Genomic DNA, 72,089 nt, shown 5'->3' on the forward strand with positions numbered 1-72,089 from the left:
TAACTGGGTTGACCATATATCTACTCCTAACGCCAACACTAGAAGTAGCCGGGGATCATTCCTACGTTGATTCTAGATGACACGCGCCAGCCGGAGAATCTAGCTACCCCTAGTAGAGGAAAACAAAGACCTTTCTTGCCTCCAGAGAAGGGGACCCCAAAGCTGGATAGAAGCCCCCCACAAATAATGACGGTGAGGTAAGAGGAAATGACAAACACAGAAATGAACCAGGTTTAGCACAGAGAGGCCCGCTTACTGATAGCAGAATAAAGAAAGGTAACTTATATGGTCAACAAAAACCCTATCAAAATCCACACTGGAAATTCAAGAACCCCCGAACCGTCTAACGGTCCGGGGGGAGAACACCAGCCCCCTAGAGCTTCCAGCAAAGGTCAGGATATAGATTTGGAACAAGCTGGACAAAAATACAAAACCAAAACAAATAGCAAAAAGCAAAAGGCAGACTTAGCTGATATAACTGGAACCAGGATCAGTAGACAAGAGCACAGCAGACTAGCTCTGATAACTACGTTGCCAGGCATTGAACTGAAGGTCCAGGGAGCTAATATAGCAACACCCCTAACTAACGACCCAGGTGCGGATAAAAGGAATGACAGAAAAACCAGAGTCAAAAAACTAGTAACCACTAGAGGGAGCAAAAAGCAAATTCACAACAGACTACACCACTACAGCGCAAAGGAAGGCTTTAATTCTCCACCTGGACAAGGGGACTCTGGACTTGCCTCCAAACCGGCCGGGACCCTGCCTGCCCTGTGGTCTGGTGCCCTGGACTGTGGATGCTGAAGCCTTCAGTAAAGGTAAAGAGACTGCAACCCTGTGTCCTCGTTCTTTTCCGCGCTACTCACCATTCACCATCTATACACCGGGAAGCCCTGAGGATACACTTCACCTGTGGGAAGGTATACCATCTAGCTGCCATAACATCACCCCAGCGGACCCCTTAAAGCAGCGTCGGTCACCCTGACCGAATACCACAGGTGGCGTCACGAACATAAACTTTATCCCTGTAATGACCTTTCCCTATTATACGGACGTCCCAGGGCCACGGACCGGGTCAGCCACCGTGACATCCCCCTTTGTGCCGACCGGACCCGGTACCGAGTGCTCCATAAGCTGTTATGGTCAGCGGGGTCCTCTCTCCTGTAGAGTGTAAGCTCTTATGGTCAATGGGGTCCTCTCTGTCCTGTAGAGTGTAAGCTCTTATGGTCAGTGGGGTCCTATCTCTCTCTCCTGTAGAGTGTAAGCTCTTAGGCCATGTGCACACGTTCAAGATTTTTTGCGTTTTTTTCGCGTTTTTTCGCTATAAAAACGTGATAAAAACGTGAAAAAAACGCTTACATATGCCTCCTATTATTTACAGTGTATTCCGCATTTTTTGTGCAAATGTTGCATTTTTTTCCGCGAAAAAATCGCATCGCGGAAAAAAAAGCAACATGTTCATTAAAAATGCAGAATTGCGGGGATTCCGCACACCTAGGAGTGCATTGATCTGCTTACTTCCCGCACGGGGCTGTGCACACCATGCGGGAAGTAAGCAGATCATGTGCGGTTGATACCCAGGGTGGAGGAGAGGAGACTCTCCTCCACGGACTGGGCACCATATAATTGGTCAAAAAAAAGAATTAAAATAAAAAATAGTCCTATACTCACCCTCTGATGGCCCGAAGTGTTCCCGCCTCTCCGGTGCATGCTCCGGCATCCGTTCCTATAGATGGTGTGGTTCAGGACCTGTGATGACATCACAGTGATTGGTCGCGTGACCGCTCATGTGACTCACGCGACCAATCACAAGCCGCGACGTCATCACAGGTCCTGAACCACACCGGCATCTATAGGAACGGACGCCGCTGAGGAGATCGTCTGGTTGAGTATAACCATTTTTTATTTTTTTTATTATTATTTTTAAACATTCTTTTACTATAGATGCTGCATAAGCAGCATCTATAGTAACAAGTTGGTCACACTTGTCAAACAGTATGTTTGACAAGTGTGACCAACTTGTCAGTCAGTTTTCCAAGCGATGCTACAGATCGCTTGAAAAACTTTAGCATTCTGCAAGCTAATTACGCTTGCAGAATGCTAAAAAAACGCAAAAAAAAACGGGAAAAAAACGCAAAAAAAAAATGCGAATTTCTTGCAGAAAATTTCCGGTTTTCTTCAGGAAATTTCTGCAATAAATCCGGACGTGTGCACATACCCTTATGGTCAGTGGGGTCCTCTCTCTCTCCTGTAGAGTGTAAGTTCTTATGGTCAGAGGGGTCCTCTCTCTCCTCTCTTCTCTCCCCCATGTGTAGATTCTAAGCAATTACAAGCTTTCCAATATCAAAGTTCGCTCATATTTTTTAGGGAAAATTGGCGAATTCAAATTTCAAAAGATCTGCTCATCTTTAAATATGACCACACTCACAAAAAATTTATTAGATATTTATTTTATCAGCATGATCATGTTTGGTCATCTTTGAATTACAATGTTGAAGATTTTTATTTTTGTATTTGAGATCGAGGATTCATGTCTAATTTAGCACCAGACTGTATCTAGTGGAGACACTAGCAATGGGATTTTCTTCTATATCTGCAGGAAATCCATCATTTACAACGTTATCTGTTCAATAACAATGAGTTTGTCAACAAATAGTTAATTTTCAACATACAAAATCCTCACTGTCCTCCCAGCCCTTTTGTTTCAAGAGTAAGAAAGTGTACAAGTTAAGGTACCGTCACACTAAGCGACGCTGCAGCGATAGCGACAACGATGCCGATCGCTGCAGCGTCGCTGTTTGATCGCTGGAGAGCTGTCACACAGACCGCTCTCCAGCGACCAACGATGCCGAGGTCCCCGGGTAACCAGGGTAAACATCGGGTTGCTAAGCGCAGGGCCGCGCTTAGTAACCCGATGTTTACCCTGGTTACCAGAGTAAAATGTAAAAAAACAAACAGTACATACTTACATGCGTCCCCCGGCGTCCGCTTCCTGCACTGACTGAGCGCCGGCAGTAGCAGGGCACAGCGGTGACGTCACCGCTGTGCTGTGGTTTCACTTTCACTTTGCGGCGCCTCAGTCAGTGTGGGAAGCGGACGCCGGGGGACGCATGTGAGTATGTACTGTTTGTTTTTTTTACATTTTACGCTGGTAACCAGGGTAAACATCGGGTTACTAAGCGCGGCCCTGCGCTTAGTAACCCGATGTTTACCCTGGTCACCAGTGTAAAATATCGCTGGTATCGTTGCTTTTGCTGTCAAACAACGATACACGGCGATCGGACGACCAAATAAAGTTCTGAACTTTATTCAGCGACCAGCGACATCACAGCAGGATCCTGATCGCTGCTGCGTGTCAAACTAAACGATATCGCTAGCGAGGACGCTGCAACGTCACGGATCGCTAGCGATATCGTTTAGTGTGACGGTACCTTAAGTCAGTCTTATCTTCTGACTTATTTACAGGACTCACCATAAAACAGTATGGCAGCCTTGGACTCCTCCACAATGATGACCTGTATGCTGGTTGCTGTGGTCCTCTGTGCTGCTGGGTACGCCAAACACTCTTTCGGAATCCATCCTCAAAAAAAGATTCCAACGAAAACCCCCGATGGAGCCATTCACTTCAGTGAAGTTGACACAGTCACCTTGGACACTGTGCACAAAAATGCGTCAAACCCAGCAGCACGGAGCACTGCAAAAAACAGTATATCTATTGCTGTTTGCAAATTACCAGGCTCATCTCCTCTATAGCTAAACCTCCCCCTCGCATATTTTGGAGATGCATAATTTGAAAAGTTGAAAAACAAATCTCTCATTTAAGTGCCGCCTCCAAAAATTCTGCTGCCCTAGGCACTTGCCCTTAGGTTCATAGTAGAAAATATTGCCCTCATCATAGTAAAACAAACCATGCGCTGCGCTATCCAACAGGTGTTCACATTAAGGAGGTGAATAACTAACTCAATGTCTGACTTAAAGGGAAGGTGCCATCAAAAAAAAATTTTTTCCAGCGATTGAAAAAATTTTAAGAATTAATGTTTACATTTTCTTAAAAAATATTATCATTTGTTTTTAATTTAGTAAAACATGAAAAATAATTTTAAAAGGTTTGGCATTTCCACTTTTAAACACTAGGGGGAGCAGCTAATGAAATTTGACAAAAACCTAGTGTACAACTAGCTCACATTACTGCACTGCAGTAATTATGGGCTGAGTCTGCTGACATGGGTGTGATGTCACTCCTCTCCTCCCCTTCTGGTGTTTGCTAGGGGATGAGAGGATTCAGGAACACAGTGTGCAGCCATTTTGTTGGTGACTGCAAAGTTATACTGACAAGTAGACAGTCACCGAAGATGGCAGGCAGCAAGGATTCTGGGAGATATATGGTGGAGGGAGCAGGGTGACAGCAGCACAGAGTATTTCAGGAGAGCAGTGTGCTGGTCTATGGGGGGCACCCTGTTTGGTGCGCAGAGCAGCCAGGGATTGTACATAGAGCGCTGTCTTTTATACACATGGATGGACCGTCTCCTCAGAAATCCAGGAAACATTTCTGCTGATTGATGGCCTGTTCTGATCCAGGCTTTGCATGCAAAGACCCCATTCCCCTCCTCAGATCCTGTCCTGGCGATGTGTGAAAGCGAGGTGACAGGCGCAGTCCGGGGTGATGCTGGGAAGGAAATGTAGCCATATAGTAACGATAAACATGAGACCCCTCTCTTCAGCTGCCTTACCAGCCCTCCCCTGAAGGCACCTAACTGGAGGTCATGCTGCCCCCTCTATTAACCCCAGACCCGCGTGCAGCTGCCCAACCGGAACCACCCTAGATTTGGTCCCCTTTCTGCAGATAATACTTCCATAGTGTTCTCACATAATACCGCCATATAGATCTCACATAATACCGCCATATAGAGCACACATAATACCGCCATATAGAGCACACATAATACCGCCATATAGAGCACACATAATACCACCATATAGAGCACACATAATACAGAGCACACAATGCCACAATACACTTCACACAATACCGTCATATAGATCTCACATAATACCACCAGTGTTCTCACATATCGCCATATAGATCACACATAATACCGCCATATAGATCACACATAATACCGCCATATACATCACATAGTACCACCATATACTTCTCACATAACGACGCCATATAGATCTCACATAATACTGCCATATAGAGCACACATAATACTGCCATATAGAGCACACATAATACCGCCATATAGAGCACACATAATACAGCCATATAGAGCATACCGCCATATAGATCTCACATCATACCGCCATATAGATCACACATAATACCGCCATATATATCAAACATAATACCGCCATATACTTCTCACATAATGACGCCATATAGATCTCACATAATACTGCCATATAGAGCACACATAATACTGCCATATAGAGCACACATAATACCGCCATATAGAGCACACATAATACCACCATATAGAGCACACATAATACAGCCATATAGAGCATACCGCCATATAGATCTCACATAATACCGCCATATAGATCACACATAATACCGCCATATATATCAAACATAATACCGCCATATATATCAAACATAATACCGCCATATACATCACATAGTACCGCCATATACTTCTCACATAACGACGCCATATAGATCTCACATAATACTGCCATATAGAGCACACATAATACTGCCATATAGAGCACACATAATACCGCCATATAGAGCACACATAATACCGCCATATAGAGCACACATAATACAGCCATATAGAGCATACCGCCATATAGATCTCACATAATACCGCCATATAGATCACACATAATACCGCCATATATATCAAACATAATACCGCCATATACATCACATAGTACCGCCATATACTTCTCACATAACGACGCCATATAGATCTCACATAATACTGCCATATAGAGCACACATAATACTGCCATATAGAGCACACATAATACCGCCATATAGAGCACACATAATACCGCCATATAGAGCACACATAATACAGCCATATAGAGCATACCGCCATATAGATCACACATAATACCGCCATATATATCAAACATAATACCGCCATATACATCACATAGTACCGCCATATACTTCTCACATAACGACGCCATATAGCTCTCACATAATACTGCCATATAGAGCACACATAATACTGCCATATAGAGCTCACATAATACCGCCATATAGAGCACACATAATACTGCCATATAGAGCACACATAATACCGCCATATAGAGCACACATAATACCGCCATATAGATCTCACATAATACCGCCATATAGAGCACACATAATACCGCCATATAGATCTCACATAATACCACCAGTGTTCTCACATATCGCCATATAGATCACACATAATACCACCATATACATCACATAGTACCGCCATATACTTCTCACAGAACGCCGCCATATAGATCACACATAACGGGGGAGAGGACTGCATAGGAGAGGATTAGATACACAGCTCAGTCAGTATCATACAGGATAGGATTAGATACAAGGCTCAGCACAGTATCACATAGGATAGGATTAGATACATGGCTCAGCAGACGGCATCACACAGGAGAGGATTAGATACACAGCTCAGTCAGTATCACACAGGATAGGATTAGATACATGGCTCAGCACACAGTATCACACAGGATAGGATTAGATGCATGGCTCAGCAGACAGTATCACACAGGGTAGGATTAGATACAAGGCAGAGCACAGTATCACACAGGATAGGATTAGATGCATGGCTCAGCAGACAGTATCACACAGGAAAGGATTAGATACATGGCTCAGCACACAGTATCACACAGGATAGGATTAGATGCATGGCTCAGCAGACAGTATCACACAGGGTAGGATTAGATACAAGGCTCAGCACAGTATCACACAGGATAGGATTAGATGCATGACTCAGCAGACAGTATCACACAGGAAAGGATTAGATACATGGCTCAGCAGTCAGTATCACACAGGATAGGATTAGATACATGGCTCAGCAGACTATCACACAGGAGAGGATTAGATACACAGCTCAGACAGTATCACACAGGAGAGGATTAGATACACAGCTCAGTCAGTATCACACAGGAGAGGATTAGATACACAGCTCAGTCAGTATCACACAGGAGAGGATTAGATACACAGCTCAGACACACATGGGAGGAGATACACTGCTCAGAGTCAGCACCACAAGGGATAGGAACAGATTCCCTCTCCCCCTCCCCACTGAAACTTATGGCTCCCTGCTGAGTCCTTTCTTCTTCCTCCCCTCCTTGGTCTTCTCCTCCTCCTCCTCCTATAGCTGCAGGGCTCCTGCGATTATCCTGGGAGCTGGAGCTCACAGCTGCAGTGTGAGCTCCAGGAAGATGGCGCTGATCTCCTGCCTCTGCTGTGCAGGACGGCTCAGGGGGCGTGGCCAGACCAGAGCAGGGAGCAGCTTATAATGCTAGGAATAGAGTCGGCTCCCGACCGCAGATCTCTATGCCCTGGGCTGCCGTAAATGCAGAGTGTAAGTGACGTGCAGCTTCACTTACACTCCTGCAAAGCAAAATGGCGGCGCCCAGTGGCTTAAAAAAAAATTAATAATAAAAAAAATGTTAAAGTTAAAAAAAGGAAGTTTATATGAAAAATAATTGTTTATATAAACAATTATTTTTAATACAAAAAATAAAATGCAGCACCTTTCCTTTAAGTAGGAGGAACCCTAGTCCCTCTCTAGCTATACCCAATAAAATCAAACGTATGATGGCCATACTTTGTTAACCCCTTCATGACCCAGCCTATTTTGGCCTTAATGACCTTGCCGTTTTTTGCAATTCTGACCAGTGTCCCTTTATGAGGTAATAACTCAGGAACGCTTCAACGGATCCTAGCGATTCTGAGATTGTTTTTTCGTGACATATTGGGCTTCATGTTAGTGGTAAATTTAGGTCGATAATTTCTGAGTTTATTTGTGAAAAAAACGGAAATTTGGCAAAAATTTTGAAAATTTCGCAATTTTCACATTTTGAATTTTTATTCTGTTAAACCAGAGAGTTATGTGACACAAAATAGTTAATAAATAACATTTCCCACATGTCTACTTTACATCAGCACAATTTTGGAAACAAATTTTTTTTTTGCTAGGAAGTTATAAGGGTTAAAATTTGACCAGTGATTTCTCATTTTTACAACAAAATTTACAAAACCATTTTTTTTAGGGACCACCTCACATTTGAAGTCAGTTTGAGGGTTCTATATGGCTGAAAATACCCAAAAGTGACACCATTCTAAAAACTGCACCCCTCAAGGTGCTCAAAACCACATTCAAGAAGTTTATTAACCCTTCAGGTGTTTCACAGCAGCAGAAGCAACATGGAAGTAAAAAATGAACATTTAACTTTTTAGTCACAAAAATGATCTTTTAGCAACAATTTTTTATTTTCCCAAGGGTAAAAGGAGAAACTGGACCACGGACGTTGTTGTCCAATTTGTCCTGAGTACGCTGATACCTCATATGTGGGGGTAAACCACTGTTTGGGCGCACGGCAGGGCTCGGAAGGAAAGGAGCGCCATTTGACTTTTTCAATGAAAAATTGGCTCCACTCTTTAGCGGACACCATGTCGCGTTTGGAGAGCCCCCGTGTGCCTAAACATTGGAGCTCCCCGACAAGTGACCCCATTTTGGAAACTAGACCCCCCCAAGGAACTTATCTAGAAGCATAGTGAGCACTTTAAACCCCCAGGTGCTTCACAAATTGATCCGTAAAAATGAAAAAGTACTTTTTTTTTCACAAAAAAATTATTTTAGCCTCAATTTTTTCATTTTCACATGGGCAACAGGATAAAATGGATCCTAAATTTTGTTGGGCAATTTCTCCTGAGTACACCGATACCTCACATGTGGGGGTAAACCACTGTTTGGGCACATGGTAAGGCTCGGAAGGGAAGGAGCGCCATTTGACTTTTTGAATGAAAAATTATCTCCATCGTTAGCGGACACCATGTCGCGTTTGGAAAGCCCCTGTGTGCCTAAACATTGGAGCGCCTCCACAAGTGACCCCATTTTGGAAACTAGACCCCCCAAGGAACTTACCTAGAGGCATAGTGAGCACTTTAAACCCTCAGGTGCTTCACAAATTGATCCGCAAAAATGAAAAAGTACTTTTTTTTTCACACAAAATTTCTTTTAGCCTCAATTCTTTCATTTTCACATGGGCAACAGGATAAAATGGATCCTAAAATTTGTTGGGCAATTTCTCCTGAGTACGCCGATACCTCATATGTGGGGGTAAACCACTGTTTGGGTGCACGGCAAGGCTCGGAAGGGGAAACGTGCCATTTGACTTTTTGAATGGAAAATTAGCTCCAATCGTTAGCGGACACCATGTCGCGTTTGGAGAGCTCCTGTGTGCCTAAACATTGGAGCTCCCCTACAAGTGACCCCATTTTGGAAACAAGACCCCCCAAGGAACTTATCTAGATGCATAGTGAGCACTTATAACCCCCAGGTGCTTCACAGAAGTTTATAACGCAGAGCCGTCAAAATAAAAAATAATTTTTCTTTCCTCAAAAATGATTTTTAGCCCAGAATTTTTTATTTTCCCAAGGGTAATAGGAGAAATTGGACCCCAAATGTTGTTGTCCAGTTTGTCCTGAGTACGATGATACCCAATATGTGGGTGTAAACCACTGTTTGGGCGCACCGCAGGGCTCGGAAGGGAAGGCACGCCATTTGGCTTTTTGAATGGAAAATTAGCTCCAATCATTAGCGGACACCATGTCGCGTTTGGAGAGCCCCTGTGTGCCTAAACACTGGAGCTCCCGCACAAGTGACCCCATTTTGGAAACTAGACCTCCCAAGGAACTAATCTAGATGTGTGGTGAGCACTTTGAACCCCCAAGTGCTTCACAGAAGTTTATAACGCAGAGCCATGAAAATAAAAAATAATTTTTCTTTTCTCAAAAATGATTTTTTAGCCCACAATTTTTTATTTTCCCAAGGGTAACAGGAGAAATTGGACCCCAAAAGTTGTTGGCCAGTTTCTCCTGAGTACGCTGATACCCCATATGTGGGGGTAAACCACTGTTTTGGCACACGTCGGGGTTTGGAAGGGAAGTAGTGACGTTTTGAAATGCAGACTTTGATGGAATGCTCTGCGGGCGTCAGGTTGCGTTTGCAGAGCCCCTGATGTGCTTAAACAGTAGGAACTCCCCACAAGTGACTCCATTTTGGAAACTAGACCCCCAAGGGAACTTATCTAGATGTGTGGTGAGCACTTTGAACCCCCAACTGCTTCACAGAAGTTTATAACGCAGAGCCGTGAAAATAATAAATGTGTTTCCTTTCCTCAAAAATATTTTTTTAGCCCAGAATTTTTTATTTTTGCAAGGGTAACAGGAGAAATTTGACCCCAAAAGTTGTTGTCCAGTTTCTCCTGAGTACGCTGATACCCCATATGTGGGGGTAAACCACTGTTTGGGCGCACGTCAGGGCTCGGAAGGGAAGTAGTGACATTTGAAATGCAGACTTTGATGGAATCATCTGCGGGCATCACGTTGCATTTGCAGAGCCCCTGATGTGCCTAAATAGTATAAACACCCCACAAGTGACCCTATTTTGGAAACTAGACCCCCGAAGGAACTTATCTAGATGTGTGGTGAGCACTTTCAACCCCCAAGTGCTTCACAGAAGTTAATAACGCAGAGCCGTGAAAATAAAAAATAATTGTTCTTTCCTCAAAAATGATTTTTTATTTTTGCAAGGGTAGCAGGAGAAATTGGACCCCAACAGTTGTTGCCCAGTTTGTCCTGAGTACGCTGGTACCTCAAATGTGGGGGTACACCACTGTTTGGGCGCACGTCGGGGCTTAGAAGTGAGGGAGCACCATTTGACTTTTTGAACGCAAGATTGGCTGGAATCAATGGTGGCGCCATGTTGCGTTTGGAGACCCCTGATGTGCCTAAACAGTGGAAACCCCTCAATTCTAACTTCAACACTAACCCCAACACACCCCTAATCCTAATCCCAACTGTAGCCATAACCCTAATTCACAACCCTAACCCCAACACACCCCTAACCACAACCCTAACCGCAACACACCCGTAACCCTAATTCCAACCCTAACCCTAATCCTAACCCTAATCCCAACCCTAACCACAACTGTAACCCCAACACACCCCTAACCCTATCCGTAACCCTAACCACAAGCCTAATCTTAACCCTATTTCCAACCCTAGCCCTAATTCCAACCCTAACTCTAATTCCAACCCTAACCCTAAGGCTATGTGCCCACGTTGCGGATTCGTGTGAGATTTTTCCGCACGATTTTTGAAAAATCTGCAGGTAAAAGGCACTGCGTTTTACCTGCGGATTTACAGCGGATTTCCAGTGTTTTTTTGTGCGGATTTCACCTGCGGATACCTATTGAGGAACAGGTGTAAAACGCTGTGGAATCCGCACAAAGAATTGACATGCTGCGGAAAATACAACGCAGCGTTTCTGCACGGAATTTTCCGCACCATGGGCACAGCGGATTTGGTTTTCCATAGGTGTACATGGTACTGTAAACCTGATGGAAAACTGCTACGAATTCGCAGCGGCCAATCCGCTGCGGATCCGCGGCCGATCCGCTGCGGATCCGCAGCCGATCCGCTGCAGATCCGCGGCCAATCCGCTGCGGATCCGCTGCGGATCCGCGGCCAATCCGCTGCGGATCCGCGGCCAATCCGCTGCGGATCCGCGGCCAAATCCGCACTGTGTGCACATGCCATAACCCTAACCCTACCCCTAACCCTACCCCTAGTTCTAGTTCTAACCCTAGTTCTAACCCTAACCCTAGTGGAAAAAAAATATATATATATTTTCTTTATTTTATTATTGTCCCTACCTATGGGGGTGATAAAGGGGGGGGTTTATTTATTATTTTTTTATTTTGATCGCTGTGATAGAACCTACCACAGCGATCAAAATGTACTTTGCCGGCCGGCAAATTCGGCGGGCGCACTGCGCATGCGCCCGCCATTTTTGAAGATGGCGGCGCCCAGGGAGAAGACGGACCGACTTCGGGAGGCTCGGTAAGTATGAGGGGGTGGTGGGGGGGTGGATCGGAGCACAGGGGGGGGGATCGGAGGACCGGGGGAGCGGACAGGAGCACGGGGGAGCGGACAGGAGCACGGGGGAGCGGACAGGGGGACGGAGGGGGGCACCGGACAGAACGGAGCACTGGGGAGGAGATCGGGGGCGGTGGGGGGGGGCAGAACATGATTTCCAGCCATGGCAGATGCTATTGCAGCATCGGCCATGGCTGGATTGCAATATTTCACCATTTTCATAGGTGAAATATTGCAAATTGCTCTGATTGGCTGTTGCACTTTCAACAGCCAATCAGAGCGATCGTAGCCACGTGGGGGCAAAGCCACCCCCCCCCCGGGCTGAAGTACAACTCCCCCTCTCCCTGCAGATCGGGTAAAATAGGAGTTAACCCTTTCACCCGATCTGCAGGGATGCGATCTTTCCATGACGCCACATAGGCGTCATGGGTCGGATTGGCACCGACTTTCATGACGCCTACGTGGCGTCAAAGGTCGGGAAGGGGTTAATATCAAATAATTAAAAGTGGAACCTTTTGGGTGTAAAAGGTGAAGAATGAACCCAACTTGTCTAATGGTCCTCTTAAAGGGGACCTTAAACTTGAATTTAAAATTTTAAATGAGCACCATGTCTAATTTCTGTTAATACTCTGATTCTGGAACAGTTTTTGTTTTTCTTCTGCGCTCGTCCGTTATAAAGTTATGCTCCCCGGTAATTATGGTGCAAATTCTCCCTTCAACTAACTGGGTGTATACCACAAAACTTATCTGTGGGTGTCTGCTTTTTCTGGTCTGATGTTGGTCAATTAAAACATGGCCAAGCTCACAGAGAAGGTACACACTGCTTTTTCTGGTCTGATGTTGGTCAATTAAAACATGGCCAAGCTCACAGAGAAGGTACACATCCAGTTAGTTGAAGGGAGACGTTGCACCATTATTACTAGGGGGTATAACTTTGGAACGATGGGGTATAACTTTGGAACGATGGGGCACAGAAGAAAAAGAACAATTGTTCCAGAATAAGAGGAACAGCGGCAATTGGACAAAGTCCTCAGTTTAATAAAACAATAATCCAGCGAAAAATCTACCATTAGTTCTAGAGTTGTAAAACAGGTTTGGGACATTCCTTAGCTCATCTTTTTGTTAGCATTGTTATGTAAAACCTCTAGGTTGTCCTTGTCCTTGGATGACTTAGGTTTACCAGAAAAAACAGGAACTGGAATAATAGAGGGGGAAAAAAACAACAAATAGGAACATGCAAATTATTTAGATAAAGGTTGACTTGCAAGAGGTTAGTTGGAGCAGCTATGGATGACCTTCTGGTCCAATACACCCTGCAGGTCCTAAAATATTGTAGGAGGACACTCGGAAGATTTGGAACACTTGTTTCTCCTAGAAACCACTTAATGGTGTCTGGAGAAGTGACTTTCTACCCTGGGGCTCGAAGACGGCTATCACTGGGATGAAGCTCTGTCACTGAGGTCACGGAGGACATGGAGAAGTTCTGTGGTACACGCCCAATTAGTTGAAGGGAAAATTTGCAATATTATTACCAGGGAAATAACTTTGGAACAGAGGGGCACAGAAGAAAAAGAAGTAATGTTCCAGAATCAGTGGATCTTTGCCAATTGGACAAAAAAATCAAATCCTCTATTAGTGCAGCGCCCCAGGGTCCTGGTCGTTGCAGTAATGTCACTTTCCTCTAGGGGAGAGTGATATTATGTTTGGAGGCAAAGAAGGACAACTGCATCCAGGTATCACAAACATGCAACACATTTCACACTCTAGGCCACCAGGGGGAGCTCTGCTCCTATTTATTAGGTCACTCCTCACATTGGTAAAACTGGTTGCCTGTAGGAAAAGTTAGTTGCTGGCTGAGCTTCGCTCAGGTAGTTGGTCCCTGGCAGGGGTGAGATCCTGTCAGAGATCGACGAAGAAGGACATTGAGCTGTGCATGCCCTGAGAGCTGCAGCTTCCAGAAAGAGACACTGAAGGAGAACTGTATTGCAGAGAGGGTGAAAGAAGTCGTAGCAAAGGAGTGGATTCCAGGAGGGGATCAGCCCTACACAGGCTGCCTCCTTCTGAGGAGCAGGATCCCGGTAACCGGAACACCAAGGGAGCAACGATCCTTTATGCCTTGCTCCAGAGACCAGCAGGACAGCTAATTTCACGTTACCTGCCCACCCGACACCCAGGAGGCAAGGTGGCACCCCTTAGAGGCTGGGGCATGATAGAGTCCCTGTAAAACGCCTCAAGCCACCGGTCATACAGGTTTGTCCTATCCTATCCTGGGGACAGAGAGAGACATAATATCTATAACATCTGTGAGGACCTCAGAACATCTGGATCACTTTGATCATTTGCTTCTCCTGGAAACCACTTAATGGTGTCAGGACTAGTGTCTTTCTTCCCAACAGCTCTAAGATGACTATCACTGGGAAGAAGCCCTGTCGATAGACTGGGAGAAGGTCACTGAGGACAGATATGATCTACCATGCCCACTGGACCTCAATGGAGTAACTGAGCACAAGAAGGGATAGAAACAGGCTGCTGCTCCCTGGGGGTGGGCCTATGGACAGAGTAAGGAGGGCAGGTCCAGGATTTAAAAAAAAATGAGAGGTCTTCAGCCACAGTGTCCCATCACTGCAGGAGCAGAGACGACTGCAGAGACTAGTCATCGTTAGGACTTTGGAAAGGTGCTGCATGAGTTTAGATTGCTGCTTACCACACTACAAATAGATCACAAATAGGTGTTTTTCTAAGAAGAAGGACCTAGCGCTAAAGGAGGAAGGGGACTTGATTGCCTTTGATTATTTTTTTTATGATGGTAAGCCCCCAGTCGGAATACAGGGAGGACTAAGGCTACATTTAGGAGGTAGGAGTATGAAGCAGCATGCAGACAGCTGACCCCTAGAAGGGACCCAGAACAGACAACAGATGAGAAGGAGACTAGCTGAGCCCAGGCACAAGTCAGGAGTCAGGACGGCTATCCTATGCTGTATAGAGTATGGGGCCTCCAGCTGCAGCCTCTTGTCAGCCATATTCCAGAGAAGGCAGCTGAAAGGAGACAACTCAAGAAACACATGGGCCATGGGCATCAAGAGATACATGGGGAGCGGCCGGGCAGAAAATTGGCACTTTTAATTAGGTGCTTATACCTGGCTCCTAAGTAAATCACAACTTCACTAAATATATATCTCATATTTCAGGTCAGGCTATTAGGATACGTTCGGACAAACGTATTTTTGGCTTGTATACCGTCCTCATAGAGCTTATTTTTGGCTTCTGTATCATCCTCGTAGAACGTATTTTTGGATTGTATACCATTTGTGTAGAGCGTATTTTTGGCTTGTATACTGTAGTCGTAGAACGTATTTTTGACTTCTATACTGTACTTGTAGAACGTATTTTTGGCTTGTGTACCATCCTTGTAGAACGTATTTTTGGCTTGTGTACTATCCTCGTAGAATGTATTTTTATCTTGTATACCATCCTCGAAGAACATATTTTTGGCTTGTATACCGTTCTTGTGGAGCGTATTTTTGGCTTGTATACTGTCCTCATGGAGCGTATTTTTGGATTTTATACCGTCCTCGTGGAATGTACTCTTGGCTTGTATAACGTCCTCGCGGAACGTATTTTTGGCTTGAATACCGTCCTTGTGGAATGTTTTTTTGGCTTGTATACCGTCCTCATGGAACATATTTTTGTCTTTTATATCGTCCTTGTGGAACGTACTTTTGGCAGGTATACCGTCCTCATGGAACAAATTATTGGCTTTGTGTACCGTCCTTGTGGAACGTCTTTTTGGCGTGTATACAATCCTCGTAGAACGTATTTTTGGCTTGTATACCGTCCTCATGGAGCGTATGTTTGGATTTTATACCGTCCTCATGGAACGTATTCTTGGCTTGTATACCGTCCTTGTCAGGGCCGGACTGGCCATCTGGCAATTCTGGCAAATGCCAGAAGGGCCAGTCTGGTGATGGGCTGCCTTGTCTGCTACGTTGTTAGCAGAATCTGTGTTCTTAAGACACCCATTCTGTTAAGAGTTGTGATGAAGCACAAAGTCGATGACTCCATCACTTACCCCAGCAGCCACGGGAATCATTAGAAATATTGGTCTTGTAGTAAATCTTGCTGTCCTCCATCCAGGGTAATATAAGTAATATATCCCATCTTGTGCTTGGGAACGGAAACAGCATGGGCCTGTGGGATTTCAAATGCCAGGGCTGAAGCCCTAGTCCGTACCTGGTCCTCGTGGAATGTATTTTTGGCTTGTGTACTGTCCTTGTGGAACATATTTTTGTCTTCTATATCGTCTTTGTGGAACGTACTTTTGGCAGGTATACCATCCTTATGGAACAAATTATTGGCTTGTGTACTATCCTTGTGGAATGTCTTTTTGGCTTCTATGCCATTGCAGCACCCCAGAGTCCTGGTTGTTGCAGTACTGTGGCTCCGCCACTATGGGGAGCTATGGTACGTCTGATTGCACTAAAGGAGTTTCTCTGACCAGGTAACACCTCACTACACTTCACACTCCGGCCACCAGGGGGGGTGGTCCTATCTAGTAGGCCACTCCTCACACTATGGTAAAACTGGGGGTTGGACAGGAAGACAGAGAGAAGTAGCTGGGAAGAGCTAGTGAGAGGACCTGTCAGGGATGGGATCCTGGCAGACTCCTCAGAACAGAACTAACCAGTGCACAACGGGAATACAGTAAAGAAGTATTGGGACCAGAAGGAGTCGTGCTGTTAGACCGAGGCAACATCCTTCTGAGGCGCAAACAGTCGGTGGCCGGAACGCCGAGCAAGTAAGAGACTTTAAGTACACTGCAAACCACGGCCGGACAGCCAATTACAGGTTGGCTGTCTCACTTAACACCTAAGCAGACAACGGAGGCAGTTGTGGGAGAGGGGCGACTCTAGGGTCCCGGAAGAACTCCAGGCCTACCCCGTCATACGGGTGCGTCCTACCATATCATCTGGGGGACGGAGAGAACGAACATCAGAGACAGACAGAAACAGTTGTGAGGACTATCCCGGGAGCTCAGCAGGGAAGAACTACAACATCCAGCGCTAGAAGGTAGACACTGATTCCCACCTGTAAAGAGAACTCCTGATGTGCCTTTGGACCGGCCGGTCTCTGACAACCCAGTTAACAGCGCTCTGGACTGAGGTCTCCAAAACCTTCAGTAAAGAGGTAAAGAGACTGCAACCTGGTGTCTTCGTTATTTACCGCGACTTGCACCCCACAACTGCACCATCATCATCACTTATTGCACCGGACGTCCCCCACTGACAGACAGGGCCACGGACCGGGTCTAGCCACCGTGACAACCCCAGGACTGAGACCCAGAGGCCCGGCTCCGGGTACCCCTCGGCCCTGCGGCGGTGTGGGGGCGCTCCACCATCCTCTTGGAATGTATTTTTAGCTTGTACGAGTATATTGTCCTTGAGGAACATATTCTTGGCTTATGTACCATCCTCGCAGAACGTATTTTTGTCTTCTATATCGTCCTTGTAGAACGTAATTTTGGCATGTATACCGTCCTCGTGGTAATCTAGTTTTTTAATTCATATGCCAGTCCATATGGGCTATAAATACAGAGGACCATGTGAAAAAATCGCAGCATACTCCAGTCTGGTCTGATTTACAAACGTTGAGGATAGGCATACGGAGCTACACATGGAGCCAGTAGAGTGTGAAATGTGCAGACTTGAATAGTCCTAGTTTTCAGAAGTTTAAACGTGGCCTAAAAGTATTTTCACACTTTGCATTTTTCCAATGATTTTTTTGCGTATTTTTGAAGCACAAAAAAATTGCTGCATTTTACAGTACCAATGAAGTAAACGAGATTTCCGAAAATGCTTGCACACGTTGCTTGATTTTCCTTGCAGATTTGAAGCAGTATCCAGTATGCCACATGTCAGTTAATCATTGTTAGTTGTTTGGGGTTTTTTTTGTTTTTTGTTTTTTTTTTTAAGGTGGAGTGAGGGATCATCCCACTCCCAAAAGTGATAAATGGCCTGGGGAGGAGTTCGGGCGGCTTATAAATGGGGCAGAATAACCAGTAGATCACATCACACAAGGAGTCATCATGATCCAGATCCTTGGTGTATTACTGCTGAGCATCGGAGCAGCCACTGCTGCAGGTAACCTCTGTGCAATTATTAGGAGAACTGCAGATGTCACCTATCAACAAACGGCTAGTTATTTCTTCTTGGTTTTGATATAGTAGAGTTAATATTTTATATTTTATTGTATTAACTAGTCTCATAGTCTTATATTATATTTTATTTTTCTTCAGGTTTCATATTTTTCTTCTATTTTCCTATCCTATGTCGAATGTTTTGAGAAAACTGTGTTATGGGTCCCTTTAATTAAAAATAGGGAATTTTTAATTGATGTACATTACAAAAATAGTCAGTTTTTAACATTAAATCGTTGTGTATGGAGTATTGGGTTCACTTTATTTTTTCCCACAACGTTGTACAGGAGCCCACGCCAATTTTTCCCATGATTTAACCCTTTAACTTAATAGCTAGAGCCCCCAAATTTGACCCACAGACACTTCTTACATTAGTGAAGAGGAATATGTAATAAAAGAAGGGATATGAGATGGTTTACTGTATGTAAACCATGTATCATATCATGTCGGGTTTGTGAAGGAGAGAGCAAAAGCCGGCAATTGAATTACCGGCTTTTGTGCTATATCGCGCTGCATTAAATATAAATATACATATATAGGTGTCTCACTGACATATATATATGTATTTATACCTATTCTATGTGTATATATCTACTCTATTCTAACCTGTCAGTGTGATTTTACTGTACACCGCGCTGAATTACCGGCTTTTCAAAGGACACCGGTGCGTAAGAATCGGACAGAACTCGCATGGTGCGAGTGCTGTGCGATTTTTTTTCTCGCATTCATTGACTTGTATTGGCGAGTCTCGTCCGAGAATCACAGCAATACGCAGCATCGCACATGAAAAGACACCTATTGAATAACATTGGTCCGAGTGCAATCTGAATTTTTATCGGATTGCACTCGTCCGTTTTCCTCGCAAGTGGAAAGGGACCCTAAAGATCATCAGCTGAGAAACTGACAATTGCATAAATAGTAATTCCATCCTGTAACGTTATCGAAGCCATCGTCATGATACTTGCTTTTCTTGGTCTCTCTCACCACTTTTCTCCGCAGACCGTCTATGTATTGTGATCGATGGGTGGTTGAAGCAGGTGGATGCCGGTGCCGGTCAGGTTTACGGTGTGAATGATAACGATGACATCTACCAATGGCTGGGCCACGGGTGGAAAAATATTCCTGGAAAGCTGATGCACGTGACGGTCGGTCCTGCTGGTGTCTGGGGAGTCAACAAAATGCAGAATATCTACAAATACCAAGATAACAACTGGGTGCAGGCATCAGGTAAGAAGACACGGCACGTGCCTTGTGGCTTCCTCAGGCTGCACCATTTTTTATTCAGGTCATGGAAATTCAAGGGCAACTGCAGTAATCCAAAGTATCCGATGTTCCACCATGTCTGAGTAGTAAGCGGAGATATGAGATCTCTATATTTAGCTGTTCTGGGCCTGTCTATAACATAGAAAGTAACTGGGTAGTAACTCTTTTCATATCTTAGAGCAAGTTTCTCAGTTTGCGAGATGTAAGGATACGTCACTGATCTCCTGGTCTAACCTCCTGCATGATTAGACAGTGCTGGGAGATTAGAGCATGCAGAAAAAAATCCCAGCAGTCTGTGTTTAGCCCTTCTCTCATCGTCATTCTCACATAGTCACCTCTGCTGTACTGTCTATCCCCCAACACTGATTAATGGAATCTTTTCTGGAATGTGTCAGTATTGTCACTTTTATTGTGCTCTCAGCATATTGTAATCCTTCTGCAGTGAGAGAAGAGCAGGATACTCCTGTGAGATGTAATGACAGCCTGCTTTGCTTTCACTGAAGAGGGATTACAATTTTCCTCAGAACAGGCATAATAAGTGTGTAAGTGCGATTACTGATATCTGTGAGCTCTCATCAATGGACAGGCGGTTTGGGGAGAGGTTCAGTACAGCAGAGGTTACTGTACTATGAAAAAACAGAACGGATACAATGGTTTGTAATGTGACATAGCTAAACTCATCTGTGCTGCCACTCCCCCACACTAACTGCCAGGACCTTATCAGTAAGGTGTTGGTCATCTGTGCTCTTTTCCAAGCACTTTCTAATCATGCACAAGTTTAGACATTAGGGCTGTGTCATTATTACCTTTCCTCCCAACTTTTAAAAACAAGAAAGAGTGACAGATACAAATGGTGCACTTACTGTACCATGGCAATTTTTATAATTCCCCCCCTACATCGTATGGTACCCCACGATGTACAAACATAGCTTTGTTACATCAATATACCCCCTATGCTCACACAGTCCTGCTAGATCAATACACCCCCATACACACACAGCTCTGCTACATCAATACATACCCGATGCACATGTAACGGGGGCCAGGGTGGTAGCCGTACCGAGGGATTGCTGCTGCTTCCTCATCACACCCCGACACTCCGCTACAGAAATATCATGTCCATTTTGTGGTGTGCTGTGTGTGTCAAGTAGTTCCCCCACCTGTGAGTCAGAATCCTTCACAGCATACAGGGCTCCAATCCGTCGCAGAAACACACAAATCAAAGTCCCGATTCATTTTCAATAAAACTTTACTCAATTCGTGCATCTTCATAACAGACTTAATCCAACAATCTTCAGAAGACATAAGAACTTCTCCTGCACTTTCCGTGGTCTTTTCCTTCAGCTTATCTTCTAGCACCGTGGCTTCCAGACCCGCAGTCCCCTGGGAATTCCAGCTTTCTGATACTAGGTGCTCCTCGTCCACTTTCCCCATTCTGGGCGAAAAATCAGGTTGCCTCTGCAATTCCTGTTTGGACCATAAGTCCCGGACGTCACGGGAGGTAACCCACAGACAAGCCACCGACCCTTGCAGACTGCCTCGCTATTCACGTGCTTCAAGATCTAACATCTCCAGACCTGCTTCCCTCAGTGCTTCATCTGTCTCTCTCAACTGTAACTCACCACACAACCACTACCACTCCTTCTAGAACAATTCCTCTCACTGCTCTAGCTCCTCCCACTACCTGAAAATTACCTCAGAAAGGCACTACACTACACTGGCTCCGCCCCCTTTCTCAACTGTCACTACTCTGACTGAAACTAGTTCTCAACACAATCTAATCTCCTACTCTACAGTGCCCCCCTTAAGGCTACTTTCACACTAGTCCGTCGGTACGGGCCGTCGCAAACTGTCGGCCCAACGGACAGTGTGTTAATGAAGCACAACATGGGCAGCGGATGCAGTTTTACAACGCATCCGCTGCCCATTGTGAGTTCCGGGGAGGAGGGGGTGGAGTTACATTGAACTTTTTTTGTGCGTCGCGGCCGCCAAAAACACAACGCATCCGTCGCACGACGGATGCGGCGTGTGGCCATACGTCGCAATGCGTCGCTAATGCAAGTCTATGGAGAAAAAACGCATCCTGCGGGAAACTTTGCAGGATGCGTTTTTTCTCCAAAACGACACATTGCGACGTCCGTCACACGATGCTAGTGTGAAAGTAGCCTTACACTAACCCACAACTACACTGCCATAACCCTTACCAATGCTGACCTACCACTGCCACTGACTGTCCCAATTCCTGTCCCTAACACACACATATCAGAACAGTGTCAGCCATTATCATATTAAACAGTGTCAACTATCATAAACTGCACAGGGCACACAGCAAACACAAAACATACCCAGTTTCATTAGGTAGGCATGCACAGGAATGCAGGGTTCAAACCAGCCGCCTGCACACCCTATTACACACACACAGCCATTCTATATTAATTCACCCCCATGTAAACACAGCCCCTCTACATCAATACAACCCTTATGCATACACAGCACTGCTACATCAATACACCCCCATGCACACACAGCTCTGCTACATCAATACAACCTAATGCACACAGCCTTGCTACATCAATATAGCCCCTATGCACACACAGCTCTGCTATAGCAATATACTCCTCATGCACTTAGAAGCCTGATACATGAATACACCCCTCATACACACACAACCCAGCTACATCAACACATCCTCCATGCACACACGGTCCAGCTACACAGCTACAACTACAGCTGGTTTGAAAATTATAAAATAAATTATACTCAACATACGGGACCCCTTGCTACTCCCGGTTTGATTCAGGTCACTCACTGCTCACTGTAGTTCTTTTGCAATTGTGACATCCCAATATGGCTGTGCAACCTCTGCAGACAAACAGTGATTGGCTGCAACAGTTACATGTCTGTGTCAGTACAATGTACATCAATGCTACAGTGACCGTAGTGGGGCTGACGAGAAGGAAAGCACCAGGGTTTCAGGCGAATATGGCTTCATTCGTTATTTTAGCCTTTTCAGATCTGTTTTCAACAATATTTCTTTGTTTGAGAAAACCGTTTAATTTTTCTCTACCATTTACTTCTATAGGACGTCTGAAACAGATAGATGCAGGTGGGAATAAATTCCTGTCCGGAGCCAATGGGTTGGATGATATTTACTGCGCGAACAGAGATCAGACCATTTCCAACTCGGCAAATGTAGCCTATAACAACATAGAAGGGCGTCTGAAGTATTACACCTGCGGTCCCTGGGGATGTTGGGGTGTAAACGCCTACGATGATATATATTACCGCTATGATGTGACGCCCACGGCCTGCCAAGGAAGTCGGTGGCAGCAAATAGACGGCAAATTGGCCATAGTGGAGGTCGGCACCGATGGTTCTGTGTACGGCGTGAACTCCCAGGGACAAGTGTATAAAAGGTATCACCTTTAGAGATATTGGACTTCATTTATAATTTCTAACTATAATTTTTATACTTTTCAGATATAAAATCTATCTGCAGTGAGCTGCACTAATGACGGCCGACAGTATCACATAGCTATCACATGGCTCTAATAATCATTATGTCACCATTGCAGATGTGAGTAACTTCTCCCCTCTCTTTCAGGGAAGGGATCTCTGCTGGAAATCCTATCGGAACCTCCTGGACCCAATTGAATTTTTATGACACTTTCAAACATGTATCTTATGATCGGGGAAACTTGTGGCTAATCACCGAGAAAGGAGTCATCTATAAGTGCAAAGTCAACGGCTCCTCAGACCCAAACTGCTATTAGACCCTACAAATACATATGTTGTGTGTGGTTCATAGGAGAAGCAAAAAATAAAATTGCTTTATTCTTCATTGTGTTCTTGGCATTAAATAAACTCTTGCTTTCAACCATTTTACAACTAACTCTTTTAAAGAAGCTCACCAATGATCTAGTCCATAGATGGGCAAATATTTCTGCTTGAGGGGTTTATTCATGTAGCAGTGCTGTGTGTGCATGGGGGTGTATTGATGTAGCTGAACTGTGTGCATGAAGAGTGTATTGATATAGCAGGGCTGTGTGTGCATGGGGGTGTATTGATGTAGCAGAGCTGCGTGCATGAAAAGTGTATTGATATAGCAGGGCTGTGTGTGCATGGGGGTTATTGATCTAGCACAACTGTGTGTGCATGAGGTTGCATTGAAGTAGCAGAGCTGTGTGTGCATAAGGAGTGTCTGATAGCAGAGCTGTGTGCATGGGGGTTTATTGATGTAGTAGGGCTGTGTGTGCATGGGGGTGGTATTGATGTAGCAGTGCTATGCTTACATGGGGGGGTGTAATAATATATCATGGCTGTGTGTGTATCTACAGCCAACAAAGAGTAAAATAAGGGACCTGCAGTATCCTCCAACAGCCTGTGCTGGCTAATAATGCCCGTCGACACACCAAAAGCCAGTCAATGATGCCATGAGTACAGTATTGCTGTTGTGACACAATATACTGCACCTTCACATCTCTTAGACTTCGATATTTCCCACCTCAAATCAAAATGCAGAACATTGTGTAAAAGTCCAGAACTTACTCGATGGTCTGTGGACCAGGACAGCAGTCCGTCAAGCCGAGCAAGAAACACCAGAAAACTCAAAGCCAGATATGTTAGCTGCACACACAAGAACTGAAAATGTATACATAGTTCAAGACTTGCAGCAGCGTTTATAGCGTGAACAGCACCAGAGAAGAGTTTGTTATGTTTACAGCAGACGAAGGATTAACTGGAGGTCTGAGCCTGTAAGTAAAAGCAGATTATAATTATAATTTCTTAAAATGATGAAGGGATTAATAGTGAGGTTTAGGGAATGAATCTAAAAATCGCTTCAGAATATTTCATAAGGGGTTAGAACTTTTAGTTTCTGATATAAAGCTACTTTAACCCCTTCCCGACCTGTGACGCCACGTAGGCGTCATGAAAGTCGGTGCCAATCCGACCTTTGACGCCTATGTGGTGTCATGGAGGGATCACGTCCCTGCAGATCAGGTGAAAGAGTTAACTCCAATTTCACTTGACCTGCAGGGACAGGGGGAGTGGTACTTCAGCCGAGGGGGGTGGCTTTGCCCCCACGTGGCTACGATCGCTCTGATTGGCTGTTGAAAGTGGAACAGCCAATCAGAGCAATTTGTAATATTTCACCTGTGAAACTTGGTGAAATATTACAATCCAGCCATGGCCGATGCTGTAATAACATCGGCCATGGCTGGAGACCGTGATCTGCCCCCTCCACCGACTGACAGCGGCGATCTGCCACTGCTGTCAGCCTTTCCTCCCTCCATTCTGTGCTCCGCTGCCCTCCTCTCCCCTCCGCCTGTCCTCGGCCTCCCCTCTGCCCCCCGCTGTCCGATCCCACACCCCCATACTTACCAAGTCCCGGTGTCCGTCCGCCTTCAGCAATAGATGCCACCATCATCCAAAATGGCGGGCGCATGCGCAGTGCGCCCGTCGAATCTGCCAGCTGGCAGATTCATTCCAGGTACATTTACAGTTTAACAGTTTCAAACACAACAGTCATCATGAGTAACACCGTTAGCAATACAATAATTAAAGCGAAATAAGACGACCCTGCTTGTGAGAGCTTACAATTTACAATGAGGTGGGGGAGACACAAAGTACAGGTGTGTATTTACAATGATGTATTTACAATGATGGTCCAGCCATCTTCAGGGGGTGGGGGATAGATGGGGATAGTGAATGGGCTACACACACACAAACATAAAATGGCTTTGATTAGGGAGCGTGATAGACCGCTCTGAAAAAATGTGTTTTTAGCGAGCGCCTAAAACTATGCAAATTGTGGATGGTCCTAATATCTTGGGGTAGAGCATTCCAGAGGCTTGGTGCAGCATGGGAGAAGTCTTGGAGCCGGGAGTGGGAGGTACGGATTAGTGCAGAGGTTAGTCGAAAGTCATTTGCAGAGCACAGAGGTCGGTTAGGCCGATAGACAGAAATGAGGGAGGAGATGTAAGGGGGTGCCGCACTGTGAAGAGCTTTGTGGGTGAGAACAAGTACTTTGAATTGTATCCTGTAATGAATGGGCAGCCAGTGTAACGACTGGCGAAGAGCGGACGCGTCGGAGTAATGATTAGCCAGATGGACGACCCTGGCTGCTGCATTAAGGATAGACTGAAGAGGGGAAAGTCGAGTGAGGGGGAGGCCAATTAATAGAGCATTGCAATAGTCCAGGCGGGAGTGGATCAGGGCGAAAGTGAGGGTTTTTGTTGTTTCCATGGTGAGAAAAGGGCGGATTCTAGAGATGCTCTTTAGGTGTAAGCGGCACGAGCGGGCAAGAGATTGTATATGGGAGGTGAAGGAGAGATCGGAGTCAAACATAACACCCAGACAGCGCGCCTGCTGCCGGGGTGTTATTATGGTGCCACCCACGGAGAGGGAAATGTCAGATTTAGGGAGGTTAGTAGAGGGCGGGAGCAGAAGAAGTTCAGTTTTGGAGAGGTTGAGTTTCAGATAGAGAGCGGACATGATGTTGGAGACTGCAGACAGACAGTCAGTGGCGTTCTGTAGTACAGCGGGGGTAAGGTCAGGGGATGACCTGTATAGTTGTGTATGTAGGATAGCTGCGGAGACACCATCACGTGTTTCTCAACGCAAGCAGTGAATAGCCAGACCTTTCCCCGGGAAGGAACAACCACGGGAAGGGCAGCATCCAATAAAGGAAAACATCCAATACAGGAAAACCACCTATGCCAAGCATGGTATCCATCCACAGACAGCTGTTTCGGGGTGTTTGCCCCTCATCAGTGTGGAGTAGGAATCTGGCTATTAGGAGCAGTGCCTACTAAAAGGCTGTAAAGGCACAGATGATTGGCCTCGGGGAGACCAAAACATCTGAACACCGCAGAGACACCATCACGTGTTTCTCAACGCAGTGATCCAGAACACTGCCCCCATCCCTTATGGGAAATATGCAAATGCATGTAGGATAGCTGCGGAGACACCATCACATGTTTCTCAACGCAAGCAGTGAATAGCCAGACCTTTCCCCGGGAAGGAACAACCACGGGAAGGGCAGCATCCAATAAAGGAAAACATCCAATACAGGAAAACCACCTATGCCAAGCATGGTATCCATCCAGAGACAGCCGTTTCGGGGTGTTTGCCCCTCATCAGTGTGGAGTAGGAATCTGGCTATTAGGAGCAGTGCCTAGTAAAAGGCTGTAAAGGCACAGATGATTGGCCTTGGGGAGACCAAAACATAGAGGGGCAAACACCCCGAAACAGCTGTCTGTGGATGGATACCATACTTGGCATAGGTGGTTTTCCTGTATTGGATGTTTTCCTTTATTGGATGCTGCCCTTCCCGTGGTTGTTCCTTCCCGGGGAAAGGTCTGGCTATTCACTGCTTGCGTTGAGAAACATGTGATGGTGTCTCCGCAGCTATCCTACATGCATTTGCATATTTCCCATAAGGGATGGGGGCAGTGCTCTGGATCACTGCGTTGAGAAACACGTGATGGTGTCTCCGCGGTGTTCAGATGTTTTGGTCTCCCCAAGGCCAATCATCTGTGCCTTTACAGCCTTTTACTAGGCACTGCTCCTAATTGCCAGATTCCTACTCCACACTGATGAGGGGCAAACACCCCGAAACAGCTGTCTGTGGATGGATACCATGCTTGGCATAGGTGGTTTTCCTGTATTGGATGTTTTCCTTTATTGGATGCAGCCCTTCCCGTGGTTGTTCCTTCCCGGGGAAAGGTCTGGCTATTCACTGCTTGCGTTGAGAAACACGTGATGGTGTCTCCGCAGCTATCCTACATGCATTTGCATATTTCCCATAAGGGATGGGGGCAGTGTTCTGGATCACTGCGTTGAGAAACACGTGATGGTGTCTCCGCGGTGTTCAGATGTTTTGGTCTCCCCGAGGCCAATCATCTGTGCCTTTACTGTATAGTTGTGTGTCATCAGATGGTACTGAAAGCCAAATCTGCTGATGGTCTGTCCAATTGGGGCTGTGTAGAGGGAGAAGAGAAGGGGGCCAAGGACTGAGCCCTGACGTACCCCGACAGTGAGTGGAAGAGATGAAGTGGAGCCACAGAACAAAACACTGAAGGAGTGGTAAGAAAGATAGGAAGAGAACCAGGAGAGAGCAGTGTCCTTAATGCCTAGTGACTGGAGCCAAGAGAGTAGGAGAGGGTGGTCAACAGTGTCAAAAGCTGCAGAGAGGTTGAGAAGAATGAGCAGAGAGTGGTCACTGTGACGTTTTGCTATCAGAAGGTCATTGGTCACTTTGATGAGTGCAGCTTCTGTTGAATGTAGGGGGCAGAAACCAGACTGTGAAGGGTCTAGGAGGGAGTGAGTGGAGAGGTAACGGATAAGGCCAGGAGTATATCAGGCGCTCCAAGAGTTTAGCGATGAAGGGGAGATTGGAGACTGGTCTGTAGTTGTTTGTGCAGGATGGGTCGAGGGTGGGTTTCTTTAGTAATGGAGTAATGATAGAGTGTTTTAAGGAGGAGGGGAAAATGCCAGAGGAGAGGGAGAGATTAAAGATAGTAGTTAGGTGAGTTGTGACTACTGGAGAGAGAGACTGGAGGAGGTGTGAGTGAATGGGGTCGGTGGCGCATGTAGTCGGACGAGAAGAGGAGAGGAGCCTGGAGACTTCTTCTTCTGTGATGGGATCAAATGTGGAGAGTGAGCCAGGGGAAATGCAGAGAGGGATGGGAGTCACTGCGCTTGGTGTCTGGGAGCGGATTTCCTGACGGATATTGTCTATTTTCTCTGTAAAGTGGGAGGCCAGGTCATCAGCACAAATGTCTGTGAGAGGGGCTTGTGCTTTTGGCCTGAGGAGGGAGTGAAAGGTGTCAAAAAGTTTCTTGGGGTTGTTGGATAGTGAGGAGATCAGGGTGGTGAAGTAGGTCTGTTTGGCAAGGTGAAGGGCAGAGTTATAGGTCCTTAACATAAATTTGAAGTGGATTGTGCGTGTTTTCCTCCATAAGCGTTCAGCACACCTAGAGCATCGCTGGAGAAATCGGATTTGCGATGTGAGCCAGGGCTGTTTCACTCTGTGTTTGGAGGTTCTGAGGGCGAGGGGAGCTACTTGGTCAAGGGTGCTTCTAAGAGTGTCATTGAAGTGATGTACAGCCAGATCAGGACAGGAAAAAGAGGAGATTGGGGACAGTGATGAGTGTAGGGAGTCTGAAAGTGTATGAGGGTTAATGGCATGTAGATTTCTGAATGTATGGTAGGTAGGAGGGTGCTGGGGTGGGCGAGGATTTGTGAGTGTGAAGGAGAGAATGTTGTGGTCAGAGAGGGGAAGCGGTGAGTTAACTAGATAGGAGATTGAGCAGAGCTGGGCGAAGACCAGGTCCAGGGTGTTACCGTCTTTGTGTTTCAGAGGTTGAGAGCTGTGAGAGGCCTAGAGAAGTTTTTAGTGATAGAAGCTGGGATGCAGATGTGGAAGTGGGGCTGTTTATCGGGATGTTGAAGTCTCCCAGGATAAGGGTTGGGAGTTCTGAGGACATGAAGTGTGGCAGCCAGGCAGAGAAATGGTCCAGGAAGTGGGTGGGTGAGCCTGGGGGCCGGTATATGACCGCTACTCTGGGGGAGAGGGGACGAAATAGCCTGATGGTGTGGACCTCAAAAGAAGGGAATGAGAGTGATGGAACTGGGGGGATGACCTGGAAGGTGCATTGTGGGGAGAGAAGTATGCCGACTCCACCACCACGTCTGTTTGTGGGTCTCGGGGAATGGGAGAATTGTAAGCCACCATGGGAAATGGCAGCAGGAGAGACAGTGTCAGAATCCTGAATCCAGGTTTCCGTGAGGGCCAACTGATTCAGAGAGTTTTTCAGAAAGTAATTGTGTAGGAAAGGAAGCTTGTTGCATACAGAAAGTCCATGAATTCCAAAGGGCACAATTAAAAGAAGGAGATGAAGGAGATTATTAAGGTTTTGATGTGAGGTGGGGTATTAGGGTAAGGGTTGCAATTAGGGTTAGGGTCAGAATTAGGCTATGTGCACACGGTGCGGATTTGGCTGCGGATCCACAGCGGATTGGCCGCTGTGGATTCATGGCAGTTTTACATCATGTTTACAGTACCATGTAAACCTATAGAAAACCAAATCCGCTGTGCCCATGGTGCGGAAAATACCGTGCGGAAACGCTGCGTTGTATTTTCCGCAGCATGTCAATTCTTTGTGTGGAATCCGCAGCGTTTTACACCTGTTCCTCAATAGGAATACGCAGGTGAAATCTGCACAAAAAACAGTGTATCTATTGCTGTTTGCTAAGTACCAGGCTCATCTCCTCTATAGCTAAACCTCCCCCTCGCATATTTTGGAGATGCATAACTTGAAAACAAACATTTGAAAAGTTGAAAAACAAATCTCTCATTTAAGTGCCGCCTCCAAAAATTCTGCCTCCCTAGGCACTTGCCCTTAGGTTCATAGTAGAAAATATAGCCCTCATCATAGTAAAACAAACCATGCGCTGCGCTATCCAACATGTGTTCACATTAATCACATTAAGGATGTGAATAACTAACTCATTGCCTGACTTAAGTCGGAGGAACCCCAGTCCCTCTCTAGCTATACCAAATAAAATGAAATGTATGATGGCCATCCTTTGTTGACATCAAATAATTTAAAGATGAACCTTTTGGGTGTAAAAGGTGAAGAATGAATCCAACTTGTCCAATGGCCCTCTTAAAGGGGACCTTAAACTTGAATTTTTAATTTTAAGGGAGCACCATCACTAATTTCTGCTGCTCCTCTGATTCTGGAACAGTTTTTGTTTTTCTTCTGCGCCCATCCTTTACAAAGTTATGCTCCCCGGTAAATATGGTGCAAATTCTCCCTTCAACTAACTAGCACAAAACTTCTCTGTGGGTGTCTGCTTTTTCTGGTCTGATGCAGGTCAATTAAAACAATGGCCATGCTCACAGAGAAGCTACACGTCCAGTTAGTTGAAGGAAGACTTTGCATTATTATTACTAGGGGGTATAACTTTGGAACGGTTGGAACAGAAGAAAAAGAAAAATTGTTCCAAAATAAGAGGAGCAAAGGCAATTTGACGAAGTACTCAGTTTAATAAGACAAAAAATCCAGCGAAAAATCTACCATTAGTTCTAGAGTTGTAAAACAGTTCTGGGACGTTCCTTAGATCATCTACTTGCTAGTATTGTTACGTAAAACCTCTAGGTTGTCCATGTCCTGGAATGACTGATGTTTACCAAAAAAACATGTGAACTGGAATAATACAGGGGGACAAAGAACAACAACCAGGAACGTGCAAGTTATTGAGATCAAGGTTGAGCTGTAAAAGGTTGGTTGGAGCTGCTGGAGATGACCTTCTGGTCCAATACACCCTGCAGGTCCTAAAAAACTCTGCAGGAGAACACTCAAAAGATCTGGAAAACTTGCTTCACCACTTAATGGTGTCAGGAGAAGTGACTTTCTACCCAACGGCTCTAAGACGACTATGACTGGGATGAAGCTCTATCACTGAGGTCACTGAGGACAAGGAGAAGTAATGTGGTACACGCCCAATTAATTGAAGGGAAAGTTTGCAATATTATTACCGGGGAAATAACTTTGGAACAGAGAAGCACAGAAGAAAAGAAATATTGTTCCAGAATCAGTGGATCTTTGCCAATTGGACAAAAAAATCCTCTATTAACACTAAAGTTGTATAGCAGGTTTGGGACACTTCTTAGCTCACCTCCTTAGTATTATTGCGTAAAACCTCTAGATTGCCCTTGGATGACTTATGTTTACCAGAAAAACATGAGAACTGGAATAATACAGGGGGACAAAAATCAACAAATAGGAACATGCAAGTTATTTAGATAAGGACTGGGTTGTAAAAGGTTGGTTGGAACAATTAGGGATGACCTTCTGGTCCAATACACCCTGCAAGTCCTAACAAACTCTGTAGAAGGACACTCGGAAGACCTGGATCACTTTGATCATTTGCTTCTCCTGGAAACCACTTAATGGTGTCAGGACTGGTGTCTTTCTTCCCAGAGGCTCTAAGAACACTATCACTGGGAAGAAGCCCTGTCGATAGACTGGGAGAAGGTCACTGAGGACAGATACGATCTACCATGCCCACTGGACCTCAATGGAGTATCTGAGTACAAGAAGGGATAGAAACAGGCTGCTGCTCTCTGGGGGTGGACCTATGGACCGAGTAAGGAGGGCAGGTCCAGGATTAACAAAAATGAGAGGTCTCCAGCCGCAGTGTCGCATCACTGCAGGAGCAGAGACGACTGCAGAGACTAGTCATCGATAGGACTTTGGAGAGGTGCTGCATGAGTTTAGATTGCTGCTTACCCAACTACAAATAGATCACAAATAGGTGTTTTTCTAAGAGGATGGACCTATTGCTAAAGGGAGGGAGGGGACTTCATTGCCTATGAGTATTTTTTATGAGAGTAAGCCCACAGGTGGAATACAGGGAGGACTAAGGCTAAATTTAGGTAGGAGTATGAAGCACCATGCAGACAGCTGGCCCTTGCAGGGACTCAGAGCTGACAACAGATGAGAAGGAGACTAGCTGAGCCCACACCCAAGTCAAGAGTCAGGACGGCTATCCTATGCTGTATAGAGTATGGGGCCTCCAGCTGCAGCCTCTTGTCAGCCATGTTCCAGAGAAGGTAGCTGGAAGGAGAACACTCAAGGAATACATGGGCCATGGGTACCACAAGTTACATGGGCAGCGGACGGGCAGAAAATTGGCCCTTTTAATTAGGTGCTTATACCTGGCTCCTAAGTCAATCACAACTTCACTAAATATATATCTCATATTTCAAGTCAGGCTATTAGGACAAACGTATTTTTGGCTTGTACACCGTCCTCATAGAACGTATTTTTGGCTTGTATATCGTCCTCGTAGAACGTATTTTTGTTCTGTATACCATCCTTGTAGAACGTATTTTTGGCTTTGTGTTCCATCCTTGTAGAATGTATTTTTGGATTGTACACCGTTTGCGTAGAACGTATTTTTAGCTTGTATACCGTACTCGTAGGATGTATTTTTGTCTTGTATACCGTCCTCGTGGAGCGTATTTTTGGATTTTATACTGTCCTCATGGAGCGTATTTTTGGATTTTATACCTTCCTCATGGGACGTATCATTGACTTGTATACCGTCCTCGTGGAATGTATTTTTGACTTGTATACCGTCCTTGTGGAACGTCTTTTTAGCTTGTGTACCATCCTCGTAGAATGTATTTTTGTCTTCTATATCATCCTTGTAGAATGTATTTTTGGCATGCATACCATCCTCATGGTAATCTATTTTTTTAATTCATATGCCAGTCCATATGGGCTATAAATACAGAGGACCATGTGAAAAAAATCGCAGCATGCTCCAGTCTGGTCCGATTTACAAACAGGCAGGATGGGCATACAGAGCTACACATGGAGCCAGTAGAGTGTGAAATGTGCAGACTTGAATGACCCTAGTTTTCAGCAGTTTAAATGTGGCCTAAAAGTATTTTCATACTTTGGATTTTTCCAATGATTTTTTTGCATATGTTTGAAGCACAACAAAAAAATTGCCGCATTTACAGTACCAATGAAGTAAACGAGATTTTCGAAAATTCTTGCACACGTTTCTTGATTTTCCTTGCAGATTTGAAGCAGTATCCAGTATGCCACATGCCAGTTAATCATTGTTAGTTGTTTGGGGGGTTTTTTGTTTTTTTTTAAGGTGGAGTGAGGGATCATCCCACTCCCAAAAGTGATAAGTGGCCTGGGGAGGAGTTCGGGCGGCTTATAAATGGGCCGAATCAGCAGTAGATCACATCACACACGGAGTCATCATGATCCAGATCCTCGGTGTATTACTGCTGAGCATCGGAGCTGCCACTGCTGCAGGTAACCTCTGTGCAATTATTAGGAGAACTGCAGATGTCACCTATCAACAAACGGCTCGTTATTCCTTCATGGTTTTGATATAGAAGGGTTAATATTTAATATTTTTTGTATTAACTAGTCTCATAGTCTTATATATATATTTTTTTTCTTCAGGTTTCATATTTGTTCTAATATTTTCCTATCCTATGTCGAAGTTTTTGAGAAAACTGTGTTATGGGTCTCTTTAATTAAAAATAGGGAATTTTTAATTGATGTACATTACAAAAGTAGTCAGTTTTTAACATTAAATCGTTATATATGGAGTATTGGGTTCACTTTAATTTTTCCCACAGCGTTGTGCAGGACATTGCCGCTCAGAGCCAGGGGTATAACTATAGGAGTTGTAGAGGTAGTAATTGCCCCTGTGCTCAGAAGAAACTAAGAAATGGAGCACGGATCTATTGCAGGAAGGTGCCCTGGCTCCTTCTTTATGGAAATTATGCAGCCCCAATGATTGGACCCCCATTGATAGAAGATGAAAAAAAAGGTTGCAGCTAAATTTTGACCTACAGTTTTTATATCTAAAGCTCATCAGCTGAGAAACTGACAACTGCATAAATAGTAATTCCATCCTGTAATGTTATCGTAGCCATCGTCATGATACTTGCTTTTCTTGGTCTCTCTCATCGCTTTTTTCCGCAGACAGTCTATGCACTGTGATCGATGGGCGGTTGAAGCAGGTGGATGCCGGTGCCGGTCAGGTTTACGGTGTGAATGATAATGATGACATCTACCAATGGCTGGGCAACGGGTGGAAAAATATTCCTGGAAAGCTGATGCATGTGACGGCCGGTCCTGCCGGTGTCTGGGGAGTCAACAAAATGCAGAATATCTACAAATTCCAAGATAACAACTGGGTGCAGGCATCAGGTATGAAGACAACGCACGTGCCTTGTGGCTTTCTGAGGCTGCTACATTTTTCATTCAGGAAATTCAAGGGCAACTGCAGTAATCCAAAGTATAAGATGTTCCACCATGTCTGAGTAGTAAGCGGAGATATGAGATCTCTATATTTAGCTGTTCTGTACATGAAATATGAATAGCAAAATGGCTTTTGAACATTAGGAAAAATATTTGAGAGACGCTTTGCACAGGATTTGGCCAAATAGTGTGAGCCCATCAACCATCGTCAAGGTGGTCTCATTAAACTGATGGGTCCCTGACCTCCCTGTCCAAATGTGAACACTTACCAAAGGCTAATGTCTGTATGGAACAGTAAAAAAAGATATGTTTCAGCTCACCCCCATCAGCAAATCCATGAAAGTCCACAAAAACATCCGAGCAAGTAAAACACCACCGCCCAACGTCCTCTGCCAGGTAAGTAAGAAGAAAATCAAGCTCCGGAGTAAAAAGTCATCAAATTTATTTCTACATATTTAAACTTCGGAAAAAGCTGCTTACAAATAGCTGCACAACTATTCCAGAAAAGAAGCCATAAGTTAGCTGAACGCGTTTTGAGCACACATAGGTGCTCTTTGTCCACAGCATAAACTTGAATAGCCCAGCAAGTCATATAAAAACAAATTTAACAGGTGAATAGCAATGAAAATAATTAACTCCGCCTTAACAAATCCCATTGGATATCTAGACCATGTGACCTTAGGACAGGTAAAAAACACCAAAATCATCAAACACAATTTATATGCACATATCAAGAATACCGCACAGCTAGGTGTAATTACCAACCTGAAAGAAAGAAAGAAAAAAAAAAATCACAAAATGCAAAAACAATAATAAGATATTAATAGTGCAACATCATCTCTTTTCTAAGATTTAACCCTGTAGGCACTCTGGTGTTCAATAGATAAATCCAGAAAGCCTCTCTGTCGCGTAATTTGCTTTCTCTGTCACCGCCTCGTATATTTTTATACATTTGTTCTATCGCATAAACCTTTAAATGACTTGTATGTCTGTCATGTTTGTTAATAAAATGTCTTGATACATTTGACACATGACGTAATGTTGTTTATCCGGAGAACAACGAGTAAATACCAAAAACAAATATAATTCAAATATAACAATTGCTTTTATTATTACTAACATAAATTAATTTACATTCAAATTGGATACATAGGTCACGATAAAATTATGTGAATCACACCAAAGTGTTTAGATATGACACAGGATGGAGCATATCAGACTGTGATCATAAAATAAATAAATAAATAATGAGGGATCATTAAATGCTTTTAAATAAATACCAAAGAGTTCACTGGGAACAGTGCATCACAAATTGTTCCTGACACAGGTTGGAGCTGGATATTGGACCTCATTATGGGTAAATACAGTTACTATTGTCGTTTACTGATGAGGGATTAGCTAATCGCAGCATGTGTGTACATAGGAGAAGCTGCACTGACAGCAGGTGATTCATTGAATCATTTATTTTTGTTGCCTATAGCACATGGTGTGAGCACACTGGTATGAGCAGGAGGAAGTGCAATCACAATTTGTGATGCACTGTTCCCAGTGAACTCTTTGGTATTTATTTAAAAGCATTTAATGATCCCTCATTATTTATTTATTTTATGATCACAGTCTGATATGCTCCATCCTGTGTCATATCTAAACACTTTGGTGTGATTCACATAATTTTATCGTGACCTATGTATCCAATTTGAATGTAAATTAATTTATGTTAGTAATAATAAAAGCAATTTTTATATTTTAATTATTTGTTTTTGGTATTTACTCGTTGTTCTCCGGATAAATAATATATCTATGAGTGACTATACCTACATAGGTCAAAAATAGTGTCTGGTGTCGTATAGAAATGACGTAATGTTGGTTGGACAATATCCAATAAATGTTCCCTAAATCTGTCTTTTAGTTTCCTTATTGTAGATCCAACATATAGGAGCTTGCATTCCAGACATTCAATAATGTAAACTACATGGTCGGAGTTGCAATTTAGGAAACTTTTTATCGGAAAATTTTTTAGATTGCTAGAATGTCTGGAATGCAAGCTCCTATATGTTGGATCTACAATAAGGAAACTAAAAGACAGATTTAGGGAACATTTATTGGATATTGTCCAACCAACATTACGTCATGTGTCAAATGTATCAAGACATTTTATTAACAAACATGACAGACATACAAGTCATTTAAAGGTTTATGCGATAGAACAAATGTATAAAAATATACGAGGCGGTGACAGAGAAAGCAAATTACGTGACAGAGAGGCTTTCTGGATTTATCTATTGAACACCAGAGTGCCTACAGGGTTAAATCTTAGAAAAGAGATGATGTTGCACTATTAATATCTTATTATTGTTTTTGCTGATTTTTTTTTCTTTCTTTCTTTCAGGTTGGTAATTACACCTAGCTGTGCGGTATTCTTGATATGTGCATATAAATTGTGTTTGATGATTTTGGTGTTTTTTACCTGTCCTAAGGTCACATGGTCTAGATATCCAATGGGATTTGTTAAGGCGGAGTTAATTATTTTCATTGCTATTCACCTGTTAAATTTGTTTTTATATGACTTGCTGGGCTATTCAAGTTTATGCTGTGGACAAATAGCACCTATGTGTGCTCGAAACGCGTTCAGCTAACTTATGGCTTCTTTTCTGGAATAGTTGTGCAGCTATTTGGAAGCAGCTTTTCCGAAGTTTAAATATGTGGAAATAAATTTGATGACTTTTTACTCCGGAGCTTGATTTTCTTCTTACTTACCTGGCAGAGGACGTTGGGCGGTGGCGTTTTCCTTGCTCGGATGTTTTTGTGGACTTTCATGGATTTGCTGATGGGGGTGAGCTGAAACATATCTTTTTTTACTGTTCTGTAGCGCCCCCACTGCCGCAGGGCCGAGGGGTACCCGGTACCGGGCCTCTGAGTCTCTGCTCTGGGGTTGTCACGGTGGCTAGGCCCCGGTCCGTGACCCTGCCGAGGGGCGCACAGTAAATGAAGTGGATAGATAAGTATGACGGATGATGATGGTGGAGCGGTAGTGGTGCGGTGTAGTAAATAACGAGGACACCAGGTTGCAGTCTCTTTACCTCTTTACTGAAGATCTCTGGGTCCTCAGTCCGGAATCCGGATAACCAGGCTGCGCAAGTCCGGCCGGCCCAATGGCACCTCCAGAGTTCTCTTAGCAGGTGGAAATCTGTGCCTTCCTTCTAGCGCTATGTGTTGCGGTCCTTCCCTGCTGTGCTTACAGAAAGTCCCCACAACTGTTGTGTCTGTTTCTTAAGTTCCCTCACAACTCGATTAGATGATGTTCTACTAATCCTCCGTCCCTCCCTGGTGTTCTGGTTGGGACGGCACCCGTTTGACGGGTAGGCTCGGAGCTCTTCCGGGACCCTAGAGTCGCCCCTCTCCACAAGTTGCCCCCCAAGACTGCATAGGTGATTTAAGTTAGACAGCCCGCCTTAGGCTGACTGTCCTGCCGCTGTTTGGAGTATTGCTTGAAGCTGAATGTTATAATACTCCCTCGGCGTTCCGGCCACCGGTAGTGGATGTTGCCTCGGTCTTACAGCACGACTCCTACTGGTATTTCTCCTTTTGCTTGATCTCGTTTCTCACTCAGCACAATCTATCTCGCTTCTAATCCTTCCTTGGGCACCGCCGCTATCCTGAGCAGGCACGGTCCCGTTACGTTCGTTCAAGTTGCCAAGCCTCTGTCAGGATCCCACCCCTGACAGAGACCCTACTGTATCTTCCCCCACAACACCCTCTGCCACAAGGTGTTGCCTGGTTCCAACCCAGTCAGCTTTCTGATCTAACTTCCTGCCTGACCCCCAGTTTACCCACTATGGTGGGGAGTGGCCTAGTGAACCCTTAGCTCCCCCCGGAGGCCCGGCTGTGAAATGTATTGGTGTCTGTGATACCTGATCCGATGAACTCTTTCAGTGCCATCAGACGCACCATAGCTCCCCATAGTGGCGGAGCCACAGTACTGTAACGACCAGGACTCTGGGGCGCTGCATTCCATACAGACATTAGCATTCGGTAAGTGTTCACATTTGGACAGGGAGGTCAGGGACCCATCAGTTTAATGAGACCACCTTGACGATGGTTGATGGGCTCACACTATTTGGCCAAATCCTGTGCAAAGCGTCTCTCAAATATTTTTCCTAATGTTCAAAAGCCATTTTGCTATTCATATTTCATGTATTTCATATTCGACATGCTTTGGCACGATAGAGTGCAACCTTTTTTTGTATATTATATATGGAGGTAGCTGCTCTTGTTATGCACCTATTCACACTAGTTTGGATGTGCCAGTCTTTTTTCTGTCATTTTTATGTTAGCTTACTGACTGAGCACTCCTCCCTTCACCATGTGTTTTTTAATTACATCTAATCACACTTGGTTCCAGCCAACCCATATGTAGGCTTTGCTGACAGAGGTGTCCACATTCACCCAAGCATACAGACATTAGCCTTCGGTAAGTGTTCACATTTGGACAGGGAGGTCAGGGACCTATCAGATTAATGAGACCACCTTGACAATGGTTGATGGGCTCACACTATTTGGCCAAATCCTGTGCAAAGCGTCTCTCAAATATTTTTCCTAATGTTCAAAAGCCATTTTGCTATTCATATTTCATGTATTTCATATTAGACAATGCTTTGGCACGATAGAGTGCAACCTTCTCCTGCCTGATTAGACAGTGCTGGGAGATAAGAGCACACAGAAAAAAATCCCAGCAGTCTGTGTTTAGTCCTTCTCTCATTGTCCTTCTCACATAGTCACCTCTGCTGTACTGTCTCTCCCCCAACACTGATTAATGGAATCTTATCTGGAATGTGTCAGTATTCTCACTTTTATTGTGCTCACAGCATCTTGTAATCCCTCTGCAGTGAGAGAAGAGCAGGCTACTCCAGTGTGAGATGTAATGACAGCCTGCTCTGCTTTCACTGAAGAGGGATTACAATTTTCCTCAGAACAGGCATAAGTGTATAAGTGTCATTACTGATACCTGTGAGCTCTCATCCATGGACAGGCGGTTTGGGGAGAGGTTCAGTACAGCAGAGGTGACTGTACTATGAAGAAAGAGAACAGAAACTGTGGTTTGTAATGTGACATAGCTAAACTCATCTGTGCTGCCACTCCCCCACACTAACTGTCAGGACCTTATCTGTAAGGTGTTGGTCATCTGTGCTCTTTTCCAAGCACTTTCTAATCATGCACAAGTTTAGACATTAGGGCTGTGTCATTATTACCTTTCCTCCCAACTTTCAAAAACAAGAAAGAGTGACAGATACAATGGTGCACTTACTGTACCATGGCAATTTTTATAATCCCCCCTACATCGTATGGTACCCCACGATGTGCAAACATAGCTTTGTTACATCAATACACCCCCTATGCTCACACAGTCCTGCTAGATCAATACACCCCCATGCACACACAGATCTGCTACATCAATACATACCCCATGCACACACAGCCATGCTATATTAATACACCCCCATGTAAACATAGCCCCTCTACATCAATACAACCCTAATGCACACACAGCTCTGCTACATCAATACACCCCCCATGCACACACAGCTCTGCTACATCAATACACTCCCATGCACACACAGCTCTGCTACATCAATACACTCCCATGCACATACATCTATGTTATGACAATACACTCCTTATGCACACAGCTCTGCTACATCAATACAACCCCATACACACAGCCTTGCTACATCAAGTTGGAGCGCCCCCAGACGCAGGGCCGCGGGGTACCCGGTACCGGGCCTCTCTCTGTCTCGGTCCTGAGATTGTCACGGTGGCTAGACCCGGTCCGTGACCCTGCTAAGGGGCGTCCAATGAAAGGTGGTGGTGGGTTGGTGCAAGGCGCAGTGAATAACGAGGACACAGGGTTGCAGTCTCTTTACCTCTTTACTGAAGGCTTCGGGATCCGCAATCCAGAGTACTGCTAACAGGGCTGGCTGAGACCTGCCGTCCGAAGGCACATCCAGAGTTCCCTTTGCAGATGGAAATCAGTGCCTACCGTCTAGCGCCTGTGTGTTGTAGTCTTTACCTGCTGAGCCCCACGGGATAGTCCTCACAACTGTTGTGTCTGTATCTGATGTTCTTTCTCACAACTATCGTTTCTGATGTTCTTCTCCGTCCCCCAGATGATATGGCTAGGACGCACCCGTATGACGGGTAGGCCTGGAGTTCTTCCGGGACCCTAGCGTCGCCCCTCTCCCACAATTGCCCCTTATGTCTGCTTAGGGGTTTTAGGTGAGACAGCCAACCTATAATCAACTGTCCTGCCGCTGTTTGAAGTAATGCTTGGAGCCAATACTTCCTCGGCGTTCCGGCCACCGGCTACGCGCCTCAGTAGGATGTTGCCACGATCTTGAGGGCACAACTCCTACTGGCTTTATCTCCTTGTTGCTGCGATCTCGTTTCTCACTTCTCCACAATATATCTCGCTTCGTATCCTTTCTTAAGATGCCGCCGCATTCAAGTGCAGGCGCGGCTCCGTAACGATCTGTCCTGTTCGCTACGTCACTGCCAGGATCCCACCCCTGACGGAGACCTCCCTGAATCTTCCCCCGCAACACCCTCTGCCACAGGATGTTGCCTGGATCCGACCCAGTCAGATTCTCTCTAACTAACTGTGTGATATTTCTGGCCAACACCTGCGTAGCGCCTTTACATTGTCATTTGCCACAGGCGCCTGTATTTCAGTCCGCTACTCTATTATACACCGGCTATTTAGCTGGGGGGGGCCCATCTGACTCTCTCTTTCGGCCCTCTGTCCTATCGGTGCCCGCTCCCGGCCCACAGTGCGTGCGCGCTGGGCCCGGAGCGGACATCTTGGGACAGGTGGCCACCACTTCATGTGCCTCACCGCGCATGCACCTGCTAGCCGGCACTGTTTCCTGTGTCCTTTACCGCGATGCGCCCGAGCGGCGTGCATTGCGCGTGCGCACCTCTGCGCATGCGCACTGGCACCAGGGCGGATAATCCGGAATGATCACTTTGAGCCACCTTCTCTCTATTGCGCAGCCGCTGGCGTTATGGGCCATTTCCGGCTTACGAATATATGCACATGTCCCAGCTCTAAACCCGGGTACCTCCTGTCTCCAGCTGATCCTTCTTTGACAATTATTTGAAAGGTATGTAACCACTGGCTATGGACACTACTGTTACTGCCCCTGAAGAAGCCAGTTCACTGGCGATACGCGTTGGGCATCTGTGCCCGGTGCCACCCACTATATTCATACATCTTCTATCTAGCCCGGATACATCTCTTGGGGAGGCTACCTGCGAGATTTGGTACACTTTGTGATCTTTATTTTAGTTATGATGGGAATATATATTCTGATCCTTTAGGTAGCCTTTTGGGTGGTACTGTGGTTTGACCTTATCATAGGTCTGGTTTATCTGATTTGTTTTGCCATGTATGTTGCAAATTTTAAGTGTTTTTAATCTTTGAGTGTAGTGTTCAAATAGTGTGGTTCAATAAAATTGTTATACTTTGGTAAATACTTTTGGTGATCCCTTTTGTTTGCATACTACTCTTTTCTTTGTTCATTTAATCACATTCAAGTGCAGGCGCGGCTCCGTAACGATCTGTCCTGTTCGCTAGGTCACTGCCAGGATCCCACCCCTGACGGAGACCTCCCTGAATCTTCCCCCGCAACACCCTCTGCCACAGGATGTTGCCTGGATCCGACCCAGTCAGATTCTCTCTAACTTTCTATCCAACCCCCAGTTTTACCAAAGTGTGAGGAGTGGCCTAATACATAGAACCCTTTGCTCCCCCTGGTGGCAGAGCGACTTTACTGCAACGACCAGGTCTCTGGGGCGCTGCAAATACACCCCCCATGCACACATCCTTGCTACATCAATATAGCCCCTATGCACACACAGCTCTTCTATATCAATACACTCCTCATGCACATAGAGCCCTGATACATGAATACACCCCTTGTACACACACAACCCAGCTACATCAACACATCCTCCATGCACACACGGTCCAGCTACACAGCTACAACTACAGCTGGTTTAGAAATTATAAAATAAATTATACTCACCATACGGGACCCCTTGCTACTCCCGGTTTGATTCAGGTCATTCACTGCTCACTGTAGTTCTTTTGCAATTATGACATCCCAATATGGCTGTGCAACCTCTGCAGACAAACAGTGATTGGCTGCAGTAGTTACATGTCTGTGTCAGTACAATGTACAGCAATGCTACAGTGACCGTAGTGGGGCTGACGAGAAGGAAAGCACCAGGGTTTCAGGCGAATATGGCTTCATTCGTTATTTTTGCCTTTTCAGATCTGTTTTCAACAATATTTCTTTGTTTGAGAAAACCCTTTAATTTTTCTCTACCATTTACTTCTATAGGACGTCTGAAACAGATAGATGCAGGTGGGAATAAATTCCTGTCCGGAGCCAATGGGTTGGATGATATTTACTGCGCGAACAGAGATCAGACCATTTCCAACTCGGCAAATGTAGCCTACAACAACACAGAAGGGCGTCTGAAGTATTACACCTGCGGTCCCCTGGGATGTTGGGGTGTAAACGCCTACGATGATATATATTACCGCTATGAAGTGACGCCCACGGCCTGCCAAGGGAGTCGGTGGCAGCAAATAGACGGCAAATTGGCCATGGTAGAGGTCGGCACCGATGGTTCTGTGTACGGCGTGAACTCCCAGGGACAAGTGTATAAAAGGTATCAGCTTTAGAGTTTTTGGACATCACTTATAATTTCTAACTATATTTTTTATACTTTTAAGTTACAAAATCTATCTGCAGTGAGCTGCACTAATGACGGCCGACAGCATCACATAGTTATCATATGGCTCATTATGCCACCATTATAGTTGTGAGTAACTTCTTGCCTCTATTTCAGGGAAGGGATCTCTGCTGGGAATCCAATCGGAACCTCCTGGACCCAGTTGAATTTTTATGACACCTTCAAACATGTATCTTATGATCGGGGAAACTTGTGGCTGATCACCGAGAAAGGAGTCATCTATAAGTGCAAAGTCAACGGCTCCTAAGACCCAAACTGCTATTAGACCCTACAAATACATATGTTGTGTGTGGTTCATAGGAGTGTTACAGCAGGATCCATTTTATCTTGCTTGCCTCCATTTTATTCAAGGGTTACTAAAGTTGAGAAAAACAAGTAGTTATTCACTATTCTTCATGCAGCTATTATTGCTAATTGTAGCAGGGCATGGGGGATGAAATGTCCTTGGTAAATAACGAATAATGTTCTGTGTAGAAAAATATGATTGCGAAAACACAGGGAGACAAGGGGTAAACTCTCCGACGCTTAGCCCATATATGGTGAATCCGCTTCCGACATAAGTATGGATAAAAAGTCTGTGTAAGCTCAAATAAACTAGAGATACTTCAGATACATGCCTGGTGTACTGTGTCTTGTCTCTCCGGCCGTGACGTCATCTCTAAGGTGGACTCATCAGAGAACAGGTCGAGACCTGCGATAACAATTCTGGCTGCCTGAACAGGGACCTGAGTGCTTCATCTGAGACCCGGCTGACTGCAGTAATGGACCAGGGGACTTCCCGGGAGTAGTGGCATCACACAGCGCTGGGGTAAGAATACTGATTATATTCTACCTACGTCATTCCACTTGTGAACGGGTCTTCCCCTTCTTCTAGTCGACCAGGATCAGGTAAAATTACGGGTTTCTTTTGCCCGGCTCAGGTACCCTTGAACCCAGATATTGACCCTCATTGTGTGGTCACTGATGACTCCACTGTTAGACTAAAATGCTTGACCCCATGATCTTTGTATGGTGCGCTTGTGGAGTGTTTGTTGTTTATCTGTTCATATACCTGTGTTATCAATCTTGGAAGCAAGCTAATACAGTAACCTGTAAGCACAATAAACCTATAGTTTAGGACTAAGGCAGGAGAACATAGCCTACTCTAGATGAGGAGGAAAGGTTCGTCTCATAAGTTTTCAGCCTGCATGTATACTAGCAATAGAATGGGGAACCAAGAGAGTACAGGGTTCCATAGTGCTAGAGAATTAGTCCAGAGAAAAGAAGGAAAGGAATCCCAGAAGCAGGTTAGTGTGCTTTTGAAGGCAGGAGGCTTCCACCCCTCAGGGGAATTAGGGTACTGTCACACAGTACCATTTTGATTGCTACGACGGTACGATTCGTGACGTTCTAGCGATATCGTTACGATATCGCAGTGTCTGACACGCAGCAGCGATCAGGGATCCTGCTGAGAATCGTACGTCGTAGCAGATCGTGTGGAACTTTCTTTCGTCGCTTGATCACCCGCTGACATCGCTGGATCGTTGTGTGTGACAGCGATCCAGCGATGTGTTCGCTTGTAACCAGGGTAAACATCGGGTAACTAAGCGCAGGGCCGCGCTTAGTAACCCGATGTTTACCGTGGTTACCAGCGTAAACGTAAAAAAACAAACAGTACATACTTACATTCCGGTGTCTGTCCTCCAGCGTCTCAGCTTCTCTCCACTGTGTGAGCGTCTGCCGGCCGGAAAGCGAGCACAGCGGTGACGTCTGACGTCACCGCTGTGCTTTCCGGCTATGGCGCTTACACAGTGGAGAGAAGCAGAACGCCGGGGGACAGACACCGGAATGTAAGTATGTACTGTTTGTTTTTTTATTACTTTTACGCTGGTAACCACTGTAAACATCGGGTTACTAAGCGCGGCCCTGCGCTTAGTTACCCGATGTTTACCCTGGTTACCGGGGACTTCGGCATCGCTCCAGCGCCGTGATTGCAACGTGTGACCGCAGTCTACGACGCTGGAGCGATATTCATACGATCGCTGCGACGTCACGGATCGTGCCGTCGTAGCGATCAAAATGGTACTGTGTGACAGTACCCTTAGATTCAGGTAAATGGCATGACTTCATAAAAACCCACACAGGGTGGCTTAAAGATAAGAAACTCTTGAGGCAAGCTAGAATGTGGGCAGATGCTTCCCGACACTATTAAGAGCAGGGAGTGGAAAAATTCACCCGAGGTAATAATCTTGTACACCAATGTCTAGATGGGAACTGTAAAGCCACTATTGTTCCCAGCTTACCTCCATGTGCTCCACCCCCACCAGCGCCCCCCAGTTATGTTCCCACAGAAAACCAGGCAGGATCAGAACAATGGATCTGCCCACATTGTACCCACCAACCACTGATTATTGTGTAAGTTGAGGCAGTACCCGGCCAAGCAGTTCCCACACGTTGTATCCAAGTATTCCCAAACTCTTTCCCATGAAACAGACAGTAGTCCAAGTGGTACACGATCCAAAGTGGAGGACGGTGCAGCTGACAGTGGACCTCCGACTTACCATGTTGCCAGTAGGTATCAGCCATGGTCTCCTACAGAACAGATGTCTCTGACTGCCCAACTGCCAGACATTAACCAACAACCTATGACTTTTGCCAGACAGTGTGGGGTGATACAGCACACTTACCAGGCAACCAGACAGGACATGCAACAGTTATTGCGTTCAGCCCTGGGGAAAGCACCTTCCACCTGACTGACAGCTGAGTCATTTAAAATACCCAGGGGGAAATGGTCCCCAAGGTGGAGAACCTAACAATGCCAGGTCAGTGTCTGACTTTGTTGAGGCACTAGAAAAAGCCTGTAAGATTAGACAGGAGGAAGTATCGGTGCATTTAGAAGACTGTATACAGGACCCAAAGGAGCTCCCCATTGATTATTTCTACAGGTTGCAACAGCGATGGTCTGATATGGGTTATGGTAAAGATGATAGAACTGCGACACGTTTGTTAAGTCATGCATATATGCAAGGGATTGATAAGTATGTGAGAGAGAAGGTAACGGCAAGTAGACCAGATTGGAGATCCTGCCCCCAGGCAATCTTGCTAAGATTGTGGATCGACCCCACGTAAGGGCAATGGGGTACTCGGTACTGGGTCCTTCAGTTCGGGGGATGTCACAGTGGCCTGACCCGGTCCGTGGCCCTTTGAGGGGCGTCCAATAAAAGGAAGAGTTTTTATAGGGAATAATGTTCGTGACGCCACCTGTGGTATTCGGTCAGGGTGAACGACGCTGCTTAGGGGTCCGCTGGAGATGATGTGATGGAAGCTAGATGGTATACCTTCCCACAGGTGAAGTGTATCCCCAGGGCTTCCCAGAGTGTAGATGGTGGATGGTGTAAGGCGCAGTGAATAACGAGGACACAAGGTTGCAGTCTCTTTACCTTTACTGAAGGCTTCAACATCCACAGTCCAGGGTACCGACCACAGGGTAGGCAGAGTCCAGCCGGTCTGAAGGCAAATCCAGAGTCCCCTTATCCAGGTGAAAATCAGTAGCCTTCCTCTAGCGCCTGTGTGTTGTAGTACCTCCCTGCTGAACTTCTCGGTAAGGTCCTCACAACTGTTGTAGATGTTCTAGATGTTATGTCTTTCTCTCTGTCCCCCAGATGGTATGGATAGGACAAACCCGTATGACTGATGGCCTGAGGCTTTTTACAGGGACTCTACGACGCCCCATCCCCCACAAGTTGCCACCGTGCCTCCTGGGTGTAAGGTCGGGCAGCCAACGTGGAATTGACTGTCCTGCCGGTCTCTGGAGCAAGGCTTAGAGACTGTTGCTCCCTTGGTGTTCCGGCCACCGACTTCTGCGCCTCAGAAGGAGGCAGCCTTTTACAGGGCAGGACTCCTTCTGGATTCCTCTCCTTGTGCTATGACTTCGTTTCTCACCCACTACAATACAATTCCTTTTTGTGCCCTTTCTTAGGATGCTGCCGCACGTGGGGCAGGCGCAGCTCCGTGACTCTCTGGCTAGGCCTCAGACAGGATCCCACCCCTGTCAGGGACCTCTCTGTCTGCAGCTCTGTGATGTTCCTCCTTCCCCTCTGTCTGCCGGACAGGGTACTCACTGGGTGAAGCCCAGTTTGCGTCTGACTAACTTTCTATCCAGCCCACCAGTTTTACCCAACTGTGAAGAGTGCCCTAATAGATAGGAGCATAGCTCCCGCTGGTGGACTGGAGTGTGAAGTGTGTTGTGTTGTTTGTGATACCTGGTAAGAAGATCTCCTTTATTGCCACCAGACGCAATATCATTCCCCCTGGTGGAAGAATAACATTACTGCAACAACCAGGACTCTGGGGCGCTGCAATTGCACATGGAGTCAGTTTGGACTCGCAGAAGACTAAGGTTCACTTTCAGAGGAATGGACCCTCACAGAGAGGTGGAGGATGTGGAGGACCCACTATGGGCCCTAGATTGTGTTATGGATGTAAGAAACCGGGACATTTTAGGAAAGATTGTCGCACAAACCCATACCCAGATAAGGTTTCCACCCCTTCCACCACCCAGACCGACGAATAGGTAATTGGCAGCCTGCAACTGTGTCCTCTAGTCACTCTACCCTCCCACCCCCGACTGTACAGTACAGGTGAGCCTGCCAGAAGGAACTACAGCAGATTTTCAGGTTGACACAGGAGCTGACAACTCAGTTATCACGCTTTCAGACTGTCCATTACCCTTCCGTGACACCACCGACTTTGTCATGGCCACACCTTTCAATGCACCGACCCAGACCTTGGGACTGACAGAACCCATTCCCCTCTCCATTTGTGGGAAGACCATTCTGACTCAGTTAATGGTAGCCCCCAGGGGACAATGTAATTTGCTAGGTGCTGACGTCTTACGGAAACTACAGGCGGTTATTACTTACCTGTTATGACCCCAATGGCGAGGGTCTCAGAGGAACGTGGAAGTCTGCAGAATACAAAAATCCAGCTCATAGGGCAGTGGTAACTGGGTTGACCATATATCTACTCCTAACGCCAACACTAGAAGTAGCCGGGGATCATTCCTACGTTGATTCTAGATGACACGCGCCAGCCGGAGAATCTAGCTACCCCTAGTAGAGGAAAACAAAGACCTTTCTTGCCTCCAGAGAAGGGGACCCCAAAGCTGGATAGAAGCCCCCCACAAATAATGACGGTGAGGTAAGAGGAAATGACAAACACAGAAATGAACCAGGTTTAGCACAGAGAGGCCCGCTTACTGATAGCAGAATAAAGAAAGGTAACTTATATGGTCAACAAAAACCCTATCAAAATCCACACTGGAAATTCAAGAACCCCCGAACCGTCTAACGGTCCGGGGGGAGAACACCAGCCCCCTAGAGCTTCCAGCAAAGGTCAGGATACAGATTTGGAACAAGCTGGACAAAAATACAAAACCAAAACAAATAGCAAAAAGCAAAAGGCAGACTTAGCTGATATAACTGGAACCAGGATCAGTAGACAAGAGCACAGCAGACTAGCTCTGATAACTACGTTGCCAGGCATTGAACTGAAGGTCCAGGGAGCTTATATAGCAACACCCCTAACTAACGACCCAGGTGCGGATAAAAGGAATGACAGAAAAACCAGAGTCAAAAAACTAGTAACCACTAGAGGGAGCAAAAAGCAAATTCACAACAGTACCCCCCCCTTAGTGAGGGGTCACCGAACCCTCACCACGACCACCAGGGCGATCAGGATGAGCGGCATGAAAGGCACGAACTAAATCGGCCGCATGAACATCAGAGGCGACCACCCAGGAATTATCCTCCTGACCATAGCCCTTCCACTTGACCAGGTACTGAAGCCTCCGCCTGGAGAGGCGAGAATCCAAGATCTTCTCCACCACGTACTCCAACTCGCCCTCAACCAACACCGGAGCAGGAGGCTCAGCAGAAGGAACTACAGGCACAATGTACCGCCGCAACAAGGACCTATGAAATACATTGTGAATAGCAAACGACACAGGAAGATCCAGACGAAAAGATACAGGATTAAGGATTTCCAATATCTTGTAAGGCCCAATAAAACGAGGTTTAAATTTGGGAGAGGAGACCTTCATAGGAACAAAGCGGGAAGAAAGCCATACCAAATCCCCAACGCGTAGTCGGGGACCCACACCGCGGCGGCGGTTGGCAAAGCGCTGAGCCTTCTCCTGTGACAACTTCAAGTTGTCCACCACAAGATTCCAGATCTGCTGCAACCTATCCACCACAGAATCCACCCCAGGACAGTCAGAAGGCTCCACATGACCCGAAGAAAAGCGAGGATGGAAACCAGAGTTGCAGAAAAAAGGCGAAACCAAGGTGGCGGAACTAGCCCGATTATTAAGGGCAAACTCAGCCAACGGCAAGAATGTCACCCAATCGTCCTGATCAGCAGAGACAAAACACCTCAAATAAGCCTCCAAAGTCTGATTGGTTCGCTCCGTCTGTCCATTAGTCTGAGGATGGAAAGCAGACGAAAACGACAAATCAATGCCCATCCTACTACAAAAGGATCGCCAGAACCTGGAAACGAACTGGGATCCTCTGTCTGACACAATATTCTCAGGGATGCCGTGCAAACGAACCACGTTCTGGAAAAACACAGGAACCAGATCGGAAGAGGAAGGCAGCTTAGGCAAAGGAACCAAATGGACCATCTTGGAGAAGCGATCACATATCACCCAGATAACGGACATGCCCTGAGATAGCGGAAGATCAGAAATGAAATCCATGGAGATATGTGTCCAAGGTCTCTTCGGGACAGGCAAGGGCAAGAGCAAACCGCTGGCACGAGAACAGCAAGGCTTAGCTCGAGCACAAGTCCCACAGGACTGCACAAATGACCGCACATCCCTTGACAAGGAAGGCCACCAAAAGGACCTGGCCACCAGATCTCTGGTGCCAAAAATTCCCGGGTGACCTGCCAACACCGAGGAATGAACCTCGGAAATGACTCTGCTGGTCCACTTATCCGGGACAAACAGTCTGTCAGGTGGACAAGACTCAGGCCTATCAGCCTGAAATCTCTGCAACACACGTCGCAGATCCGGAGAAATAGCTGACAAGATAACTCCATCTTTAAGAATACCAACAGGATCAGCGACTCCAGGAGCATCAGGCACAAAGCTCCTAGAAAGAGCATCGGCCTTCACATTCTTTGAACCTGGTAAATACGAGACAACAAAATCAAAGCGGGAGAAAAACAATGACCAGCGGGCCTGTCTCGGATTAAGGCGTTTAGCAGACTCGAGATACATCAGATTTTTGTGATCAGTCAAGACCACCACACGATGCTTAGCACCCTCGAGCCAATGACGCCACTCCTCAAATGCCCATTTCATGGCCAACAACTCCCGATTGCCCACATCATAATTTCGCTCGGCAGGCGAAAACTTCCTAGAGAAAAAGGCACAAGGTTTCATAACAGAGCAACCAGGGCCTCTCTGCGACAAAACGGCCCCTGCCCCAATCTCCGAAGCATCCACCTCAACCTGAAAGGGAAGTGAGACGTCAGGCTGGCACAAAACAGGCGCCGAAGTAAACCGGCGTTTCAACTCCTGGAAAGCCTCCACGGCAGCAGGAGCCCAGTTAGCTACATCGGAGCCCTTCTTGGTCATATCCGTCAAAGGTTTCACAATGCTAGAAAAATTAGCGATAAAACGACGGTAGAAGTTAGCGAAGCCCAAGAACTTCTGAAGACTCTTAACTGACGAGGGCTGAGTCCAATCAAGAATAGCTCGGACCTTGACTGGGTCCATCTCCACAGCAGAAGGGGAAAAAATGAACCCCAAAAAGGGAACCTTCTGTACACCAAAGAGACACTTTGAGCCCTTGACAAACAAAGAATTTTCACGCAAAATTTTAAAGACCAACCTGACCTGCTCCACATGCGAATCCCAATTATCCGAAAAAACCAAAATATCATCCAGATAAACAATCAAAAATTTATCCAGATACTTCCGGAAGATGTCATGCATAAAGGACTGAAAAACTGAAGGCGCATTGGAGAGCCCAAAAGGCATCACCAAGTACTCAAAATGACCTTCGGGCGTATTGAATGCGGTTTTCCATTCATCACCTTGCTTAATGCGCACAAGGTTGTACGCACCACGAAGGTCTATCTTGGTGAACCACTTGGCACCCTTAATCCGGGCAAACAAGTCAGACAACAGCGGTAAAGGATACTGAAATTTGACAGTGATCTTATTTAAAAGCCGATAATCAATACAAGGTCTCAAAGATCCGTCCTTTTTTGCCACAAAAAAGAATCCCGCACCAAGAGGTGAAGAAGACGGACGAATATGTCCTTTCTCCAGAGACTCCTTGATATATGAACGCATAGCGGTATGTTCAGGTACCGACAGATTAAACAGTCTTCCCTTAGGAAACTTACTGCCTGGGATCAAATCTATAGCACAGTCACAGTCCCTATGAGGAGGCAGTGCACTGGACTCAGACTCACTGAAGACATCCTGATAATCAGACAAATACTCCGGAACTTCCGAAGGCGTAGAAGAAGCAATAGACACAGGCAGGGAATCCCCATGAATACCACGACAGCCCCAACTTGAGACTGACATAGCCTTCCAGTCCAGGACTGGATTATGGGTCTGTAACCATGGCAGCCCTAAAACAACCAAATCATGCATTTTATGTAAAACCAGGAAACGTATCACCTTGCGGTGTTCAGGAGTCATGCACATGGTAACCTGTGTCCAATACTGCGGTTTATTTGCTGCCAATGGTGTAGCATCAATACCCCTAAGAGGAATAGGATTTTCTAATGGTTCAAGAGTAAAACCACAGCGCTTAGCAAATGAGAGATCCATGAGACTCAGGGCAGCACCTGAATCTACAAACGCCATGACAGGATAAGATGACAGGGAGCAAATCAAAGTTACAGACAGAATAAATTTAGGTTGCAAATTACCAACGGTGACAGGACTAACAACCTTAGCTATACGTTTAGAGCATGCTGAGATAACATGTGTAGAATCACCACAGTAGTAGCACAAGCCATTTCGGCGTCTATGAATTTTCCGCTCATTTCTAGTCAGGATTCTATCACATTGCATTAAATCAGGTGTCTGTTCAGACAACACCATGAGGGAATTTGCGGTTTTTCTATCACATTGCACCGAATTAGGTGTCTGTTCAGACAACACCATGAGGGAATTTGCGGTTTTGCGCTCCCGCAACCGCCGGTCAATTTGAATAGCCAGTGCCATAGTATCATTCAGACCTGTGGGAATGGGAAAACCCACCATAACATTCTTAATGGCTTCAGAAAGGCCATTTCTAAAATTAGCGGCCAGTGCACACTCGTTCCAATGTGTCAGCACGGACCATTTCCGAAATTTTTGGCAATACACTTCAGCCTCGTCCTGCCCCTGAGACATAGCCAGCAAGGCCTTTTCTGCCTGAATCTCAAGATTGGGTTCCTCATAAAGTAAACCGAGCGCCAGAAAAAACGCATCAAGATCAGCCAATGCCGGATCTCCTGGCGCCAGCGAAAAAGCCCAATCCTGAGGGTCGCCCCGTAAGAACGAAATAACAATCTTTACTTGCTGAGCAGAATCTCCAGATGAACAGGGTCTCAGGGACAAAAACAATTTACAATTATTCACGAAATTCCTAAACTTAAACCTGTCTCCGGAAAACAGTTCAGGAATCGGTATTTTAGGTTCTGACCTAGGATTTCTGATAACATAGTCTTGTATGCCCTGCACACGAGTAGCCAGCTGGTCCACACTTGTAATCAAGGTCTGGACATTCATGTCTGCAGCAAGCATAGCCACTCTGAGGTAAAGGGGAAGAAGAAAAAAAAAACTCAGAATCTTCTTTCTTATAATCCCTCTTCTGCAATGCATTAAACATTTAATACTGGCCTGGCAAACTGTTGTGACCCCAATGGCGAGGGTCTCAGAGGAACGTGGAAGTCTGCAGAATACAAAAATCCAGCTCATAGGGCAGTGGTAACTGGGTTGACCATATATCTACTCCTAACGCCAACACTAGAAGTAGCCGGGGATCATTCCTACGTTGATTCTAGATGACACGCGCCAGCCGGAGAATCTAGCTACCCCTAGTAGAGGAAAACAAAGACCTTTCTTGCCTCCAGAGAAGGGGACCCCAAAGCTGGATAGAAGCCCCCCACAAATAATGACGGTGAGGTAAGAGGAAATGACAAACACAGAAATGAACCAGGTTTAGCACAGAGAGGCCCGCTTACTGATAGCAGAATAAAGAAAGGTAACTTATATGGTCAACAAAAACCCTATCAAAATCCACACTGGAAATTCAAGAACCCCCGAACCGTCTAACGGTCCGGGGGGAGAACACCAGCCCCCTAGAGCTTCCAGCAAAGGTCAGGATATAGATTTGGAACAAGCTGGACAAAAATACAAAACCAAAACAAATAGCAAAAAGCAAAAGGCAGACTTAGCTGATATAACTGGAACCAGGATCAGTAGACAAGAGCACAGCAGACTAGCTCTGATAACTACGTTGCCAGGCATTGAACTGAAGGTCCAGGGAGCTTATATAGCAACACCCCTAACTAACGACCCAGGTGCGGATAAAAGGAATGACAGAAAAACCAGAGTCAAAAAACTAGTAACCACTAGAGGGAGCAAAAAGCAAATTCACAACAGTACCCCCCCCTTAGTGAGGGGTCACCGAACCCTCACCACGACCACCAGGGCGATCAGGATGAGCGGCATGAAAGGCACGAACTAAATCGGCCGCATGAACATCAGAGGCGACCACCCAGGAATTATCCTCCTGACCATAGCCCTTCCACTTGACCAGGTACTGAAGCCTCCGCCTGGAGAGGCGAGAATCCAAGATCTTCTCCACCACGTACTCCAACTCGCCCTCAACCAACACCGGAGCAGGAGGCTCAGCAGAAGGAACTACAGGCACAATGTACCGCCACAACAAGGACCTATGAAATACATTGTGAATAGCAAACGACACAGGAAGATCCAGACGAAAAGATACAGGATTAAGGATTTCCAATATCTTGTAAGGCCCAATAAAACGAGGTTTAAATTTGGGAGAGGAGACCTTCATAGGAACAAAGCGGGAAGAAAGCCATACCAAATCCCCAACGCGTAGTCGGGGACCCACACCGCGGCGGCGGTTGGCAAAGCGCTGAGCCTTCTCCTGTGACAACTTCAAGTTGTCCACCACAAGATTCCAGATCTGCTGCAACCTATCCACCACAGAATCCACCCCAGGACAGTCAGAAGGCTCCACATGACCCGAAGAAAAGCGAGGATGGAAACCAGAGTTGCAGAAAAAAGGCGAAACCAAGGTGGCGGAACTAGCCCGATTATTAAGGGCAAACTCAGCCAACGGCAAGAATGTCACCCAATCGTCCTGATCAGCAGAGACAAAACACCTCAAATAAGCCTCCAAAGTCTGATTGGTTCGCTCCGTCTGTCCATTAGTCTGAGGATGGAAAGCAGACGAAAACGACAAATCAATGCCCATCCTACTACAAAAGGATCGCCAGAACCTGGAAACGAACTGGGATCCTCTGTCTGACACAATATTCTCAGGGATGCCGTGCAAACGAACCACGTTCTGGAAAAACACAGGAACCAGATCGGAAGAGGAAGGCAGCTTAGGCAAAGGAACCAAATGGACCATCTTGGAGAAGCGATCACATATCACCCAGATAACGGACATGCCCTGAGATAGCGGAAGATCAGAAATGAAATCCATGGAGATATGTGTCCAAGGTCTCTTCGGGACAGGCAAGGGCAAGAGCAAACCGCTGGCACGAGAACAGCAAGGCTTAGCTCGAGCACAAGTCCCACAGGACTGCACAAATGACCGCACATCCCTTGACAAGGAAGGCCACCAAAAGGACCTGGCCACCAGATCTCTGGTGCCAAAAATTCCCGGGTGACCTGCCAACACCGAGGAATGAACCTCGGAAATGACTCTGCTGGTCCACTTATCCGGGACAAACAGTCTGTCAGGTGGACAAGACTCAGGCCTATCAGCCTGAAATCTCTGCAACACACGTCGCAGATCCGGAGAAATAGCTGACAAGATAACTCCATCTTTAAGAATACCAACAGGATCAGCGACTCCAGGAGCATCAGGCACAAAGCTCCTAGAAAGAGCATCGGCCTTCACATTCTTTGAACCTGGTAAATACGAGACAACAAAATCAAAGCGGGAGAAAAACAATGACCAGCGGGCCTGTCTCGGATTAAGGCGTTTAGCAGACTCGAGATACATCAGATTTTTGTGATCAGTCAAGACCACCACACGATGCTTAGCACCCTCGAGCCAATGACGCCACTCCTCAAATGCCCATTTCATGGCCAACAACTCCCGATTGCCCACATCATAATTTCGCTCGGCAGGCGAAAACTTCCTAGAGAAAAAGGCACAAGGTTTCATAACAGAGCAACCAGGGCCTCTCTGCGACAAAACGGCCCCTGCCCCAATCTCCGAAGCATCCACCTCAACCTGAAAGGGAAGTGAGACGTCAGGCTGGCACAAAACAGGCGCCGAAGTAAACCGGCGTTTCAACTCCTGGAAAGCCTCCACGGCAGCAGGAGCCCAGTTAGCTACATCGGAGCCCTTCTTGGTCATATCCGTCAAAGGTTTCACAATGCTAGAAAAATTAGCGATAAAACGACGGTAGAAGTTAGCGAAGCCCAAGAACTTCTGAAGACTCTTAACTGACGAGGGCTGAGTCCAATCAAGAATAGCTCGGACCTTGACTGGGTCCATCTCCACAGCAGAAGGGGAAAAAATGAACCCCAAAAAGGGAACCTTCTGTACACCAAAGAGACACTTTGAGCCCTTGACAAACAAAGAATTTTCACGCAAAATTTTAAAGACCAACCTGACCTGCTCCACATGCGAATCCCAATTATCCGAAAAAACCAAAATATCATCCAGATAAACAATCAAAAATTTATCCAGATACTTCCGGAAGATGTCATGCATAAAGGACTGAAAAACTGAAGGCGCATTGGAGAGCCCAAAAGGCATCACCAAGTACTCAAAATGACCTTCGGGCGTATTGAATGCGGTTTTCCATTCATCACCTTGCTTAATGCGCACAAGGTTGTACGCACCACGAAGGTCTATCTTGGTGAACCACTTGGCACCCTTAATCCGGGCAAACAAGTCAGACAACAGCGGTAAAGGATACTGAAATTTGACAGTGATCTTATTTAAAAGCCGATAATCAATACAAGGTCTCAAAGATCCGTCCTTTTTTGCCACAAAAAAGAATCCCGCACCAAGAGGGGAAGAAGACGGACGAATATGTCCTTTCTCCAGAGACTCCTTGATATATGAACGCATAGCGGTATGTTCAGGTACCGACAGATTAAACAGTCTTCCCTTAGGAAACTTACTGCCTGGGATCAAATCTATAGCACAGTCACAGTCCCTATGAGGAGGCAGTGCACTGGACTCAGACTCACTGAAGACATCCTGATAATCAGACAAATACTCCGGAACTTCCGAAGGCGTAGAAGAAGCAATAGACACAGGTAGGGAATCCCCATGAATACCACGACAGCCCCAACTTGAGACTGACATAGCCTTCCAGTCCAGGACTGGATTATGGGTCTGTAACCATGGCAGCCCTAAAACAACCAAATCATGCATTTTATGTAAAACCAGGAAACGTATCACCTTGCGGTGTTCAGGAGTCATGCACATGGTAACCTGTGTCCAATACTGCGGTTTATTTGCTGCCAATGGTGTAGCATCAATACCCCTAAGAGGAATAGGATTTTCTAATGGTTCAAGAGTAAAACCACAGCGCTTAGCAAATGAGAGATCCATGAGACTCAGGGCAGCACCTGAATCTACAAACGCCATGACAGGATAAGATGACAGGGAGCAAATCAAAGTTACAGACAGAATAAATTTAGGTTGCAAATTACCAACGGTGACAGGACTAACAACCTTAGCTATACGTTTAGAGCATGCTGAGATAACATGTGTAGAATCACCACAGTAGTAGCACAAGCCATTTCGGCGTCTATGAATTTTCCGCTCATTTCTAGTCAGGATTCTATCACATTGCATTAAATCAGGTGTCTGTTCAGACAACACCATGAGGGAATTTGCGGTTTTTCTATCACATTGCACCGAATTAGGTGTCTGTTCAGACAACACCATGAGGGAATTTGCGGTTTTGCGCTCCCGCAACCGCCGGTCAATTTGAATAGCCAGTGCCATAGTATCATTCAGACCTGTGGGAATGGGAAAACCCACCATAACATTCTTAATGGCTTCAGAAAGGCCATTTCTAAAATTAGCGGCCAGTGCACACTCGTTCCAATGTGTCAGCACGGACCATTTCCGAAATTTTTGGCAATACACTTCAGCCTCGTCCTGCCCCTGAGACATAGCCAGCAAGGCCTTTTCTGCCTGAATCTCAAGATTGGGTTCCTCATAAAGTAAACCGAGCGCCAGAAAAAACGCATCAAGATCAGCCAATGCCGGATCTCCTGGCGCCAGCGAAAAAGCCCAATCCTGAGGGTCGCCCCGTAAGAACGAAATAACAATCTTTACTTGCTGAGCAGAATCTCCAGATGAACAGGGTCTCAGGGACAAAAACAATTTACAATTATTCACGAAATTCCTAAACTTAAACCTGTCTCCGGAAAACAGTTCAGGAATCGGTATTTTAGGTTCTGACCTAGGATTTCTGATAACATAGTCTTGTATGCCCTGCACACGAGTAGCCAGCTGGTCCACACTTGTAATCAAGGTCTGGACATTCATGTCTGCAGCAAGCATAGCCACTCTGAGGTAAAGGGGAAGAAGAAAAAAAAAACTCAGAATCTTCTTTCTTATAATCCCTCTTCTGCAATGCATTAAACATTTAATACTGGCCTGGCAAACTGTTGTGACCCCAATGGCGAGGGTCTCAGAGGAACGTGGAAGTCTGCAGAATACAAAAATCCAGCTCATAGGGCAGTGGTAACTGGGTTGACCATATATCTACTCCTAACGCCAACACTAGAAGTAGCCGGGGATCATTCCTACGTTGATTCTAGATGACACGCGCCAGCCGGAGAATCTAGCTACCCCTAGTAGAGGAAAACAAAGACCTTTCTTGCCTCCAGAGAAGGGGACCCCAAAGCTGGATAGAAGCCCCCCACAAATAATGACGGTGAGGTAAGAGGAAATGACAAACACAGAAATGAACCAGGTTTAGCACAGAGAGGCCCGCTTACTGATAGCAGAATAAAGAAAGGTAACTTATATGGTCAACAAAAACCCTATCAAAATCCACACTGGAAATTCAAGAACCCCCGAACCGTCTAACGGTCCGGGGGGAGAACACCAGCCCCCTAGAGCTTCCAGCAAAGGTCAGGATATAGATTTGGAACAAGCTGGACAAAAATACAAAACCAAAACAAATAGCAAAAAGCAAAAGGCAGACTTAGCTGATATAACTGGAACCAGGATCAGTAGACAAGAGCACAGCAGACTAGCTCTGATAACTACGTTGCCAGGCATTGAACTGAAGGTCCAGGGAGCTTATATAGCAACACCCCTAACTAACGACCCAGGTGCGGATAAAAGGAATGACAGAAAAACCAGAGTCAAAAAACTAGTAACCACTAGAGGGAGCAAAAAGCAAATTCACAACAGTTACCATGATGACGGAACAGTGACAATGACCCCTCAACTTAAACCCAGTACTCTCTGCAAGATTATGGCCCTGGATGCAGCTGCAAGTACTGCAGAAAGTGATCCGCCCACTACACCTGCTCTGGATCAACTCCCCACTGATATGTGGGCAAAAGGCAAAACTGATGTGGGAAAACAAAGTTCCCCCCATAATAGTCAAATTGAAACCAGGGGCAGCACCACCCCTATTGCGTCAGTACCCTTTGAGTGCTGCTCAGGAGGCTGCAATAGACGCACAGTTACAAAAATTGCTGGAATCAGGGGTTGTACCTACACAGTCCATTTGCAACACTCCCCTGTATCCAGTAAAGAGGAAGGTTAGGCCTGGGGAGCCGGTGAATTATAGAATGGTCCATGACCTCAGAGCAGTCAATGCCGCAACAGAACTGCTTGCTCCCTTGGTTCCTAACCCACACACCTTGTTGGCACACATACCTGTTAACAGTATTTGTTTTTCAGTGATTGACTTAGCAAACGCCTTTTTCAGTGTTCCATTGCACCCAGATTGTCAGTATCTTTTTGCTTTCACCTTCCACAATAAGCAGTATACTTGGGTTGTCCTACCACAGGGAGCCCAGAATTCCCCTACTATCTCCTCACAGTGCATGGCACAAGTCCTACAAGGCTGGCATGTAAAGGAGTAGTTCTCATTCAGTATGTTGATGACCTATTGCTGTGTGCTCCTTCTCGTTCTCTTTGTAAAATGGCTACGATCTCTTTACTTTTTTTTCTCCATGAACAGGGGTGCAAGGTATTCAAACAAAAATTACAGTTTTGCTTAAGTACTGTTGTGTTTCTAGGACATTGTCTCTCTCCAGGTAAAAAGCACCTCACCCCTGAGCGAAAACAGGCTATCATGAACATACAGCCCCCATGGAATTTGCAGGGCATCCGTGTGTTTCTAGGACTAACTTCCTACTGTCGTCCATGGATTCGGTCTGCCTCCATCTTAATGCAACCTCTATATGACTGTATGCAACCTGTCAGGAATCCTGACCGCTGCCACCAATATGTCACGATTCACACCGTGACCGTCACCCCTATGTCACTGATTAGGGTGACTTTAGGCCAACAGACGGCTATCACATGTGCAGGGGGGCTTATCTTAGTTATCCCTCCACTGCTACAATGTGATAAAAAAAACACACACACAAGGCTATTGACTTCTTAGTTTACAGCAGGGGCTTATTCTAAGTATCCCACTGCTCTTCAATATACCACAAACTGCAGGGATTTATGTATATCCCGCTTACAGTTCCACTTAAAACTTGCAGCTCTCTGGTGCCCCCCTTACTCTCAGGTCAAATTAGCTACTGCACCTAGGGTAATTAGTCGCTAGAAAGGCTGCCTGCTATGTACTGGCTATTGGGCACGCTGCAGCAATGCGATAAACTACTCCCACTCAGGCAGGAACAATAATTATCAACGCTGCAGTCACTACAACAACACCCAAAGGCCTGCAGGTATGCTGCCACCAGCTCCGATTAAATGGGTCCGAAGCTAACCCAACACAGTAGCGTAATTCCCTTCAGGAGACAGGGTACGTTTTAGAACAGGAAGAACGAACTAGTATTAAATATTATACTCCATAAAGTTTAGGCAGTGTTTATCGAAAAATATTACGAGGATGTTACAAAAAGAGACAATTGCAAATATGTACAAGGTTATTATAAAAAAACAAGGATTACATGAGAAATCAACACTTACATGTGTTCAGAGCATTGCAGGCAACCAGGCTAGTGGAGTTTCCATCTGTGCCAGTGCATTAGGACTCTGGTTAGGAACAGCTCTTCATGTCAGGCTCACATAGGCTCCAGCAGACAGACTCTTGCTGGAGTCTGGCCAAAAAACTTATAGCTGCAGCCTGTGACATCACAGAAAGGGGTTGGTTTACCCAGTCCGTCCTACCTCTCTAGTCTTACCAGATTTAACACAAGTTTTTCTAATGCTTGTATCTCTGCTCCAGAACATGTCGTAGTCATAACAAACCCAGCATTCATCTCGTATTAACGTTGGCATTCTAATGAGATCAAATATATCCTATTTGTGATGCATAAATACAGAGAAATCCAAACTCTTTACCTGATGGAGCTAGAAGCTCATGTTTAGAGTGGCGGATAGATCCGTCGATGGACTATAACAATATGTATTTTTCCTTTGGCTAGCCTACATCGTGTGCCCAATATCTTGCAATATTAGGACAAAGACCTCATGGTTTTTGGAGATTTCTATACCAGTTATAGCTGGACAGATGGGAGGGGGCGAGTAACTTGCTTCGCCTGGAATTTATGACACCAGGGCAATAAAACCCCCTTCTACCATACATTCAGAAACTCACAACGAAGCAAAGAGAACCAGAGAGAAAAGGGGGGTTTTTAGCCCCCAGCATGCTAGCAAGAAAACTAACTTATGATATTTCATACAATATCGTGACACCTCCCCCTTTTGGTGTGCGCTACGGAGGCAGAACCCCTCGGTATGCCTCCATGCGCACCTCAGTAGGTTCACCCTGGCGGGCCAGTCCATCTGCATTTCCATGCTCCCTGCCCATTTTGTGTTCAATGGTGAAGTCAAAGAAGTCAAACTGCTGAAGGGCAAGGCTCCAGCGTAGCAACCTGCCGTTGGTTCCACACATGGCGTTTAGCCAGCGCAGAGGGTTGTGGTCAGTCACCACAGTGAAGGTTCGACCGTACAAGTAGGGCTGCAAGCGCTGCAGGGCCCAGACTATGGCCAGGCACTCCTTCTCGATGGTGGAGTAGGCCACTTCCCTTGGTAAGTTTCCAGCTCAGGTACAACACGGGGTGCTCTTGGTCCTCCGAGTCAACCTGGCTGAGCACAGCACTGAGGCCAAACTCGCTGGCGTCAGTCTGTACCAAGAACGGTCGACTGCTGTCGACTGCTGTCAACACAGGGGCGTTGCACAGTGTGGTCTTCAACACCTGGAAGGCCCCCTCCCAACCATCTGTCCCGTTGATGATGTGGGGTAGCTTCTTCCTGGTGAGGTCCGTCAAAGGTTTTGCCAGGCTACAATAGTGCTGTGCGAAGCGCCTATAGTACCCTGCAGTGCCCAGGAAGGACATCACCTGTTTCTTGGTCCTGGGAGTGGGCCAGTTCACGATCGCGCCCACTTTCTCAGGCTCTGGCTTTAGGGTGTCTCCGCCTACCCGGTGCCCCAGGTAGTGAACCTCCCTCATGCCCATCTGGCACTTTCCGGGCTTGATAGTCAGTCCTGCTTGGTGAATTCGCCTGAGCACCTCCTCAAGATGCTGCAGGTGTTCCTCCCAGGAGGGACTGAAAATGGCAATGTCATCCAAGTACGCCACTGCGTACTTCTCCAGTCCCTGAAGCAGGAGGTTGACCATCTGCTGGAAAGTGGCAGGGGCATTCTTCATGCCGAAGGGCATGACCGTGGACTCGTACAGTCCAAAGGGTGTGATAAAGGTGGACTTCTCCTGCGCCTCGGGGCTCAGGGGAATCTGCCAGTATCCTCGACTCAGATCCATTATGGTCAGGTATTTTGCACCAGCTAACTTCTCAAGCAGCTCCTCGATGCGCGGCATTGGGTGCGCGTCAGAGGCTGTAATGGCGTTGAGCCCCCTGTAGTCCACGCAGAACCGGGTGGTCCGGTCCTTCTTTGGCACGAGAACTACGGGTGAAGCCCACGCGCTCTTTGACCGTCGAATCACCCCCAGCTGTAATATCTCATCGATCTCCTGGCACATAAACTGTTGCACCTGGTCGGAGATTCGATAGGGTGTTCGCCATAGTGGGGCATGATTCCCGGTGTCCACCTCGTGGACTGCTAACTCAGTCCTTCCAGGCCGGTTGGAGAACACGACCCAGAAGGGTTCCAGTGTGGTTTGCAACTGCAACCGCTGTGGTTCAGTTAACAAGGCGCTTACCTCCACGTCCTCGATGGACTCACCGGCCTTGGCTTGGGCCAGCATGTCCAGGAGGGTGTCTTCCTCCCCATCTTCGGGTAAGCTGCAGACCGGTAGGACAAAAGGTTCACGTTCGTGATGAGCCTTCATGTTGACGTGAAAGGCCTTTCGCCTACCCCGAGCGTGGTCAAGCGTGACCACGTAGGTTACCGGGTTGAGCTGTTGGTAGACAACGTACAGGCCTTCCCAGGCTGCCTGAAGCTTATCCATTGGTACGGGGACCAACACCCACACCTTTTGACCCACATGGTAGGTCCGCTCCCGGGCGTTCTGGTCGTACCAGTGCTTCTGATCAGCCTGAGCCTGCGTCATGTTGTCATGCACCAACTGCGTCAAGGTCTGCATCTTGTCACGGAAGCGCATGACATTCTCCACTATGGACACTTCAGAAGGGTTCGGCTCCTCTTCCCAGGATTCTCTTACCAACCCAAGGGGTCCCCGGACTCGCCTGCCATACAGGAGCTCGAAGGGGGAGAACCCCGTCGAGGCCTGCGGAACCTCACGGTAAGCGAATAGCAGGTGTGGGAGGTACCGCTCCCAGTCGCGCCCTTGTGTCTCAACCAGCATGCGTAGCATCTGTTTGAGGGTACCATTGAAGCGTTCACACAAGCCATTGGTCTGTGGGTGATACGCACTCGATACCAGGTGCTTCACCTGCATTCTCTTACAGAGAGCCTCCATTAGGCGAGACATGAATTGGGTCCCTTGATCAGTGAGCATCTCCCTGGGAAATCCTACACGTGAAAAGATAGCCAACAGGGCATCCGCCACCTTATCAGCCCTAGTTGACGACAGAGCTACTGCCTCTGGGTACCGGGTAGCGTAGTCTACCACAGTAAGGATGTATTGCTTTCCAGAGCTGCTGGGGACGGCCAGCGGGCCCACAATGTCCACCGCTATCCTCTGGAAAGGCTCCTCTATCACTGGCAAAGGGATCAGGGGAGCCTTAAGAGCAGGCCCCGCCTTCCCCACTCTTTGACAGGTGATACAGGAGCGGCAGTAGTTTGAAACATCTGTCCCCATCTTAGGCCAATAGAAGTGTTGAGACAGCCGGGCCTTAGTTTTGCTGAACCCCAAGTGTCCAGCTAGCGGGATCTCATTGGCAATCCGCAACAACTCACCCTGGAATTGCTGCGGGACGAACAGCTGTCTTTCCCTCAACCACTCCTTTTGTGATTCTCCGGGTACTGTCTCCCGGTACAACCTTCCTCGTTCCCAGAACACCCTCTCCTTATCAGTCTCGGAGATGGGCGTCTCAGCGAGTTTTCTCAAGCACTCTAGGCTCGCATCTTTGTGCAGAGCGGCCTGAAACTGCTGGATAGGGGAAGCCAGAAGTGACGTCAGGGACCCTTCCCCACGGGAACCCTCTTGGACCTGCTCTGGGTGCACCTCTGGTTCAGTCACACTGATGACTGAGGAGGGTCCGGAAGGCAGACAGTTATCTGCGTTCCGGGTAGTCTGACTGCAGGTGACAGCAGCTACGTAGGCTGTCTCCCCGGGGATTTCTACAGACCCATCAGCCGGCGCTGCCATGGGCTCTACCTCCCCATCCACCCCCAACACTTCAGGGGCAGTGCTACTTATGGGCCAGTTACCTTCCTCGGTGGCACTGGTCTATTTCATGGCGTCACCTTTCTCACGGTTCCCATGCATCTCCCCATTTCCTGTAGCACCGACACTTGCCCCTGCTAGGGGTTCCTCAGCCAACTCACTCCGCAGAGCGACGTGGCTGAGCACTCCTGTACCTATGGACACATCAACTTGCACAGAAAAATCATTATCAGGTTCAGCTGGCACAGGCACAACATTTTCGCCATCAGTCCTAGGGAAAAAATGGTTATCAGATGCATCATTACAAGATAAAGCATGGTCAGGTAACACATGCGATTTGCCATCATCATCATCATCATCAGGGTTAACGTTACCCTCATTAGTAAATTGGGGAGGGGTGTCCGGGACGTAGTAAGCAACCATCCTCCCCAAATCAGTCCCCAACAAAACATCAGTGGGCAAATTATCAGACAGCCCCACTTCCTTCACCCCGCTCCCGGCACCCCAATCAATATAAACCCTAGCCATTGGCAAGGGACAGCTGATGCCCCCAATCCCAGTGACAGTTAGGGTTTTCCCCGGAATGATTTCTTCAGGGGCCGCCAGTTCGGGTCGGATGAGGGCTCGTTCAGCCCCAGTGTCCTTGAGGCCTGTAGCAACATGGCCTCCCACAGTGACGTGCTTTACGTTGTCACACACCCTCCCAACCACACCACCCACCAAAAGAACTGCTGCATTAGGCCCTGGGGCCTTGGCTGGGGAGTTCTTCGGCTTGTCTGGACAGTAGTGACTGATATGCAAACGCATGTAAAGTAAGCTGCGGAGACACCATCACGTGTTTCTCAACGCAAGCAATGAATAGCCAGGCCTTTCTCCAGGAAGGAACAACCACGGGAAGGGCAGCATCCAATAAAGGAAGACCACCTATGCCAAGCATGGTATCCATCCACAAACAGCTGTTTCGGGGTTTTTGCCCCTCATCAGTGTGGAGTAGGAAACTGGCTATTGTTGTGGTTGTTTTGGTCTCCCCGAGGTCATTCATCTGTTCCTTCATAGTAGTGACTGATATGACCAGGCCGCCTGCAGTGGAAACACAGGCGAGGGTCGGTGGTAGGTCTGGGGTTGTTGGCCACGGGGACAGGACCTCTGGTGTGCTGGCTGGCAGGGGTACTGGCGTTGGATGCAGGCTTACCCCCTCTCCAGCTGGTGGTGACTGGCTTCCGCACTTCCGATCTACGGTTGGCCTCATAGGCATCGGCAATCTGCGCTGCTTTCGTCACGTCTTTGGGTTCTCTGTCCATCACGAACTGTCGCACCTCAGCTGGGCAAAGATGGAAGAACTGGTCTTTGATCATCAGGTCTCGCAGCTGTGCAAAGGTGGTCACTGACAGTCCTTGGGTCCACTGGTCAAAGTGGGTCCCCAGTCCATGCACCACATCACTGTAACTGTCGTGTGGGCCACGTTGGAGGGTCCGGAACTTTCTACGGTACACCTCGGGTGTAAGCTGGTACTTGGCTATCAGAGCCTGCCTAATGGCCTCAGTCTCCATCTTGTTCATGAGGGAGGGCAGCAAACGCCTCCAGAGCTTTGCCTCTCAGCCCTGGTGTCAGGTATCATGCCCATTCTTGTGTAGGCAGCTGGTGCTGTCTGCAGGCTTTCTCAAAGGCCCGCAGAAAAGTGTCCAAGTCCCCGTCCTTTTCCATAACAGGGAAGTGATCGGGCCGGGGCTTCAATGTCTGAGCGCTGCTGGGCTCACGGCTGGACTGGGACAACCCCTGCATTTGCAGTCGGGCCATCTGCAGCTGGTACTCCCGCTCCGCTTGCCGCTCGGCTCGGGCCTCCTGCCGGTATTGCTAAATTAGCTGCAGACGTCCATCATGGTCGACAGTGGGGAGTTCTTCCAAGGCCACCTGCAGGTGGGGGTCCAATTCGCCCTGATTGCTAATAGGGCCGGCATTCAGTGGTTGGACCTCTGCTGCAGCACATGTTCGCTGGTGCTGGCTTCTGCGGCCTCTGTGGCCTGGCTTGGTCTGCTTCAAATTGCACCAGTTCAGCGACCATTTGAGCCTTGGTCTTGCCCGCACAGTCAATCTGCTGTGACATGCACAAGGCCATGAGAGTGTCCTTGGACTGCTCCTTATAAAAGGTTTCTCCCAGCACAACCATGGTTGCCAAATAAAAGATAGGACAGAAAAATGAAGAGAAAGGGAGGGGATAATTACGAGTACACAATTGTCTCAGGACTAATAAACACTGAGTTCATTCTCCAAACTTATTTGCGCAGAGTCCTCCCAAGAACTGTCTGCAAGTTTTTAGTGAGAGGAATGATTGCTCAAACCAAATCACTAATGCTATAATATCCCACCGCCTTGCCACCAATTTGTCAGGAATCCTGACCGCTGCCACCAATATGTCACGATTCACACCGTCACCCCTATGTCACTGATTAGGGTGACTTTAGGCCAACAGACGGCTATCACATGTGCAGGGGGGCTTATCTTAGTTATCCCTCCACTGCTACAATGTGATAAAAAAAACACACACAAGGCTATTGACCTCTTAGTTTACAGCAGGGGCTTGTTCTAAGTATCCCACTGCTCTTCAATATACCACGAACTGCAGGGATTTATGTATATCCCGCTTACAGTTCCACTTAAAACTTGCAGCTCTCTGTCGCCCACCTTACTCTTAGGTCAGATTAGGTACTGCACCTAGGGTAATTAGTTGCCAGAAAGGCTGCCTGCTATGTACTGGCTATTGGGCACGCTGCAGCGACGCAATAAACTACTCCCACTCAGGCAGGAACAATAATTATCAACGCCGCAGACGCTGCAACAACACCGACAGGCCTGCACGGTATGCTGCCACCAGCTCTGATTAAAAGGGTCCGAAGCTAACCCAACACAGTAGCGTAATTCCCTTCAGGAGACAGGGTACGTTTTAGAACAGGAAGAACGAACTAGTATTAAATATTATACTCCATAAAGTTTAGGCAGTGTTTATCGAAAAATATTACGAGGATGTTACAAAAAGAGACAATTGCAAATATGTACAAGGTTATTATAAAAAAACAAGGATTACATGAGAAATCAACACTTACATGTGTTCAGAGCATTGCAGGCAACCAGGCTAGTGGAGTTTCCATCTGTGCCAGTGCATTAGGACTCTGGTTAGGAACAGCTCTTCATGTCAGGCTCACATAGGCTCCAGCAGACAGACTCTTGCTGGAGTCTGGCCAAAAAACTTATAGCTGCAGCCTGTGACATCACAGAAAGGGGTTGGTTTACCCAGTCCGTCCTACCTCTCTAGTCTTACCAGATTTAACACAAGTTTTTCTAATGCTTGTATCTCTGCTCCAGAACATGTCGTAGTCATAACAAACCCAGCATTCATCTCGTATTAACGTTGGCATTCTAATGAGATCAAATATATCCTATTTGTGATGCATAAATACAGAGAAATCCAAACTCTTTACCTGATGGAGCTAGAAGCTCATGTTTAGAGTGGCGGATAGATCCGTCGATGGACTATAACAATATGTATTTTTCCTTTGGCTAGCCTACATCGTGTGCCCAATATCTTGCAATATTAGGACAAAGACCTCATGGTTTTTGGAGATTTCTATACCAGTTATAGCTGGACAGATGGGAGGGGGCGAGTAACTTGCTTCGCCTGGAATTTATGACACCAGGGCAATAAAACCCCCTTCTACCATACATTCAGAAACTCACAATGAAGCAAAGAGAACCAGAGAGAGAAGGGGGGGTTTTAGCCCTAGCAAGAAAACTAACTTATGATATTTCATACAATATCGTGACACAACCTGTCCCCTTCTGCCTTACACCAGAAGCACTTGACTGTTTTTACTCTCTGAAATTATGCATTGTTTCCTCTCCAGCTTTGGGCATCCCCAATTATGCCCTTCCCTTTAACCTCTTTCTTCATGAAAATGCAGGTCATGCTACGGGGGTGCAGCTTCATGGAGACAAACAGAGACCTATTGCTTATTACAGCGGCCGCCTGGATACAGTGGCAAGAGGAAGCCCCTCTTGTGTTCGGGCTGTGTTGTCTGTCCAGCTGTTGCTACACAAGTCTTCAGAGATTGTTTTGGATCACCCACTGATGGTCCATACCCCACATGATGTACATAGTATCCTTAACCAAGTACAACCTAGTCACCTGTCCATGGCCAGACAGCTGCGACTTCAGTGTGCTATTCTCATGCCTACTAATGTGACTTTGAAAAGGTGCACTGTCCTAAACCCCGCTACTCTTCTTCCAGTTCCTATGGATCCAAATGGGGGAGGAGTAGGTGACACGGAAAAGGACACTTTTTCTCTCTAGAATGGATCCAGAGGAACAAGATCAGGTTTCTAAACCACATGATTGTCTGGAATTGATGTCTCAGGAAACGGCTGGTCTCCCTACTGTCTCTAGTGTGCCCATACCTAATGCTGATCTTGAGCTTTTTGTAGATGGATCCCGTCACCAAGATGACCAAGGATGCTTCTGTACCGGATATGCTGTGGTCTCAGAACATGAGGTAATCAAGGCAGAGTCAATGCCAGCTCATATGTCTGCACAAGAAGCAGAGCTCAAGGCGCTCACAGAAGCTTGCAAACTAGCAGAAGGTACGACTGTAAATATCTACACTGATTCCAGGTATGCTTTTGGCATTGCACATGACTATGGGCCTATCTGGAGAGCCAGGGCTTTCCTGACCGCAAAGGGCTGTAAGGAGGTGAAACACTAGAAGAGTCTGGGGGCGGTTACCTTCTCGGCTCTGTGCCTGGAACCATTGAGCTGAGCTGCAGGTTCCCATGGGGGCAGACTTAGAGACTGGGACAGGAAGGAAGCGGGCAGAGAGCGGGAAAGGCACGGGCGCAAGGGACAGAGCAGCGTGAGCAGCGGTCAGAGCAGGGTGCAGCTGCGCTCCGGGAGAGAGAGAGCTCCCGGTCTGAGGACAAATACAGGAAGACTGCCCAGAAAGACTGCATCTTGTGAGTACATGAAAGCGGACTCTGCTGTGACTGGAGAGGGGCGCTTTGAGACCCGTGTAGAGACATTGGCCCGTGCAGAGACTTTGACCCCCTGGTCCCCGCGGTATCGGTACAGAGACTGTGATTTCTGGTACAGAGACTTAACTGTGCAGAGCCCCTGATTCGTGGTACAGAGACTTAACAGTGCAGAGCCCCTGATTCCTGGTACAGAGACTTAACAGTGCAGAGCCCCTGATTCCTGACTGTGCTGTAAACTAAAGACTCAGAGCCTGTGCATACCACATTAACTCCCGAAACCCCAGGCAGCAGGCTCCTAGAGACTGCTCAGCCCATGGACAACAGAGGGACGACAAGTGCCGCTGTTTCTCGGCACCTACGTTGGAGAAGACGACCCTTCAAGCAAGTCCTAATCAGACCGATAAGTGTTCTTTTCTCAAGAAATCTTGCTTACTTCTGTTACATTGTTTTACTCCCATATTTTTGCACTGTTTTATTGCTAGTTATTTCCCATTGCTTCCTCCCTGCGAGGAGAACCTGATTCCTGTTATTAAACCCCTCAACTGTTGGTCTGTCGGTTCCGTGGTGACATACTCAGTACCTGCATACTATTACATGGCCACCCCATTAAACATGCTGAGGCAGTCCAGCAACTTATGAATGCACTACAGCTTTCCACCCAAGCAGGCATCATAAAGGTAAAGGCACATACCAAAGGCACTGATGGACAGACAAAGGGTAACGCACTGGTAGACCAGGCTGCCAAGAAAGCAGCAAGCACTCCTGTAGCCTCTAAAGTACATCACCTAGACACCCCACCATCTCCATTTGTGTCAAAAGACATCTTAGCCCGGTTACAAGAACAGGCAAGTGAGGAGAAAGATAGGTGGCAAAAGATAGGAGCTTGCTCTGATACCGTCACTGGGTTATGGGGGAGGGGTGAAAAGGTCTGCCTACCACAGGTACTGTACCCAATGATGGCACGGGAATGTGCACCACTCGCAGACCGCCATGTTTGACACCCTACAGAAACAATGGATTGCCCCAGGGTTTTCCACCTGCGCAGAAAGGCAGGTAAAGAGCTGCATGATATGTGCCACATATAATCAGGGTAGGACAGTGAAAACCCCATCCAAACACACTCCCCGGCCCCTTTACCCATTCCAGAGACTATATATACCTACAAACAGGCACCACACATTAATAATATAGAAAAGACTCTTTATTAGACATCATAAAACACCAAATATAATAAAAATAGCCCGCAATGGGCAGCAGGTAAGAGACAACAGATACAAAAAGAGAAGGGTAGACACCTGGCAGCAAAATAAGGAGCAAATGCTCTAAATTCCTGACATTAAATACTAACTCAAAGGTTCTTTGTATGTAAGGGTACTGACATTATATAATCCTAAATGGTTTTTGCAGCATAATATATAGCTAATACCACAGTGTGTTGCTATAATCCATGCAAAATTGATCGTAATGCAGTGTTGCATACCAAAAAACACATATGCTGCTCATACAAAGAAAGGCTAGTACACTTTGTACAATGAAAAATGCACAACGGCTATTTTAGACCCAGCACATAAGAAAAGACAACATCAGTACATATTTACCAACCAAAGTAAATAGCCAGGCGTCCACCACACCCGACGCGCGTTTCGCATGGAGTTGCTTCGTCCAGGGGTGGTGAGACGCTGGTGAGGTACCTTTTTAAATAAAATGAAGACACACATAACGACATACAGCTGTGGAGAGGAAACCGGAAGTGCCGCCGGATAGACCGGAAGTGACGAAGGGATGACAAACCCCGCTCCCATGGCGACGCTTCGCCACAAAAAACAGATCAGTCGCCCCAAGCTAATAACAGCTCCTGGACTTGGAGAGTTGTGAGCCAGTCAGCTCAAAGTGCCATGCTCAGTGCAAAAAGCGGAAAATAATAATCTGCATTATATTATCACTCCAGTCTTTAAGTACTTCCGGGTCACTGGCCGCACAAGGAGAGTGACGTGGGGGTAAATGTGCCAGAAACAGGAAGTGCCGGGAGTGCAGTGTAAGTGCGCCGCGCTGTTTACAAACAGTAACCCAGCAACGGACGCACAGTGTGAGTGAATGAGTGAAGGGAGATGGTGATAGGGAAACCTGTGGGGAAAATATTATTATTGATTGAACAAAAAAATATATAAACATAAATACAAGAGACATGCCAAAGCGAATATTAAAACAGTGAGAATTGGACAATAGCCATATCCGAGTGAATATAGAGTACATATATATAATCTATACATACTTGCAAAGCAATAACTCTATAATTTAATAATAAATTAATAAAATGTGAAAATTGGGTGATAACCCTATAAAGCCATACATATAAAAAAATAAAAAATATGCAACACTGCAATACAACCAAATGATGACATAGACACAGTTTTAATACAACAACCCCTATGCACATAAAAAGGCATTCCACAATAAATAACACAGTACAATAATAAGAACAGCCTTTATTAGTGAAACACTTAATAAAACTATAATAGAAACCAAATTTGAGGCTCCATAAAAGTGAATAAATATAATGCCAAGGGGAAGGGAACTTTTGATCCACAGTCACAAGAACTCCACATGGTGAGCAGGAAGAAACACATTAATCCACAGCCTGAATATAAGAAAAGAAAAAACAACAATACATTT

The 72,089-nt window shown here is 46.4% G+C and overlaps 2 protein-coding genes across 2 annotated transcripts; both read left to right on the forward strand.

The window, feature by feature from the left end:
- The first annotated feature begins 18,197 nt into the window (after nt 1-18,197).
- Nucleotides 18,198-23,465, forward strand: LOC143768651 (fish-egg lectin-like). The gene is made up of 4 exons (XM_077257296.1): nt 18,198-18,264; nt 19,320-19,547; nt 22,666-22,999; nt 23,188-23,465. Exons 1-4 carry the CDS (start codon nt 18,210-18,212, stop codon nt 23,354-23,356), a joined length of 786 nt encoding a protein of 261 aa, XP_077113411.1. The 5' UTR covers nt 18,198-18,209; the 3' UTR covers nt 23,357-23,465.
- A 9,879-nt stretch (nt 23,466-33,344) lies between these two features.
- Nucleotides 33,345-43,840, forward strand: LOC143770377 (fish-egg lectin-like). The gene is made up of 4 exons (XM_077259977.1): nt 33,345-33,433; nt 34,115-34,342; nt 42,793-43,126; nt 43,307-43,840. The coding sequence occupies exons 1-4, from the start codon at nt 33,379-33,381 to the stop codon at nt 43,455-43,457; spliced, it is 768 nt and encodes a 255-aa protein (XP_077116092.1). The 5' UTR covers nt 33,345-33,378; the 3' UTR covers nt 43,458-43,840.
- Nucleotides 43,841-72,089: the final 28,249 nt, after the last annotated feature.

This window comes from Ranitomeya variabilis, chromosome 4 (genome assembly GCF_051348905.1).
Source record: "Ranitomeya variabilis isolate aRanVar5 chromosome 4, aRanVar5.hap1, whole genome shotgun sequence".
Classification (NCBI taxonomy): domain Eukaryota; kingdom Metazoa; phylum Chordata; class Amphibia; order Anura; family Dendrobatidae; genus Ranitomeya; species Ranitomeya variabilis.

Excerpts from the sequence above, each read along its gene's own strand:
- LOC143768651 (XM_077257296.1), top strand. The coding sequence starts at position 18,210 with ATGATCCAGATCCTTGGTGTATTACTGCTGAGCATCGGAGCAGCCACT. Across the intron at positions 19,548-22,665 it reads CAACTGGGTGCAGGCATCAG|GACGTCTGAAACAGATAGAT; the intron begins GTAAGAAGACAC and ends TTACTTCTATAG. Across the intron at positions 23,000-23,187 it reads CAGGGACAAGTGTATAAAAG|GGAAGGGATCTCTGCTGGAA; the intron begins GTATCACCTTTA and ends CCTCTCTTTCAG.
- LOC143770377 (XM_077259977.1), top strand. The coding sequence starts at position 33,379 with ATGATCCAGATCCTCGGTGTATTACTGCTGAGCATCGGAGCTGCCACT. Across the intron at positions 34,343-42,792 it reads CAACTGGGTGCAGGCATCAG|GACGTCTGAAACAGATAGAT; the intron begins GTATGAAGACAA and ends TTACTTCTATAG. Across the intron at positions 43,127-43,306 it reads CAGGGACAAGTGTATAAAAG|GGAAGGGATCTCTGCTGGGA; the intron begins GTATCAGCTTTA and ends CCTCTATTTCAG.